The 71,499-nt window shown below is 34.2% G+C and overlaps 8 protein-coding genes across 9 annotated transcripts; 4 read left to right on the plus strand and 4 right to left on the minus strand.

The window, feature by feature from the left end:
* Positions 1-14,654: 14,654 nt before the first annotated feature.
* LOC18023132 (meiotic recombination protein DMC1 homolog) lies at positions 14,655-17,751 on the plus strand. Its single transcript, XM_006406058.2, has 15 exons — positions 14,655-14,798; positions 14,917-14,999; positions 15,451-15,542; positions 15,629-15,700; positions 15,800-15,838; positions 15,982-16,039; positions 16,126-16,171; positions 16,246-16,291; positions 16,455-16,516; positions 16,617-16,683; positions 16,766-16,858; positions 16,930-16,998; positions 17,076-17,154; positions 17,276-17,442; positions 17,555-17,751. Exons 1-15 carry the CDS (start codon positions 14,782-14,784, stop codon positions 17,597-17,599), a joined length of 1,035 nt encoding a protein of 344 aa, XP_006406121.1. The 5' UTR covers positions 14,655-14,781; the 3' UTR covers positions 17,600-17,751.
* On the minus strand, positions 17,748-19,485 carry LOC18023134 (stem-specific protein TSJT1). The gene is made up of 4 exons (XM_006406057.2): positions 19,176-19,485; positions 18,475-18,715; positions 18,271-18,391; positions 17,748-18,144 (listed from the first exon to the last, which is right to left on the minus strand). The coding sequence occupies exons 1-4, from the start codon at positions 19,373-19,375 to the stop codon at positions 17,957-17,959; spliced, it is 750 nt and encodes a 249-aa protein (XP_006406120.1). The 5' UTR covers positions 19,376-19,485; the 3' UTR covers positions 17,748-17,956.
* A 279-nt stretch (positions 19,486-19,764) lies between these two features.
* On the minus strand, positions 19,765-21,531 carry LOC18023133 (transmembrane emp24 domain-containing protein p24beta3). The gene is made up of 4 exons (XM_006406059.2): positions 21,199-21,531; positions 20,750-20,936; positions 20,501-20,608; positions 19,765-20,138 (listed from the first exon to the last, which is right to left on the minus strand). The coding sequence occupies exons 1-4, from the start codon at positions 21,421-21,423 to the stop codon at positions 20,005-20,007; spliced, it is 654 nt and encodes a 217-aa protein (XP_006406122.1). The 5' UTR covers positions 21,424-21,531; the 3' UTR covers positions 19,765-20,004.
* Positions 21,532-25,288: 3,757 nt separating this feature from the next.
* On the plus strand, positions 25,289-26,605 carry LOC18023269 (early light-induced protein 1, chloroplastic). Its single transcript, XM_006406060.2, has 3 exons — positions 25,289-25,616; positions 25,730-25,834; positions 26,068-26,605. The coding sequence occupies exons 1-3, from the start codon at positions 25,473-25,475 to the stop codon at positions 26,410-26,412; spliced, it is 594 nt and encodes a 197-aa protein (XP_006406123.1). The 5' UTR covers positions 25,289-25,472; the 3' UTR covers positions 26,413-26,605.
* Positions 26,606-31,030: 4,425 nt separating this feature from the next.
* On the minus strand, positions 31,031-32,945 carry LOC18023270 (heat stress transcription factor A-6b). Its single transcript, XM_006406061.2, has 2 exons — positions 32,589-32,945; positions 31,031-31,909 (listed from the first exon to the last, which is right to left on the minus strand). Exons 1-2 carry the CDS (start codon positions 32,943-32,945, stop codon positions 31,031-31,033), a joined length of 1,236 nt encoding a protein of 411 aa, XP_006406124.1.
* Positions 32,946-43,003: 10,058 nt separating this feature from the next.
* LOC18023271 (EPIDERMAL PATTERNING FACTOR-like protein 5) lies at positions 43,004-43,791 on the plus strand. The gene is given in 3 exon segments (XM_024159875.1): positions 43,004-43,106; positions 43,109-43,252; positions 43,503-43,791. Coding segments are annotated over 3 exon segments (468 nt in total). The 3' UTR covers positions 43,724-43,791.
* Positions 43,792-56,464: 12,673 nt separating this feature from the next.
* LOC18023272 (VAN3-binding protein) lies at positions 56,465-60,101 on the minus strand. Of its 2 annotated transcripts, none has more exons than XM_006406063.2 (7): positions 59,854-60,101; positions 59,263-59,373; positions 58,402-58,843; positions 57,870-58,118; positions 57,713-57,762; positions 57,263-57,320; positions 56,465-56,891 (listed from the first exon to the last, which is right to left on the minus strand). In XM_006406063.2, exons 1-7 carry the CDS (start codon positions 60,037-60,039, stop codon positions 56,677-56,679), a joined length of 1,311 nt encoding a protein of 436 aa, XP_006406126.1. In that variant the 5' UTR covers positions 60,040-60,101; the 3' UTR covers positions 56,465-56,676. The 2 variants fall into 2 exon arrangements, with proteins under 2 accessions (XP_006406126.1, XP_024015324.1); XM_024159556.1 differs by having other exon boundaries at positions 59,263-59,370; positions 59,854-60,088.
* Positions 60,102-65,174: 5,073 nt separating this feature from the next.
* Positions 65,175-66,663, plus strand: LOC18023273 (leucine-rich repeat extensin-like protein 6). The gene has a single exon (XM_006406064.2). It carries the CDS (start codon positions 65,218-65,220, stop codon positions 66,529-66,531), a length of 1,314 nt encoding a protein of 437 aa, XP_006406127.1. The 5' UTR covers positions 65,175-65,217; the 3' UTR covers positions 66,532-66,663.
* Positions 66,664-71,499: the final 4,836 nt, after the last annotated feature.

A 71,499-nucleotide genomic window follows, 5' to 3' on the forward strand; every position in this document is an offset into this window, starting at 1 on the left:
TTTTTACTTACTTGCTCACGGAATCTGTGAAAAAAGTATTTTTACTTAGATCTGTTAAAAAAACAGTAAAGCAAAAGGACAAAAGAACAAAAGAACATAATAAAGGACAAACCAGTAAACAATAAGATACAGACTAAACAGAGAATGTAATGGCGAATAACTCACAGATCTGGAGAGATAACTAAGAACGATGAAGACGCTGGCTGAGATCTGCAGCAACAATAAATGTAGTGATATATATATGAAACAACATATGCATCAGAAACAGAAAAGAAGAGATGGGGAGCGCCGGAAAAGGCTTACTGCGAGAGAGAGTCGCGGCAAGAGAGACCAGAGTGCAGCGCCGTTTTACAGTGATCTAGGGTTTTTTATTTATGGTAACGACTGGTAAATTTCTTTATATACTATGTTAAAAAAAATATTCCGGTTAGGTTAATTATTCTGGTTTGACAAGACTTTGATTCGTAGTCTGCTGAGCAGACTGATAAAGAAGTCTGCAACCCTAGTTTAAAACTTTTCACTTTTTATGTTTATCTTAGATGGTTAAAAATGATTCATATTTATTAAATTATAATTTTTATAGATCATACTTGTTGACATTTGATTTATAGAAACAAATTTCAGTTTACATTATTTTTATATAATTTTAAAATTTAAAACTAAGATTTATTAATATAGTAGACTTCTTTATCAGTCTTCTGAGCAGACTGATAAAGAAGTCTGCAGCCCTAGTTTAAAACTTTTTACTTTTTATGTTTATCTTAGGTGGTTAAAAATGATTCATTTTATTAAATTATAATTTTATAGATCATACTTGTTGACATTTGATTTATAGAAACAAATTTCAGTTTAAATTATTTTTATATAATTTTAAAAATTAAAACTAAGATTTATTAATATAGTAGACTTCTTTATCAGTCTTCTGAGAAGCCTTCATTTGTATTTGCAGACTTTGCAGGGTTATAATCGTAATTGAGACATCCGTTTTATTGTTTACTCATGTAGGAGATAATGGTAATTTTTCTACCCTTCTGACCTAGTTTTGCAATACGTTGAATTTGGGGTATACTTTTGCATTTGAAATCAAATTGTGGTATATTTTTAGTAATTCCTCCGTATTTTAAAAACTTAATTTGATAAAAATATCATTTATTAAAAAATAATAATTCAAAAGTATGTCGTTTTTAGTCATTTGGTATATTTTGCATCCAACTAATTTTTTAAATTCACAAACGAACAATTTAGTATCTAACATAGCATTTTGATGCAAAAACTAGTTTCCAAAATAAATAATATTTAGATGTTGTATCTAGATGCAGCATTTAGATAAAAAAACAAACAGAGCCATAGTACGCAAGGCATAAATTATTCAATTTAAGGCATATATATTCCTAAAAACCAGTGTTCAAATTTCATTACAAAGATCACTCGGTCATTGTCTAGTATATTGAATAAAGTTTTTACTATAATTTGTAGATTTTTTTTTGCTGAACGTAAACTATTAAAAAAGCGAAAAATTAATTTCACAAACGACAGTAAAAATCTAAAATTTTGCAAAACAAAATTAATCAACGTCTTCATATCATCCAAAAACTAGAAGCAACCCACTTATACCCACTAATAAGAATCGGTTAACTCTTCAGACTAGAAATTTCCTACATCACCTCCAGATTCCATGTTTAAAACTACTTTTCTGCGAGATAGCTTCAATGCAACTTGAGCTTGAGACAAAGATTTAGCAATGGCTTTATTGTTTGGTAGAACCTGACTTAAGATCTCATAATCCCTCACTGCTTCAGCCCATTTCTCCGTCTACAATTTCAAAGGAGTTACCTTAGAGAGCAAGTCAAAAGCCAAAGCTAAGTCAACTATATATATAGATCTTACCTTACTGTATGACAGAGCACTTTGAATCAATTCAAAATTCTTTTTGAAAATTTTAATTTCAATGCTATGTGGATCCAACTCTAAAGCTTTCTCTGCAGCTTCAGCTGCATCATCGTACCTGCAAGAATTCGTCATCTGATCTTTACTATTTTTATCCAACATAACAATATAGAAAACAAGTAACCAATCACTAACAAGACTATGAATTTCACCTTCCTAGAGCCAAATCCATCTGGGATTTGACAAAAAATATGTAAGCTCCACAGGTCATGTTGAAAAACCGAGTCTGAGAGAAAGAGGCTAAGAATGGTTCTACATTGGGGATATTTGCTAGTGCTGTTTGAGCCGCATAAACCTGTTGGAGTTTCAGTAGTGCTTCAACTTTACACATAGCTAGCTGCAGTTGTGAGATATGTAAAATGTTTGATTTCTAATTCCTCATAAGATAATACAAGAATTGTAACATCCCGATTTCTGGAGTAAGCGGAATTGGGATCTCATAAGAATGGTTGTTATTTACCTGAGGACATGACCAACCAGCTCCAGCTCCATATAAATTAGCTAAATTTGCTTCTCCCAAAACAGTGTTCCAATCGTCGCGGATTCTTGCATAAGTGCATATGTTCAAGTGTTGTTCTACTTGTTTAAGCTTAGACGCATTTGTATAGTAACGTGGTGGTAATTCATGCATTGTCCCATAATCGACCTGACCTAAACTGCAACCAATTTAAAGACTCAAAAAAATGATCAGTTATACTTTGTCTCTATCATTGAAAAAGAATGTAGAAGCGAATCAATTACCTAAGAAGAAACAAGGCTAAATTTTGACGAGCCAATGCAAGTTTTGGATCCAAATCTATGGTTTTTCAAACTGACGCACAGCTTCCCCAATCCGTCCCAATCTCGACAATGCAAGTGCTCAATTGGTATGGTAAGTCGCGTTATTAGGTGAGAGCTCTATTGCTCGATCATAAAACTTCAAAGCCTCAGTGAAACAACGTTTGCGGTACATTTTGTCTCCACTAGTGTTGAATGGTACTGGATCTGAAATAATAGTTGGCTTCCCAGGAGAAAATATCCGACGTAACCAACCCAAGTGACTGCAAGAGGCAGAGCGTTTTGGTGGACAGGAACAGAGTTTTTCATGTTCAGACGATCTAGGTTCAAGATCGGGAAGCTTATTAACTTCCGAGCTCAGTGAGTCTCCAAGATTATTATCTAAGAGTTTATTGGGCTTCAACATTGCCTCTCTGCAAGATTACAAAAAGAAAGATAGCTTGATTCCCAAACTTTCCCATAGGGTTTCTCTCTCGGAAAGGAAACTAAGAGCAATGACTGTTAAAAACTTATATATTCATGTTACATTAGAGTCTAGCGAGAAAGAAAGAGTCTTATATTAAGAAGTGAGGACAGTGAGAAACGATACACGATACGTCTCTTCAACAAACTCAAAATCTTTTAAATTTTTCTCTAAACACATAATAATCGAATTTAGGTTATAAGTAATCCAAGCTGAATGAATCTTAGATTAAAAAAAAATAAAAATCGATTCACCTCATCGTAGTTTCTTCTCTTCACGAATATGAAAGCAGAATTTTGGAATGATCTTTCCCTAGAAAACACAAAACCCTTCGTTCCACTCTCTATATTTGTTTTTTGTTGCGTTGTTAGCGTGCGTTCCACACATTCATAAGGATAGGGTTTTATAGCTCATTTTTTTTTAAAACATAATTCCCGATGACATGATAAAGATTAGGCCCAAGTATTATGAGAAAAACGAGGCCCATATGTGACAGGCTGAATTCGAATCTTTCATATATCTCTACTATATAAAAGCAGCTATTTGGGGCTCCCGAAAGTGTCCACATCAGCATGTTTAAGTTGCTCTAAAAAAATATCACGTCAGTAGTTCTAAAATATTTTTACCTTAACAAAATTACATTAATAAGAAAAATCCCATTAACTAATAACACGCCAGCAATTCAATCCCACATCTCCCCACCCTACAAGATCGATCTATCTTCCCCGACAACTACGTAACGTCCGACGACCGACCTTCTTCACTATTCATTTTATGTAATCTGACGCTTTAAATCAGGTCCATTAATACATCAGCTAATCTTCCTTCCTCCTCTCTTTCTTGTGCAATCTCCTTCTGGATTGATAAACGTAGACAGCCCTTTGCTCCGCCACTGAATTGAGAAGGTTAGACATAGCAATTTGTTTCCAGTTTATTCTATCTAACCTCCAATACTCTATTCTGTTTTCGGAAATCCTTTATTGGTATGACCAGAGAAGTGAAAGAAAGTTTTGGAATGACTCAAGAAAGCCTCGAAGAAGTTTACAATGGAGTTCAAACCAGTTTACCCCCAAATACCGAGAAAGCCTTGTCATCAAATGAGATCAACATCATGCAGAAAAGTCGCACAACACTATCTCTCCCCTGGTCTTCTCTTTTGCAATATGATTACAAATATAACGACCCCAAGTAACTGTGCTCATGAATCATACACCTAAAATCACAGTGGGTTTTTTGTTCGCTGAGAACAGATTCATAATATGGACCTTTATTGATTTATGGATCTTTGGGGGATAAAATTATTATGAAAGTTTGATTAAATATAGCAAACATTTCTACACTAAAGCTCTCAAGTTTGGTTTTGGGTATCTTTTGGTTTCAGGTATGGGAGCTTGGCGTAGATGGCTGCAGAAAGAAGAAAAACATGGTTTTGCTACAGATGGAAGCTCCAAACCCTAGGCCAAAGGGCTCAGTCTCACCTTTCACTTGAGTACGAGGTTGATTTGTGTTCCCCGAGTCAGTTTAGTGTATGTTCAGACACAAATATAATTAGCTCTTAAACCTTTTCTCATGCCCTCTTACATTGTTCCCTTTTCTTCTCTGTTCCTTTAGAGAAACCGCCTCTCCATTATCTCTTGATCTAAGTTTTTGGTACGGATATAATGGGTGATAATCCAGCCGCCTCACAGCTTTTCCAGCACTATAGGAGGTGCGATTTGTGTTCTATTCTACATCTCTTTGCCTAAACTCTCTTGGTACGTATGTCATATATCTCCTTTTTCATTTTATGTGAATAAAAAAAATTAGACATTACTTGATTAAGCTTTGGGATTTGTGTTAGAGTACTGTTGCGATAGAGCATGACTTCGTGCTTCCAATTTTGGAACCGCAGACTGAGACTGAGAGAGATGAAGTCGATTCAAAAGCCTTACCAAGCTCATGTCCACCATATATGTTTATTTTATTGAAGGTAGCTCATGTGTTGAAGGTGTCAATATGTTATGTATATTGTTCCCATATTTTCTGTCTAACTTCCTTATCCTAGATGACAATTTACAATTTGTGCAGTGACATCGCATGAGGGTAGGTGAAATGGCAACCAAATGACGATTACTGACATTTTGAGTTGATGCTTTAACTCCAGATTGTTCTGCTATCTAACTCTCATAGATTTGCCAATGGTTTAATGACCGAATACCTAATAAAACCCATACAGTTCAAATGTTCCTTATCTTCGATTCTTTATGTTCTATACCCGTCTGTCTACATTGGTTAGTTGGTTTAAATGAATTTGGGAGTCGTAAGTTATACAGGAAACTCTTGTGAAATGGTATGCAGTCTATCTTAGTTTTTTAAAACCATGTAAATTAGTATTATTCATGCTGTATCTCATGTCAGATCATAATTGTGTCACTAATAATCTAAGATGAAGATTGTTCCACTCAGTTAAATACATACTTTCCAAAATTACATAAAACTGTATACAACATTTATTCTTAAACTCTATAGACGAGAATGTACCGTCTCTAACTTTTGAAAAATCTACTAAAGTTTCTAGATTATATCTCTAATGCAACATTATGCAAATTTCAATTTTAGAGGCAAAATTTCATATGCCATTGCATTTAGTTATTTATTTTAATTTAAACAAATATGAAATAAATTGAATAATTTATATATCTCAACCCGCCCGCAGGGCGGACTAAATCCTAGTAAATTATAATAACTGCCAAGGACATGATCCGGTTGTATTTTACGGTTTACCTCTAAAACTATTATTGCTTCTTCTTTTTTAACACTGATTTATTATTTTATTATAAATTATGAGAACTATTACATTGACAATTCTTTAACGAACAAGTCTCCCGCCTGCAAACACGCCAAACGGATCTCCATGCATCATATTGAAAATCTCTTGTAAGTTTGTTACCATTAATCTGCAAATTAATAATAAATCGCACTTCCCGAGATTCAAAACCTAGATCTCTTAATGTAAAACCATTAATGAACCCATTAACCAGTAGGTTAAGGGGACTTCCACAAACTATTATTGCTTCTTCGTTACTGAAGTTATGCATATAATGCGTAAAATGAATTTTATGGTTGATAAAATTTATTCTATTTAAAGGTTGAGAAGCAAAGCAAATTACAAGGCCAGATCAAAAAAAAAATTGTTTAGAGTTTGGCTAAAATGAAACTCTATAAAAAATAAAGGAAACCAATTAGACCAGAGTTTTCTACCCGAAAATTTTGCATAACCGGAGAGAAATAGTGAACCAGCAATTAAGAGGGTCTGCTAATAGAATCTACTTATGTAACAAGTGTCTTTGATACTATATTACTCTCTATGAGAGGAAGTCTCAAATTCGAACGCAGTTACGCAGATGACAAAACTCGATGTTCTGTTTCTAGACAGTAGCCTGCTATGTCAAGATAGATTACGTATTAAGGTTTCTAAAGAAACTGAATTTTCAAAGGAATTTAAAACTTTATGTTTACTAAAGTATGCATTATATATGTAGCTTTGAATATGTGTAGTGACAGAACAGTGAAACTTGCATAAATTATTAAATTACATGTCAATCACAAATTTTGTGAGAAGATTTCATTTATGATAATATTATTTCGATCAATTTCATGAGTCTAGTTTTGTATGTCAACCACATGAACATTTGAAATACAAAATGATTTCCTGATCAATCGTCCAATTCAGAGGAACCGAATTTGCAAAAATAGTATTTACAAATTTAATTATATCGTTGAACAGGATAAACAAGCTACGCTAACATTCATTAATTTAAAACTCAGTAAATGCAGTTTCCTTACAAAAAGTTGCATTCAAAAATGAAATTAAAATTTCATTTAAAAAGTTTTTGTAAGGAAGCTTCTTTTAATGATTTATATGGTACTAGACTGATGTCGTCGCTTCTTGTAATGATTTATATGGTACTAGACTGTTGTCGCTTCTTTGAATTGTTTGTTATCAGATTTATCTATTAATATCTTATATATAAAAGTTGCTCAACTCTCTCCATATGAGTGACACATAGTATTTGAGAATTGATATGGAAATGACATGTATTATTTTAAAGAAAATTAATTAATAAATTTTAAATGTTAAACCACTCAAAGAAAATGAAAAGTTTTTTTAATTGATTCTTAAATAACATTTATGTAAATATTAAACAAGAATTTATGTTATAATTAATTCAAAATTGATATTTTTAATAACTTCTTGATTTTTAATGATATTATATTTTTAATTAATTGATTTATAATAAAATATTAACAAATGATGATCATTTTTTAAAAAAAAATACAAAAATATATAAATTTGAAATAATTGAAGAAAAAATCTATTTAAAATTACAGTTTTAAAAAAGAAAATTAATTAATAAATTTTAATTTTAAATTTTAAACTACAAAAAAAGTATCTATTAATTGATTTTTAAATAACATTTATGTAAATATTAAACAAGTATGTTATAATTACTTAAATATATTGATAGATAATTAAACAAGAATTTATGTAAATATTAACTCTTGATTTTTAATGATATTGTATTTCAAATTGATTGATTTATAATAATATACTAACACATAATAAATAATGTTTATATTTTTTAAGATAATACAAAAATATATAAATTTGAAATAGTTGAAGAAAAAACCCGCACGTTACGTTTGGGTATTCACATAATAGAAATAAAAGTCACTAGCTAATTCGGTTACTTTATTCATTAATATAATTTTTCTTGTCAGAATGTAATTAATTTTTACTTTGATCCTTAAACTAATGTCTCGCACTTGACTTACTAGTTTACTGTTAGTTAAACTAAAAAGCTTTTCTAAGAGTAAGAAAAATATCTAGTTCATCTAAAATAACAATAGCACATATACAGAAACGTATGTACAAAAAAAAGAAGTTAATTACCTTTTTCTTGGAGAAGTAAAAGTAACGGTTGGAGGAAATTGAATGTGATACGGAACAGACTGATACATTTTGGTGTAAATATATCCACAAATGTAATTATTTACATAAAGACGAAATATTTTGTAACTGACGAGCTAAGACCATTAAAGGAAAGTTTGAAAGAGACGAAAGCAACTTTGGAATCTCATATTTTATAAATCAGACAAAAAATAAAATAAAATAAAAATTGTACATTCGGTGGAGCTTTCTCATACAAATAGAAAAACCAAAGTTTTCGAAACCCATTAACTGAATCATATCATCCCTATAATAGACGTACCTATATATATGCTGACGATGGATGATGTTCTTATGATTCTTTTATATTAACCATCCTGTAGATATTTAACAAGGCATGAGGCCAAAAAAAATGATTCAATCATATTCATTTAAAAAATGTAGTCTTGATTTACAATTGATATTTAGCGAATTGAAATTGAATTCCAGGAAAACAAATCCTTTTTTTCGAAGCCAACGTTGAAAAGACTAACCGTAGTTTTGCACAGCAGTAGTATATACTATATATATAGGTTCGCCACCATTTCTATTCCCATTGTAAAATTCATTTATTAGTCATTCATTGTAAAAACTATCTTTGCATATTAATATGGTTAATCTATCCAAAAGTAGATAGCTCCAGGAAATAACTAACTCTATAAATCTCTAGTTATACAGATTCTCGAACAGATTCTATTATATATATGTACATGTATAAATGTATAACTTCAGTTTTAACTTCCCAGAAACTTTTTACCAACAAAAAAAACTTCCCAGAAACCCTAAACTATTATAATAGAATAAATAAACCATAAAGTCTTTTCTTAAATCAGAAACAGTGAAAAGAAGAAGCTGGAAGTCTCTTGATCCCCAAAAAAGCAATTAGCGATTTTCAACTCAATTTGATAAGTTGGACGAATTAGAGTTTTCTATATAGTCATGTAACTCTATAACCCTAATAAAAAAGATCTTGGTCATATGCACAAACATACACACACACATAGAAAACGAAAAAATTCAGATGAACAGAAATATGGCAACAGAAAAGAGAATTAATCTAAAAAATTATATGAAAAAGGGAAAAAGATTCTCTTTGAAAATCAAACAAAACATAAAACCCTATTTTGTGATGGAATTAAGATTGGCCGTTCGATAAAAATTAGGGTTTCAGGGTGCGACAGTCAACGGGTGAAACTGCGAACATGATCTAATTTACTCTCATGTCTCTTTTCAATCGTCAGGAAAACAACGGAGAAAGAAAGTTATTTAGATCATGCTGGCAGCTTCATCAGATGCCGGTGCACTATACACTTCACCGTAGGAGATCAAGAGAAAAGAGAGAGAAGGGAAAAGGAAAAAAAAAAAAAAAGAGATCAATGTTTCTATAGCTAGGGTTTTCTCGGTTAAATGGTCTTATCAACGAAGAAGAGGACGGTCTTTATATAGAGGAGAGAGGAGAATGTGAAGGAGGGTTTGGGGGGTGGATAAGAGATAGGATATGTTTTAGAAGGGTTACTTTTACAATTAAGCACTAATATGTGGGTCGAAAGTTAAAAACGAGTAAGGGAAGACAAAAAAAAAGAACGAGTGACAAACAAAAGGCGTTAAAGAAAAGTGGTCCAAAGTAGAACCGTGAATAAAATTGAATAATGTCACGCCGATTCTCCGAGCCTCATGCACTTCTTCTCTCTTACAGGGACAGATTAGTTTTGTGTGTTGTGTTTGCTTGCTTCTGTAACTCTATTAATTACTTCTACTACATTGATGGGGACCGTTTTCTTTCTTTCTTTATGTTCTCTTTAGTTTATAATTTTTGAATCTTGCTTTTAGATTAAATTGACCGCTGATTCCAATAGTATTCTAATTAACTATTAATTTTCTTTTATTAGAGATTAATGTTCTAGAAGATGGTTTTTCTAATCGGATGTTCCGTGATATTTCTACCACTTTGACTTACTAATCGATGTTTGAATTTAATTACCCGATTAATCAGTCAGTTGATTACAGTTGTATATGATTTGTGAGACGACCGAACAGTTTGTAACGCATGAATGTGTCACATCAGTTCTTAATATTAAAGTTAGTTTTAAACATATGGATTCTAAATGTTTTGTTTCTATTAACCATTTTCTTCTTGGCCTATTCGATCGGTTATATAGACTTATTTGACTCATCCATAAGGTTTAATATAGTTTTCAAAATTTTCCAACGCGGAAGACACACATGCATCTTTATGATTCATCTTCAATATAATTAAGAACTAGTGGCTTTAATAAAGATCTAAGCCATGAAAAAGTGAAGTTAACACATGCATAAAGTATAACCCTACAAAAAGTCTTAGACTATATAATATATGTGAGACATTTCATTTTTTGGCTTCTATATAAGCTTATATATGCTTATCGTGCATGGTTGCTACTTTATAAATCTCTATCACATACCAACAAATAATATGTAACTTCATTGTATACTTGTTTCCGTCTTATGTTATTGTACATACATAACTTACAATTGTTTTTTATTGGTTGAAACAAAATTGAGAAATTGTGTTTGTGATAGTTTTAAGAATCAAAACTAAAAAACCTGGTATTTGAGAGAAATTATAGCCAATATATACATTATCCATGTAAGACCTGATCGATCTCATATGGAATATTCCCATGACCTATATATTTGAAAGTAATATATATTATCTATATTTTTATTGACTCAAGTAGTTAAGTGCCAGTCTTTGTCACAACAATACTTTGGTTTTTAAAAAGTAAACTATGTGTACATGTACAGTATCCATGCTTAATTACCGACTACACACATATGTCTGTGTTGCGACAATTTGTTCTTGTAATCTATATGCTACTACTAGTATAGAAATCAATAGCTACACATCCACTTGTTTTTATTTTAATACAGAAGATGTAATAAATAAAGTATGTGAAACTGATGATGTTATTTAATTATTTATTGCTGTAAATGTATAGAAAGAGAATTGAACAATAAAACAAATTTCCTAAAAAAGATTCCTTATCACTAACAATGGGATGATACCATTTCTATGCAAAAATTACCCAAAATTCGATAGGTTCTGGGCAAGCTGTTGGGTCTGTGACAGCTACGCGATATTGCAAGCTATTGAAAATTATTGATATGGACAATCTTTGATAACGACTTGTTTGTGCATTTGGTAGAGATAAAGAGGCAAAACCTCTTATTGGTTTAGAAGTTTTCTTTTTCATTGTTCCTTTTTTAAGGTTTTTAGTTTGGTACCAGTAAGTCAACAAAACTAATTGCAAAAGAAAGCATATATATACTTATAAATTAACTTACATCAGCTTCTCTGCTGGTGAAGTAAAATTCCCAGTTAAGTTATGTGTCACGACCAACTGGAAATTTATTCCTTTTAATTTGTTTATAAATGAAAAGCGTGTTAATTAGTCATCGATTTCTAATCAACTACCTAATTACCTTTTTTTTTAAACTAGTACATATATTCCTCATCTTGTTTGATATTCGAATACAAAATTTGTCACAAATGCTTTGACATATGACTCCTGAGGATGCTGATGCAACTGCTTTGATGTATACGCATGCAAATTAAGAAGTACTTGATCACACACATATTTGAGGCTCGAACTTATCGTTTTGTTTTTGGATCAACTATCAAATACAATAGTACTATAATTTTAAATGCCTTTTTCTTTTCTTTCGTAAAAAGCGATATTAGATGCTAAATAAAGAGTCGTTTGATTGTGATGACATCACTAACTTTGCATCCAAAAGTCAATAAAAAAGTGGTCATATGCATAACCTTCCACCAACGTTATTCGGATGCACCTAATCGATCTTTTGGTTGAACAAAAAGTACTAAAATAAAATTCAACAAACTACTACGATACTCCAGTTGAAATCAGAAACTTTATATATCATCTCAAATCCATATCAATTTTGTTACAGATTTGCATCAATTACCCATTTGCAACGACTTCATATATATATCTACAAGTTGATTAGGGTCGTAATAATGGTTTTCAAACAAAACTATTCTACAGGTTTGTGGTTTACAAACTAAGAAATTTATTGTCGATGCATGTTTGCTAATTATTTCTGCAGTGAAGTTAATGTAAGTTCAAATTATGCAAAAGATTTTGCTACAAACCTTATGTAGGAAATGGTAAAACCAAATATAGTTTTTACTATTGATGATTATTGCGACCAACTTTTTGAGTTTGCGTAGCATACTGATCGCAAACTTTATAAAACTTTCATGTAGAACAAATAAAAATATAGATCTATTGTGACGGGTTTGGTAAATTATGATCCACAAACTAATGTATGATATTCGTATTTTCATCATAATTAAAATAAATGGTTGTAGCGCATCACGTATGTAAATATGTAATAAATATGCTGCAAATTGCGACTTGTATCTTGTGATACAAAATTGTATCTATATGTATGTAGAGAGAATACATGAGAAGAGTTAAAAAAGAAGCATGCTTAAACCAACAGAGAGTGGATCCAAATGTTGCTTTCCAGCTTTATACAAACGTATCACCCACATTACTGCCACTGCTACATAAACTGGAAGAGAGAGAGAGAGGGAGAGAGATATTGTGATGTGATCATGATCATGATATATCGATTTCGATGATAAATTGATGATGATGGCTCCGGTATGTGTACCCTAAGAGTTGTAGCTAGCTAGGACCATGGATACATTCATACATATATATAATATAGAATTGGTTTGGTTTTGTAACTTGTACGTACCTCTAGAGCATGGAGTTTACCAAAACGGCGACGTTTGGTGGGTCTCAGTGGGGGTGTAGTGTGTATTTGCAAGTGGGGCTGAGTCTATATGTGTAATAGGAGATGCAACATGCAAATGGTCCCCTTTCCTGTTTTTATTAAAAGAAATTAGTGTTTACTGAGGAGGAAACATCCCATTTATAGATTCACACCCATAAAATGCAAGCTTCTCTTTTTCTTTTTTTCCCCATGATATATATTACTTGCGAGATATTTTGAAATCGTGTAGTGTACATGTATATAGATCGTACGTGTGCTATCAACACTCATGTCAAATATGATATATCAAAATTCATCTAAATACAAATATGTAAACCCTAATTTTGACTAAGCTTTCTAAATCTAAAGCACCATGGGTGTGAATCTATATATATATATGAATAAAATTACCACTGGTCCCGAATTCTCATGCTTCGATTACACTCACCGGTTTATTAATCCATGTCAGAGTTTCATAACTTTCATTTACGGAAATTATTGTACATAACCAAAATTTATCCTATTTATACAGTGGAGCTCGGTTATTATTATATTCATCATCTTTTTTTAATATAGCAAAAGGTGATGATAGTATATTATAATAGAAGTCGACGAAGTGCATACGCTAAGTGAGGGATGTATATATAAGTTACATAAATATATCATATACAAAGTTTTAAAGTATGAAAAGAAATGATATAAAAATGGTTCTTCTGTAATCCACTTCTTTTGAAATGGGAGATTCGTTGAGTGTCCATGTGCTCTTTGAATCGACCCTATTCTGTCTGTATATTGCCAACCATATACCTTTACAATATATACAACTTCTATTTTTTGTTTAGATCAATGTGAAATGCTAGGCTTGGGGATCCGTGATCAATTTTTGTTGTTGTTTGCTTAACCATGACTTTTCAGGCGTAAATCAATATATTTTTTTCTCGACTCTTTCCATTTGGTAGCTACATAGATTCAAATGGTAGTCACTAGAATTAATAGAATATATATGAGTGAAATATAATTGAATAGAATAAATAAAAATTACTTCTATTTATTCCTCCAATTCTCTTGCAAAATAGTAGAGAAAAATCTTTCTTTCAAATTTGTCATTCTTTCAATTTTTCAGTGGAATCATTTTTCCACACTTCTCAATCTACATGGTGAAACTTTAAGAAATGCTTAATTCTATCCATTTTTCTCAACCTAAGTAGTAAAAAATATTTGAAAATGCTTAATTTTGGTTAAGTTGAAATCTTAACTAGTTTTACTAAAAAAGGCAAGTTAAAATAAAACTATGTGATAAAAGGGCCAAACTAGTTTTAATCCTAAGTTTCACATTTGGGCCTGGAATGGATGCGTTTAGAGGATTAGTTTAATATGAAGGGCCCAAAGGTTTTGAATTAGTTTGACTTTCGAATGTTGTTCTGAATTGGTTTGACTTTCAAATGTGACGTCATTTTGGTTTACTATAGCGGCAATAGTCGTTACATCTATAATGTGCGCTGTTTGTGATGCGATACAATGTAGATATTTTTGAAACAGCTTTTCTCTCTGACCGTCGATTAAACTGATAGTCGCTCCAACGTGGCGTGATATCATCCGTCAAAGTCAATCAAACAATACCCCGAAAACAAATTCCGTTAACAGAATGCGGATTCCAAAAGTTTTAAATAAATTTTCGACTCAACAAAATTTTTAAGCAGTCTTCGATTCCGGTTCCCGCCGTATAAAACCTAAATCCTCCTAGCAAATTCAGCGATTATCTCACATTTCAGTTTTCAAAATTCAAACTCTCTCTCTCTCACTATCTCTCTCATTTCAAGCTTAGATTCACAGATTGAGAATGATGGCTGCTCTCAAGTAAGTTATTGATCTCTATCTCCTATGATTCTTCTTCTTCCTTCGTTTTCGTTTTGCTTCTTAAGTTTCGTGCATGTGAGATACTGAATCTCTTCTCTTTTTTTTCCCGATGATCTAGAGCTGAAGAAACGAGCCAGATGCAGCTCGTTGAGCGTGAAGAACTCGATGAAGACGATGATTTGTTTGAAGCGATTGACAAATGTAAGATTAAATTCAATTTCCGCTTTGAGGTTTCGCCTGTGTAATCATACTGTTTCTATTTCTGCTCGATTTTGTTTCTCAAATTTCTCGCTACGCTTCTTCAAATATCGTTCGAATCCTCATGTTTGTGTTTGGGTATCTCTTCCATTCTTCTCAGTTTATATATCTAGACTTATTTCTCCTGAATTTCTGGGTATTGTGAATCAGATCTATAATCGTACCTCTAATCTGCAACATATTCTCGAAATATCTACTTGATTTCGATTTTGAGTATGAATCTAGGATACATATCGACTTCTTCTGAATCCATGCGAATAGCTTATGGTTGAGTATTAATCTACATCTATTTCTGTGCTGTTCGTGAGATTCCACTGTATTTGGTACCGATCGAGTTCTATAGGCATAAACCTCTTGCTAGTTTCATCTCGTGATTTATATTTCCTTGTGCCAGTAATCGCCCAAGGTATAAACGCTGGAGATGTGAAAAAACTGCAAGATGCTGGGATCCATACCTGCAATGGTCTGATGATGCATACCAAGAAGGTATAGATCGGTTTATTTAGCATCTTTCATTGGGTTTACACTGCCTAGATTTTGGTTGGATGAATCTATTGTTTTACTTGATGCAGAACCTCACTGGAATCAAAGGTTTATCAGAGGCCAAAGTTGACAAAATCTGTGAAGCAGCTGAGAAGATAGTGGTTAGTACTAAGTTTTTCAACTATTTTTGCTACAACAATGTCTCGTATTACACTTGCAGCATTGTCTTCGTTTTAACTCTCACAACCTTTCTCCTTCAGAATTTTGGATATATGACTGGAAGTGATGCTCTTCTAAAGGTTGGACACTTGATTTTACTAAGCTCTAGAAGTCTGTTTAGCTTTTAAGTCCTGTTGCTTGCACCCACTAAATAGAACAGTGAGATTCTGATGGCTTATTCAGCATTTCATATTGGATTCTAAAACCTTGTTTTTGTTTATAGAGAAAATCAGTTGTGCGTATCACTACGGGTTGCCAAGCTCTTGATGATCTCCTAGGAGGTATACTAAATTTAGGTGTTACAGTTTTCCATCTTGATCACACTACTTCAAGAGTTCTGGTTTAATTTCTCCACAATGCTTCGTAGGTGGAATTGAGACGTCAGCCATCACAGAGGCTTTTGGGGAATTCAGGTGAGAAGCAGAAGCAAGCTCTTTAAGTTTCCTGTCAAAATCTTGTATTCTGATAGAGTTTAATTTCACTTCAGGTCTGGGAAAACTCAATTAGCACATACCCTTTGTGTCACTACGCAGGTTGGTTTCTTTCCTAATGTCTCTATATGAATTAATTGTTATGGTGTTTAGTGTAACAGTCAAAGGCATGAGATGAGATCCGTACTTTCTTTCTGCATATAACCCATTGAGGTCTCTGTCTTTCACTGCCACTAGTACTCATTTCTGTATTTATGTTATGCAGCTGCCCACAAACATGAAAGGAGGGAATGGCAAAGTGGCCTACATTGACACTGAGGGAACCTTGTATCCTTAATATCATAGAGCAAATCTTTAGACCAGATCTTGTAGATTCACTATGTGGTTTTATATTTCATGATTTTTCCTTAACCCCTAAACCCTGTAGCCGCCCTGATCGGATTGTCCCAATTGCTGAAAGGTTTGGAATGGATCCAGGAGCCGTGCTTGACAATGTAAGCATTATTTTAAGCTTTACATCTTAAACTCTCAGGACTGCAAATGATATTCACAATTTGTTTCATCTCGATGTAACAGATCATTTATGCTCGTGCTTACACCTATGAGCATCAGTACAACCTGCTCCTTGGCCTTGCTGCAAAAATGTCTGAGGAACCATTTAGGATTCTGGTAATAAAACGTCTGCTTATGATTATCCTTAGTTTCTTTATGGAGAAAACTCAAGACGACTATGTTTCCAGATTGTTGACTCGGTCATTGCTTTATTCCGAGTGGATTTCACTGGAAGAGGGGAACTCGCAGACCGCCAGGTTACTACTTTTTGACTCCTTGGCATTACTACATAATCCACTACCTTTGCTCAAGTAGTCCATTTTCTGTGTTGCAGCAAAAACTAGCTCAGATGCTCTCAAGGCTAATCAAAATCGCAGAGGAATTCAATGTTGCTATCTATATGACCAACCAAGGTTTGCTTTACACTTAGATGGAATTAAATGACATAAGAGAATCGAATCTGACTCTTTTGGTTTTTCTTGGTTGCACTAACTTAATAAGGAACATCTCTTCATTTTTTTTTTCTGGTTGCAGTCATAGCTGATCCAGGCGGTGGAATGTTCATATCAGATCCAAAGAAGCCAGCAGGTGGTCATGTTCTTGCTCACGCAGCCACCATCAGGCTCAGTTTCAGGAAAGGCAAAGGAGAGCAACGTGTCTGCAAAGTCTTCGACGCCCCAAATCTTCCTGAAGCCGAAGCTATATCCTTTTTAACAATAAAAAAATTCATTTGAAAGCCAACTTTATTGATTTCGATTATTCATCATCATCCATATTAGTAATGCATGACTTTTCCTTAACAAAAGAAAGCACATTTTCCAGATTACTCCAGGAGGCATTGCAGACGCCAAGGACTAGAGAGCCTAGAGGAGCTCCTCTTCTGCCTGTTTATACCTGCTTACAATATTTCTATTATGCGTACCCATATTACCCACACAGGATTTTTACAAGGGAAGTTATTTTTTACTCGTGACAGATATTATTAGAATCATATGTATGCACTGAATCAAACGTTAATAAGTCTTATATTATTATTAGCTTCTTATTGCCAAATAAAGGGCTCTCAAAGCCCTAATCATTATCATGAGACGAGTAAAACGATGAGATCTCAACTCTGTAGAACACAGCCACAGAGTCCAACAAAGTAAAAAAAAAACAAAAGGAGTTTTGTCCCGTGTAAAAAGGTAACTCCAGCTAAAATCAACACTTAGCCTCTCAGATTTGTTGAGACCAGTTCTGGACACTACCGACTCTAGGCATTGCACCTTCTTTCTTGGCCTCAGAATCCACTTTGAAAGTTACACCACACACCTGACCCGAACTGTCCACCCTTGGAACCGGCTTCAACTCATTCATTGGATGCTCATAGCTCCTCAAGCCTCCAGATGAAGTAAAGAAACATCCTGCAATAAAATGCATAACACAACAACCACATCCTAATTCATAATTTTGCACTATAGATCAAAGAATAACTAAGATGTGAAATGTCTTCAAAACCAACCCAAAAAAAAATTGATTTGTATTTATACCTTTAGGGAATGGTGCAAAGGATTTACCACAACCTTTCTTCACAGTTTCCACATCATCAGAAAGAACGAGATGGCCTTCAGTATCTGTTCCCCAAAAGAGAGGAACACTCCCTTCTGTGTCCTGCACCGTTGCATTCATATACCTTTATAGCTTTTGGACAAAAAACAATGAGAATAAAGAAGCAAATAAATCAAACAACTCACCCCGGCAAGGAAGACGTTTTTTGTGGAGCAGTCAAAGAGCATAAACGCGAATTTGCCTTGAAAATCTCTGACAACTTGGTCGGCAGAGTAAGGACCACGGTCTCTTAGTGTTCTGTATGCTTCGATCACAATGGTGACCTCCGTTGCTGTTTTTGTTAGTCCATACTGTTGCTTGAGGAATGGAATGTTCTCTATATGTCCTTGGAAGATGCAGAACATATCATCCGTCACAGAAAACAATCTGTCACACAAATTTGGATTTGAAAAGTCAGCTAACCCCCAACAAGATCATGAACCAATAAGAGGACCAATAAGAACACAAAATCTGAAAGCAAAACTTGAATATAGTTTCAGTCTCCCATCAAGATTTATCGAGAACCAAGACATTGACATCAGATTAAAACAACATATCAATGACTCAGATGTACAGTGAGAAGGTGAAGATGTATTCCACATTGAAACATTTTCAAACGATCCTATGTTTCTTGCAGGGAGTCAAACAAAATCACAAGTAGACAGCAAATCTATCAGATTTACACATAACTAAAATAACCAAAAGAATCAAATCCATGAATGAAGTTGGGTTATTCAAAATAAAAAATCCAAAATTACCCACTAATCATCTCATCGCCATAGTCATTGGAAACAAAACATCATTGTGAACGATAAAAGTCCATTTTTTTTATAAAAATGCAAGAAACCTGGGAAGAAGAGGGTTCTGCTTATCGAGCGAGCAACCGATGAGACCAGAAGATCCGAGATTGATGGTGACAGCACCAGGATAAATGGAGGCGAAGTGGTTCGACAAGAACCCATCTTTAAGAGCACAAGCCGATCCACCTTCTTGACTCTGTAGAGCCTCAGGGCTCTTCGCCACGTTTTTGTCGAAAATCGCCAACATCTTCTTTCCTCTCGATCACACAGACAGTGAAACACAGAGCCAGAGATCAAAAGTCTGAGAAAATGACTTTACGATCGTTGAATGGGCATTTTTCTAAAAACAAATGGCAAATTTCAATAGGGCTTTCGTTTCTTGGAATGGAATATAAAAAATATTCGGTCCTTTTCCTCCACGTTTCAAGATATTTTTGTAGAAAATTTTATTATTTCTTGTTTAATGGGGTTTTAGCACGTATCTGATGATCGCCTCGCACGTTACGCTAATTCCTCTTCAAGATAATATAACTCAAAAATCAAAATATGTCTGACATTGGAGATGGATTTTGCTTTCGAAAAATCCTATCTTTACCCGTAAATTAAATAGCTTTTTTTCTGTTTTACTGAAAACAAGTGAACAAATGATACTATCATAGAGAAGAGGCAAGATCCATGAATCAGAATAAGCTTATCAAGTTCTTCATGTTAAACATAAGTAAACAGAAGGCTAGAAGAAAAAAAAATTTGTAGAAACCAAAAAACAAAAAAGGGGTCTTTTGCTATTAAGCTCTTAATTAACTAACACTTTTCTTATGATTTGTTCACCGATTCAAACATAAAGGAAAACAAAACCTAGGTGAAGTTCCGTTATGTTCAAACCCTGTTGTATGCAACCGACTTGCTGAAGAGCTTGCGAATGTAGAGAACCTGAAGTCCACTTGCTGCCGCAAGGAAAATGTACTCTCCTACTGTGTAGAATATCACACGCTTTCTCGTGCTCTCATTAGCTGCAACAAAAGTTTCCCAAAAAGCCAAAATCGATCACATAAAGGAATGCTATATCGTAAAGGTTGTATCTTTTGGTTCCTAAGAGCGCATTCAAAGTCTGCATGCTTATAATTCGACTCTAAAGGTTGTATCTTTTGGTTCTTAAGAGCGCATTCAAAGTCTACAAGTTTCTTATTCAACTCTAAAGGTTGTATCTTTTGGGTCAAACAAAACTATACGTTCTCCTAAGAATGCATTCAAAGTCTCTATTCGATTCATTATATTGTTATACTGCATCTGAACAAGTTCTTCATATCAAGGGAATAAAGAACATAAATTGCAAGACAAAATTATAAAAGGGTGTAAAAGGGAGAGAACTCACTGTGACGGTGACGAGTATCACGTGCTTTCAAATACTTCTGCTCAGCAACAACAGATTCCAAAGCCTCTCTCAGCTCAGCGATCTTCACATTTACTGGGTCCAAATGTTCTGAGAAGCATAAAAAAAGAAAAGAGGAGGAACATGGCATCAAGAAGCTGTTCTAAAACTCAACACAACGAGATATACAAATCAAGAAACACAATGATGAGGACAAAAAACTTTATTCAATTGAAGGGAAATGGAACAAACCGTCTTTGGCTAAGTCGTGCTCGTTGGGAATATGACCAACATGAATATAGAAGGACACAGTTTCAGGAGTAGAGTAAGGGTTGTGGAAACAGAACTTGTACATTCCACTTCTTGGTGCCTTAAACTCGAACTTATCTCCAGATGTTCCCTTCAATGTTTGTACAATGTTCCCAGCAGGAGATGTCACCTATATGAACAAACCAATGATTAAACATTGACCACTACAAATCCAAACCAAATCGAGATAAAGGCTACAATTTTGATTCCAATCTAACCCTAAATCGTAACATCATTTCGAAGATCAGATCATGGAAAAATCAATCATGAGAATCACGAATACAGACACCAAAAACCAAAATCCGATCAGAAATTTTTTCACGGCATCGGGATTATCGAAGGAAATGCATCGGTTTTAAGAAAAATTGACAAAATTGTCAAAAATCACTCACCGTGAAATCCAAACCGGGATGATCTGATCCCCAGAAGATATCATGGTCAACGACGACGAAGTTTCCGGAGACGGTATCTCCTTCGTAAAGGACGTACTCTTGGACGCATTCATCGTCGTTCACGGTCACTGAGAGCGACGAGATTCGCTCGATCGAGCTCAATAGAATCAGACCAACCAGCACAAAGACATGGATCTTCGAGTTCCTCGCTTGTCTGCTCTCCATCTTTTTTTAGATCTTACTTTCTCTCCTTGGATCAAAAATTTTTCCGTTTGTTTCTCGAGAAAATTCGTCGAGCGTAAGTAAAGAAGAAGACAAGAGGATTTAATTGCGCTTAGCTGACTAAACCAGAAACCAAAACCGGTTTATGACGAAACAATGAGATTTTGGAGCTGGTCAACGGCTTCTGGTCTTTAAACATTAAAGACTTTGAGATAACTAAATAGTAAAGTTCCCAACATTCCTTAGAATTATTTTGTCTAAATTCCACCAAAATCAAAATTTCTCTAGTTTGTATGGATACGTTATCCTAAAGTAGGACATTCGATTTAACTTTAGTTTCGGATCGATTTTAGATTTTCTGTTTTATAAAACATCCAAACTTTATTGTGCAAATTAAATCTAAACTATTACCAAAGACCAACCAAAATCATTTGTCGTTTGATTTCGGTTCGTCTTGATATATTTTCGGTTTGGTTAGTTTTCAATGGTTGGATTTCGGTTTGGATTCGGTAAACAAAAACATTATTTTGTTTTTTTGACATCAGTAAACAAAAACATTTGACGGTAATGTATGTCAAAACTCAAAAGTGACAAAAACGGAATACATTAGATTAAGAAACATTTTTGTTGGGAACAAAATCTAAATTTTTATGTTTCTTTTCATTGTCTTACCATATAAAAATGAAGCTTTCCAAATCTCCCATATGGTGAGACTTGCGATTATGAATTAGTGTATATCGCACTATCGAAGACAAAAATAATGATCAGATTTTGACTATTGTCAACTTGAGGAAAATTTGGTAAACATTGGAATATGCGTAAGGGCTAAAAAATATTTAAGGTTAAGCAAGAATGTTACTGAGCCTAGTGAGCCCTTTTCTGGCCCATTACGCCTTCGGTAAAATATATGTCGGACCACTCAGCATTGCAAACTTTTAGCCCATTTTCGCTGATTGTATGATTTTGGTCACTAAACTCTAAGAACACCATGAGAGGCTTTTAGAGGAGTTTTTGGTTTTAAGGGAATTAAAAATAAATCAAAACTAATTAAAAATAAGAACCAATCCTAAAAATTCTTATTTGAGAACCTCATTTCTTAGAGGTTCTACACTTGTCACCTTCTCATTAGTCTATTTTTATTTTTAGAATTAAAATTTAATTAAATAATTATACTATATTATAATATTAATATTTATTTGTTTAAAAACCCAAAATAAATTCTCCACCATTGGAATTTTTACTATTCAGATCTTCAAATTTGAAGATTTATTTTTTTCATTTGCATTTTAGTTCTTATAACTAACTATCTTTATAAATAATGTCTTTAGTTATGTTTGTTTATCATTTTAATTTTATAATATTTCTGATAATTATTTCATATAAATTTCTCTAATTATAATTTTTAAATACAAAATTAAAGAAAACAACTTTAAATTAAAATATCACATAAAAACATTACAAAAAGTAAATTACAAAAACACATAAATATAACATAATATTATTACACAGATTTATTAATACAACATAAAGTTCTAAAAAAAAAATTACAAGCACACATAAATATTACGCAAAATAAAATACTATAACAACACTAATAATCAGGCTAATTTGATCCTGAACTCCAATATCACCCAAATTGTATGTATTGGAAGTGGAAAAATTGTCCAACTGCTTGGACTGGACAATTTAATATTCTTTTTTGTTATTTCTGATTATGTTTGTGTGTTTTTTTATAATGTTAATGATGTTTAATTAATTAATATTATATGTAATCTTCTTTAATGTATGTTTACAGTTATTTATATTGTTTAATGAATCTATTATATAATGTGAGAGTTTTCTCTCCATCTAGGGTGTCCACATCAGCATAGAAAAACAAAACTAAAATTAATGACTTAATTAATTCACACATTTTACATTTTAAAATAATATTATTTTCATTTAATAATAAAAGAAAAACACTAACACTAAATTTAATGACTTAATTAATTCACACATTGTTTATAATTATTACTTTTTATTAAGAAGAAGAAGAGTAAAAATTAGAAAAAAAATAAAAAGACATAGTTAAAGAAAGAGACGAGGATGAAATGAAAATCATAGACGATGAAAAAGAATAAAAACAATAGGAGGAAGAAGAAAAAAATCAAAATATAAAGAAAAACATGTAGATGGAGACAAAATAAAGAAGAAGAATACATACACGAGCTATGTAAAAATAAGAGACGAAACAAAATAAAAAAAAAGATGAAAAAAATATTAAAAAATAAAATAAAAGGAAGTTGAACCATTCTAGGTATTTAGGCTGTTGATAATAGAAAAAAAAAAAGAAAAAAAATAGAAGTCGAAGAAGATGAGGAGGAAGATGAAAAAAAAAATAAAGAAGAAAAAGAAGAACACAAAAGTGAGAAAGAAGAATTAAAAAAAAAATACGAGGACAAAAATGTTGAAGATGAGAAAAAAAACAAAAAAAACAAACAAACTATGATAATATGAAGATAAAAAATGAATCTAATAAAATCAAGAACAGTAAGAAGATAAATATAATGAATTAAATGTCTAAAAATGAAATTCCGTGCAACGCGCGAATTATAAATCTAGTTTAGTTAATTATGTTGAAAAGTCAAGATTATAATGTAAAGTAGAAAGTTTTTGAAGTTTATTCTGAAGAGAAACACCTAAAATTTTAAATTTGAAGTTTATAGATCTTCAAAAATGAAGTCTCTCTTAAAAATTTGAAGTTAATGAATGAAAGACCACAAATTGTAATGTTAGATTGGCAGTGACTTTAATGTAGTTTCTTCAATTTTGGTTTAGACTTAAGACTTCAAAATTCCTTGATCAGTTTTATACTTTCTTACCATTGAGCGAGATAACTAATGAACCTTATAAATCTTCAATACTTTTTCATCCACTTACATTACATTAGTACAAGTATACAACGAAAGGTATTGAATTGTAAAGTTATTGAAATGTTGAAATGACCGTTAAGAAAACTGATGGAGTTAAGATGGGCCACGTAGTCAGAGACAAAGAGAGTCAAGTCACGGACTCGGACAAAGTATGTATGGGCCTCACTCGATTCCAACTTAGCTAACTTTCAAAAGCAAAAAGAGATGTGTAATGAATGAAACCTCGCTTAGAATAGAAACGAACGTAATGTTTATGTTTTGTTGTGAGCCACATGAATTTGGAAGGTGCAGAGAATCTTTTATACGTGTTTTACCAAACCCACTTGGCAAAAAAGAGGTAGAAGGAGAAGCTGTGACGAAGAAGAAGGCCACGTCATTGACTAATTGCTCTTTTCCCTTCAAAAGTTTTCATTCTTATGTGTGGGGCAATGTAAAGCAACGTGGTTCGTTAAATATCGCACCTCCTCTTATTCACTTTTTTAGCTTACGTGTTTCGTTTTGGAGCGGCCAAACACTATTCAAGATTTGTTCAAAGATTATGAAACAAATATCTTGGACGTCCGAAAACGTTGGAATTAGGAAGATCCGAATAAAATGATAAGCATGTCTCAGTTCCTAAGAAAATGAAACGTAGATTACATGAACAGACTAAATTTGCATAGAAACGTTTTTCCTTAGGTAATTTTCCTAAACAAAGTCATGATTAGCACTAATAATTTTTTTTATTAACAACATGCATGATATTTCAACCTGTTAAGCTATTTGTCTAACAATTAAAAATTAATTGTATGTGTATCGAAACACTTCACTAATTGAACAAACGAACACGAACGAAAACACTGGCTAATATCTTTTTACTTTACATGATTTATGTTTTTGACCGTTCGTTATTTTTAACTTGAACACGAACGAATGAAAATGAAAGGCTAAATAAGTAAAACAACTAAAGAAAGTTCAGGAAACAACTCGACCTGGACCTATCATTTCTCATCACCCCGTCCTATAAATACATACATTGATCCTTCATTACTATCATATCAAGCTTCTCCACAACTTTTAATACCTTAAAAGTCTAATACCCTCTCAGTTCATACTCTAGATTCCTCCTTTTATTTCACACAAGTAAAAACAGCTTCAGAAATGGCAACGACGTCGTTTAACATGCAATCTGTCTTCGCCGGTGGATTGACCACTCGCAGGATCAACACCAACAAGCTTTCCTTCGCCGGAAACTTCTCAAATCTCAAGAGGAACTATCCGGTGGGAGTGAGGTGCATGGCTGAGGTACGTATATACTTTTACTTTCTTCTCACTTTCTTGATCCAACGGTCATTATATATATATATATATATATATTAGTATGAAATCCGGACCGTCTGATTGTTTGACTTTTTCAGGGAGATCCCATGAAAGACGAATCTACTACACCTTCGACCTCGGCTGCTCAGCCTATGCCTAAGGCATCCTCGCCGCCTCCTCCTCCCCCTCCTACTAAACCTAAGGTATAATATTTTTCTTGGTTGATAAAGCTTCACTGTTTGTTTTTTAATGAATCGTTTATTAATTAGTTAATTCTTCCCATGCCTTTTGTTAGTTTATAAACAAAAATACGTCTTTATTGTATGATCAATTAATTTTGCGTATCAACTTATAGCACACAAGATCATGGAAATAGGGTTTTATATTAATCAAGTAATAGCTTGTGATGATAACTAATGATTTTGAACGTATATAGGTGAGCACGAAGTTGGGAGACTTGTTAGCGTTTAGCGGTCCAGCACCAGAGAGGATAAACGGGCGTTTAGCGATGGTTGGATTCGTGGCTGCGTTGGCGGTTGAGCTATCCAAGGGAGAAAACGTTTTGACTCAGATCTCCGACGGTGGCGTTTCGTGGTTTCTTGTAACGACGGCGATCTTTACGTTTGCGTCGTTTGTGCCGCTTCTCAAGGGCATAACCGCAGAGTCAAAGTCCAAAGGTCTTTTTACATCAGACGCTGAGCTTTTGAACGGGCGTTTCGCTATGCTCGGTTTGGTCGCTTTGGCGTTCACTGAGTTTGTTAAGGGTGGGACCCTCGTCTGAGTTATCAAAAAAACAAATGTTACTTTTTAGGGGATGATGTTATATTACAGTTTTGCCCCTGTATTTCTGTAAAGTTATCTGGTTTGCTCTTGTGTCCTGTTATGTAAAACAGTAATAGTAGTGAGTTTGCAGTGACATTTGGAAAAAACTTGTTGGGTTATGAAATATTTTTATTATCAGTGAGTTGCTATCATATACTCTCTCGGTTCCAGAGGATGTTTTAGGATTTTTATTTGTTCAGCAAGATTTTATGTTCCAGAGGATGTTTTGAAAGAATTTAATGTTATTTCATTTTACAAGAATACTTAACAGTACTAAAATTTACGGGTTCAAAAAAAAAAAAAAAAATTTACGGGTTCAAGAAAGTGAGAAACGAGAAAAGAAATTCGATTTATGGCCAGCAAGATTTTATGGCATGTCGTCTTTAATTTATTGCAAACCTAACGATTATGACAATACACCATTTCACAACTACCAAAGTTTGCATTCATTTCTCCTTGAGGAATCTTTTTGTTCAACTGCTTAACAATTTACGAAGGAAAGAACAAAAAGTTTCAATTAGTGGAAAAAATTGAACGGTTATATTTCTGAAATCGAGGGAGCGTGAGCCATCCGAAATAAGATTTGGGGTAGGAGGACAGACGACACAGTATAATACTTCAAAAAGTGTGCTGATTCCTAAAATTTCTTTAAAATGGAAATATCAATTATCTACGTACCAAGCATAAATTAAATAAATTTAGAACTCATAAAGTTAACGAAACTGATAAACTGATAACGAAAAATATATATATAGTAATATTAAAAAAAATCTATATAGTGCTATATGTTTATAATATATAGTCAAATTTTATATGTAACATTTAATTAAGAAAATCCCAGACGTTGATAGAAAAATTTCTATTTTTGAATATTCATGCTCACAAATTTCAAAATCATTATATTATACTTTCAAATAATTGTTATGAAAACGCTAAACGGCTTATGCAATTTCTTCAATTTGTGTTTGAAAGAACTAAAACAAACATGTCATAGAATCCATGTTTTACAAGGTTTTTCAGAATAATAACAAATCAAACATCGAGGAAAATATAATCCACACATACAGACATACTAAAGTAGACCAAAATGTAAATTCAACGGATTAGCAACAGATAATAAAACAATATGCAGTGCTCAAAATAAAAAGATAAACGAGCGTGAAGGTAGTAAAGTAAAGTAAATTAAATGGGCCTTGATGTCGATGTTTTGGGCCCGTAGGTTCCACCGGAGCCCTCATTTTGAAACCGACTTCGAAAAACAAAGGGAATAAGGATTACTTGTGAATGATTCTCTTTTTGTATACGAATTAGTAGTAATCATCAATTTTTTTTTTTTACCAGTGAAGTTTACTATTTATACGATTCACGTGCGATCAGTGAAGAGTTTAGATTTAATATGATCAGCAGAATTTAAGTAATCCAAAAGACTGGTAGCAAGAGATGGAGCAAAATGCGGCTCAGTGAGTCATGAAAAAAAAACAGCAGAGCACGTGCGTACGCAATCTTAAATTCAACAGACAACGACTGGAACAGATTTTACGTGACTCCCCACTTACCGTTGTCGCTTGCTTTTTCATTTTTTGTCCATTCCTTAATCATGATTCATCCCCCAGTCTACTACCATTTTGTGTTGTTGAAATTTTAAGAATTTTTAAAGGATATTGACAGTGATCTAGATCTACTGTTAGATTTTGTTATTTTCAATCATATATATCTATATATTTAATTCATATCATTTTAGTAATATATATTAGAGTTTGGTGCAAAATCGTTGAATAGAATAGAAGTAATTGAAGACACTGCTCAGGTCAATAGTTGTTGTTTGGTTATGACCCAAGTATACTAGCAACTTCAGCTGCCACTCTATTGTGTAGTCAGAATCTTAATTATCCCGTAAATCGTTATTATGTCCACCATTGAATGTCATTGATTAGGTTGTTCATGGAGATGTTCTAGAGAAATCTTTTAAGCATGTCCATCCACAAGTTGTTTGCAGTCTCTTTCCATGTTTATATCCAATTATAAATTCGACAACATAGAAGATGAATTCAGATGGTATAGAATGGAGAAGCTGCAGATTTATTGCCAAAAATTGACCGTATATACGAGAATTCCATTTTCAAGAAATATATACGAGAATATATTCTGCCTTTGTCGATACGAGAATTTAATTCCTTGTGGTTCATCAATCAACATTATCAATAAAAATCAGAAAGAAACAAAAAGCAATTTTCCATTTTCAAGAACAAACGCATTCCTTTCTATTCCAGAGAATTATTCGATAGTCTTAATTTTTACATCCCACCATAAGATTAGCCATAATTATTTAGGAAAAAGATTATCATTTGTTTTCTCTCGCTATAATGCAATGTTTTAAAACCGGACCGCTGACCGAACCGGGAAAGCTTTTGGGTCATGGGTTAGTATGGTTAGACCAAGTTCAACCGGGTTTGATAAATTTTTTCAAATAATTATATATGGACTTTAAAAAAAAAAACCAAAAGAAGTATAAAAGAGTTATGATTTAGAAAACTTTTTTTTTTGTCAAATATTTAGAAACCTTATCTTTTATTTTTAAAGTAAAAATAAATAAACAAAAATCAAATTGACTTGTTACTTTTTAAAAAACGTAAAAAAAATATGATTTAAGTTTTTTTTAGTTAAATTCAGTTTAATACGGTTTATCGATTTATCTAATTTCTGGTTTTTGATGGTTCAATCCGGTTTTCAACTCAACCCGGCTACACTTCTGGTTTGTGGTCCAACCTGGTCTGACCGCCGGTCCAGTCCGGGTTTAAAAACACTGCTATAATGAGTATAGCTGTATGTGGGAGAAAACAACCTCTCAAATATATACGATGGTGGTTGGAAGAAAAATAAAACAGCCAGCATTTCTTATTTTATTTTCTATTTAATAGTTTTGTTTTTAATGTTATCATTTTTTATATAAAATATTTACGAATAAAATTGCTCGACTAATTACAATTTATCATCGGACTACTATATATTTCTAATCTTATTGCATTTTAACCTCCTTTCTTCGATTTTCTGTTAACCATATTTTGTTTTGTCTCTATTGCTAAAATTTTGATAATCACAATCATAAAAGAGTCGAGCAAAGTGGATCTGGAGGTATTCTATTTCGGGAAAATATTCAGACAATGATTATTATGACAGGAGCAAAAGCTAGTGGATAGCTTGCCATTTCCGCAACACGAGAAATAAAAATTAATTACTTCTAAAAGTGCTGTGAGATTCCCACCAAGTGCGAAAATGAAAAGTAAAGCCAAATAAAGTTTTATAATGAAAAGCTCGAGCCGTGTTTCAGTGTTATCTTACATTTTTTCTTAACAAGTCGAGTAAGTTGATAATGAATATTTTAAATCGACAAAGGTATTTGATTTTTTTTTCTTCGAAACTATTAGAGCTACAAGATTAACTGAACCTTAACAATTTTTGTTTAACTGAACAGAATTGCTGAAGAAATTCTTTAGATCTTAGATGTCATCCCCACCGGGTCGACACAATTTAGGTCAGCAGTACGCTTTATCAAAGTTGGTTATTCTAGAGAGTTGGACTCTATCTTGAAATTAGCTGATTATACATTGCAAATTTGAGAATACAATGTTTGGTTTCCAACTTAATAAAAACCCTAAGACAAAAAATAATTATCTTATCGTTTATAGTTCGCATTGATTTAACTTTGTGTTTTTTTTAAGTTCGAATTAGAAAGTCAAGTCGAAAAACACAGTTTATATAAGGAAAATCGTCTAATCTATTTTTTGCTAATTTCCTAGTAATAGGAACCAAACAATCGGATTCTGAATTCAAATGACGACGAATAACATAGAAAAAAACGACTTAACCTACCAAGAAAGAAAAAGTACCATTCATCCAGAATAATGGCATATAGACCGATTAATCTAGAGAGTTTGCATCTATTGGAAATTGTATACTTGGTTTAGTTTACTTGGTTTACTCTTGGTATAGTGAATTGTACTTGTGGTTTAAGTATGTAAAGGCGTAAAGGTCTATCTTAGCAATATAAACGTAAGTTGAGAGTTATACAGATAAAAGTACAAAACCAGTTGGATATTTTCTCTTCTTCTTCATCACAAATCCTCTCAGAATTAAAATTCCACGGAAATTCTCATTTGGTAAGCTATTTTTTAATCAATTTAGAATAATTTCTCGAACTTTGTAAAGTTTATCCGATGGCAAATTTGACCTAGTTCAAAGAAGAGTTTCAACTTCAGATGTAATACAGAATCATACAAATGTCTAAAATCAATATAATTTTATCAAGAAAAATGTATGTTAGAAAACTTTTAGCAATTACTTTGAGCATGACACAAATTAAGTTAGTTACTTTGAGCATGACAAAAATTTAGAAACAATTTTATTTCCAAAAAGAAAAAAGAACATTATTGTTTTTTGAACAACAAAAAAGAACATTATTTAACCCCCCAATTCAATAAGTTAGTCCATGACTCACCAAATTGAAACAAAACCAAAAAAGCTAATAGGAAACAAGTTGAGTCAAATGCCTAAGTACTTCTTTATTAATTTCCTCTTAATTATTGTGAATCAGAACCCAGATAACCAAGTTGCTCTATTAGCACATCAACATTTTCTTCATCTCCTTCAAAATCAAAATTTTGACCTTCATTTAGCAAATCTTCCCAAAAACCTTCACCATAAATATCGTTGTTCTCCTTTTGGAACCCATCTTGTTGTTGTTCCACTTCATTTCCCTTTTCCAGATCCAATATATCTTCCTTATTGGACTGATCGGACTGAGCTCCAAGTCCTTGAATGTGCATAGCAAGTCTGTCCAATTCTGACATCTCGAATTGAGATATGACTCCATATGTTTCTTGCTTTATATCAACAAATGCCGAGGAGGATCCAGCATCGTTCATATACCTTCCATAACTACCACCTCCACCACCACCATCATCATCATAATCCTCCACATTAACCACATTTCTTGTACCTTGATCGATAGGTCTTTGTCTCTTCTTGCTGATTGCGTCTTCAATCTCCTTCCTCTTCTCCTTTTGATCGACTAGCTGCTGAATGAATTCCGGATTCTGCATTGCGCGGGCGAGGAAGCTCATCATTTGTTGTTGTTTTGATTCAGTTTTCTTGAGCTTCTCTTCAATCAATGTAAGATACATTTTGGTGTTTTGTTGTTGTTGTCTCAATTTCACTAGCTCCGTCATCAGCACTTGTTTGTCTCGCTTCAAGCTGTCCATCTCTCCATCTAAACCATACCTACCAACTTCTATGCAACAATTGTCTAGTGATTGTTGTTGAGAAGATGATTGAGGTTGTTGCATTTTATTATTGTTACTTGTCTTTCTTCTCCTTATGGTCTTGAGGAGATGCTTTTGCCCTCTAAGAAACCCTTCATTTGCAAACTCCCATCGATCTGGATTCACCTTTCTGAAACCCTATTTATAGAATTTTATGATTAGATTCAACTCCAAACTCTTATTGATAAACTTTTATTGAATCACAAAGCCAAAACCATTCATGAACTCCAATATTGTCATTCTATCTTATGTATTTTATGCAACTAGAGATGAGAGAATTTTCATATAGTTATAGAGAGAGAAACAAATTAGTTGCATATCATATCCATATATTAATGTTGTAAGGAAAATTTCCTTGAGATCTCTAACAAACAAATGTAGAACATTTCACATAATTATAAGCTCCGTTTCAAGATTTTAAGAGATCTCTAGAGACAAAAAGACGCAAAACACACAAGTGGGTGTAAAATATTATAAGTCTCAAGTTTTTTCGGAGAACAGTGATGCCCACTTGCATTTATATATTTATACACTCACGAATCCTTCAAGCAATCATATATATTAATTATCACTAATCAACCACTCGGATGGAAATCAAAAGCGCCGAAAAAAACACCAATCAAAAGCCAAGTCTCAAGAACTCGAAAAATTATATATATACTGAACCATTTGGAAAAATCCACAAAATCAAGTTTTGACCCAATAGTTGAAGTCACGATTTAATTGTGAGTGAGTAGACCTCCCCAGACAAAAACACACAAACACACACACGTATATATATTCATACACAAGTATATATAGAGAGATTAACACTTACATATGTGTTGAGCTGGCGAACAAAGCTAGAGAAGTTATTGTGCTTGAAGAATCTTGGGAGGAGAGTCATGGAAAAGGCTTGTGGATCCCAGACGACGAAGCTGTTACTGGCCTGGCTCCAAGACACGACATGGTTGGTTCTTGAATCTTCCACTAAATCATATGTCTTTGTCAGAAATGGAGGTGGCCCTGATTCGTGGAGACCTTCTATTGGTTGAGGAGAGCTCAATGTAGTTGGATCATTAGGGGCCATGGAGGTTGAATAGAAGTAAGAGGGAGTTGAAGAAGATGGTGGTGATGGAGAATCATTGAATCCTGTAGGAAACTCCTCTTTTATGAATCTATATGAAGGATCCATATATGGTTTCAATTTATATAAAGCTTAGATCTTTTGATGTGGGTTTAAATTTCAGTGAATTGGAATTTGCTTCAATTTGCAACAGAGGAAAATGTGAATTGGTTTTAGAGAGAAGTGGAAATTGAAAGGTTGGAACTTTGGAAAAAAGTTTGCTCAGAGAGATTTTGTAGATGGAGTTTTGAGGTGTGAAGATGAAGTATATATGGAGAAGAGAGGAGGAGATGAGAGAGAGAAAGAGGGAGAGACAAGGAAGCAAAAGGGTTTGTATTATATTGCATTTTATGAACTTTTGATGATGGATTCCTTCCTCTTTTGTATATAATATACTTTTTTCCCTTTTTCTTTTATTATTGGAAATATTATTCTTTAATTTGCGCTTTGTGTTGGCATCTAGATAGTATAGTTTGACATGCTGGAGCTAAAAGCAAATCCTGAGATATTTTCTCTACTCCCTAATGTGTCACTCTTTATATTATTCTAAGCAAAATATGCCAATTACTAGCCTCTAATAATAATGTATTCGTGGTGTGTTGTGATTGGTCGAAAATAAGTACTAGTGCATGTATTTACACCTGTCAAAGTCCATCTTATTTTACACAAAACATATTCTTTACACGAAAATCATTGGAAAGCGACAGTATTCATACTGAAAAGTTCATTTTTTTTTTTCATGTTAACTTAATGGAGTAGTAAAGAGTTTAATGAGGTTTTGTTAATATTACTTTGTTTTATTTTTAACTGAAAATATGTTTAAACTGTAAGTAGATTTTGCTCTAAAGAGCTTATTAATATATAGAAAATTGAAGATAGAAAGGATAGCTTATTAGAACTTTAATGTGCAAGAATGAAACTGAAAGAGAAATAGGTTTAAATTGTCACTATAAACAAAAATAGTTTTAGATTGATTTTCGAAAGGAAAATAGTTGCCTTAATTACAACCTTCAAAGTTACTACAAAAATTCTCATAAGAAACATACTTATACAATTCTTACTTGTATAAAATCTTAAATATATGAGCTTCCTAAATTATATTGGACTTATATAGACTAATCAACCCCAAAAGAATACATTTGTACATTTTACAAATCACAATTTCCTAATTGAAATCTAAAACTTGATTATATTTGTCTAAACATTACAAACTTTTTTCAAAAGGCCACACATCTATCAGTTTTTTTGTGTTAACTATGGTATCCCAAAGCAAAATTAAGACTAAATCCACGAAATCTAAATCTACATAACAAAATCTAACAAGCCTAACGAGACTACTATGAGAAGGTTATAAATCAGAATTCTAAAAACTTGATTGATATACGTTTGTTTGAATTACAAAAAATGTCGAAAGATAACGGATTTATCGGTGGTCAAGAGTGAAAATCCGTGGCCAAATATAGAAACTAACACATATGTGTTTCTAACTCTGAACAAAAATCAAAACCAAATTTTAAATTATTGAATAAGATCGCACATGTGTGTTTTAATTGTGCTATCGTGTCCACTTATCGGGCCGACAGTTTAACCATTCCAACCTGGAAAAACCCATAGACTTAGACTAGACCGGATAATCATCACTTTTACCTTTTGGTTATAATAATCAGGAAATCTTATAATTATATATGAATAATATAGAACAGAACGTGATATATAACACAAAGTACGCATCCATATGTAACACACGTACGCGAGACTGCAAACGCGTTTTGAACGCACAAATGTTCGATTGCTTACCGTCTTTCTTTGAATATCTTATTCTTTGAGGTTAGAAAGTGAAAAATATCTTCCAAGTTAAATACTATTATTATAATCGATCAGGCGAATTATACAATCTAATAAACCCACTAAAATCTGTCATAACAAATTGGGACGAAAACCTACCAACAAATAACGAGAAAATTTTTGATTAGAAAAAGGATAAAGTTAGATACGTATAGAACAGTGGGTCCAACTCAAACACGTGGCAACGGATTAATTCATAAACACGGACCTTTTATAATTAGGGAACAAGATTACACGTCATTATTGTTGTCTTAGTGCGAGCATTATCGCCTTTTGAGGACTTCAAATCTCTGAGAAATTGACACGACGCTTGTGAGTGTGTCTAAAGCATCCAAAATGGACAGGCTACGTGTTGATTGTCCATTAGGTAAATCATATTTTAAGAGATTTAATTATCTGTAATGAGATTACCTAAACACGTGAAACCGGACAACGTCGACACGTGTCTACACCCCTTACATTATTTTATTCTTGATCTACTATTCGTTGATTTTGCTGATTTCGCATAACATTGAAATGTTGACTCACTCCAAAAAGGGCTTTGAGAAGTAAGATATTTATGTTCCTTCTCCTCAAATTAGAAGATATGGGAGATATTTGTATGCACTTTATTGTTAAGATATTTCAATATTTAATGTTCGCCAAAATCGAAATGTATTTCTTTCATTAACTAATAGCCAAAATTCTAAAGCATGGTCCTAGTTCGTTACACGAGTATGAAAATGAGCTTATTATAACTCATGAGTTAGTTCAGCTCTACTCGTTGAGTTATAATATGTATTTTTTTAAATTGGTGAGCAAGTTCTATTTAGTTGATCGGTTCTCTAAAGTGAACCAAAAAATGATAATTGTGTAGGTTAATTCCAAATTAAGATATTTTATTCAGTATTTACAAGTATCATGATCTGGTAGTGGTGGCATGGTGATAATCAATTTGGGACAAAACAGCAACTCATTTGCTATAAAGTATACATTTGTATAAGTTTACATGTACACTACATGTTGGTGGATTACAAGTCCAAATTACACCAAGTACCTTTCCACTTTATATTTTGGACAGTATTTATTAATAGTGTAGCACGATTTAAAAGTTAGAAAGTTTTCTTATATGTATTGACTGGTGTATTTAAAATAAAAAAGAAAAAAATACTAAAAAAAAGACTGAAAGATGCAATTATGGAAACGAGTGAGTTCAGACTTAGAGAGTCATTACTCATTACATATATAGATATATCATTTGCTGATGCTGAGTCGTGACTCATGGTTGAAAAACAATGGTTAAATTCTGGACTTCTTTTTCAAAATTCAAATTTATAAGTTTTTGTTTTTATAGATTTTAAAATTAGACAATACTTCAAACTGTGTATCATTTAACAAATGGAAAAATAATAAGATTGGCCTCATTCTACTGTTGTTATGTATCTCATTTTGGGTCCAAACCCTTTCCATTTGGGCCTATTTTTAAATTAGTTCGGCTCATAGTTATGAAATTTTATTTTCGTCAACAATTATCTACTGCTAGCTCATATTATCAGATATTTAAGTTTAGGGGTACTTGCACAAAACCCACAATTTGAAGTCAAATGCAAAAGTAACATTTGTTTTCTCCCTCTTTATTAAATGCCACTTTCTCCCTACTATCTCCTTACAACCACATATATTCACAAAAATGCCATTATGTTTTTAAAAATACTAAAAAGACACAACCATCCTAAAATATATCATTTATTTACGAAAATGCCATCTTCTTCAATTTTGTCAACCACCATTACCAACCAGTTTTGAAGCTTTAAATGTTTGTCCAACCAATTTTGAAGCTCTAAATGCTTATTATGTCGCTTATAACTTCATTTTACCTACAAATTTCTCTCCAATTTCATCTAAAAAACTCTTTCATGCTCATTTTTATAAATTCCAATTTCATAAATCATCTATTTTTGGAGATTCTTGCATAACAACGACTTAGCTAGTTTGTTATCGGTGCTATACAAAATCCTGGGTGTTTGTCAAAGTTAATCGAATTTAAATTGGAAGTAGGTAAACATCTACTTCATTTTCTTTAACATTTAGCTCTGTTTCGCGAAAGCAGACTTCTTTTTTAGTCTGCTAGTCAACGCAGATGTTAGATTTGCAATTGACTTTTTTTAATATTTGTGTAAGTAAACTTCAAAAGAAGTCTGCGAATTGTCCTTTGTAAACAAAAAAAATCATGTAGACTTCTTTTGCAGTCTGCGAGAAGAAAAAGTTATTTTTGCATTTGACCAAAAAAATTGAAGAACTTTGACTTTTATAGTAGACTTCTTTAATTTGACTTCTTTAGAAGTCTGCTATTTCGTAATTTAACTCGAGAGGTTATTTTTGCAATTGACCAAGATTTTGACAACTTTTGACTTTTATAGCAGACTTCAATTTAAGTCTGTTAAAGAAGTCTGCGCATAGCAGACTTTTCGAAAGTCAACCTTTTAGTCAATTGCAAAAATAACCTTGAGTAAACTTCTTTTGTAGAGTAGACTTCATAAGCAGACTTCTTTACTATAGCAGACTTCTTTTACTCGTCAGCAGACTTCTTAAGAAGTCTGCTCTAAAAGTCAAACTTTTGGTCAATTGCAAAAATAATTTTTTCTTCTCGCAGACTGCAAAAAGAAGTCTACTACGAAAAGTCAAATATTTGGTCAAATGCAAAAATAACCCTTTTTTAGAAGACTTCAACGTGAAATTTCCCCGGCAGATTTTGAACGGATGTCTGTATTTTTTTAAAATTTTAAAATGCATTTTATAAAGTATTTGTAATGTTTTTTTTAATTTTAAATTGTAAATGCATTTTATGTATGATTCTTGCACCTGTATGGATTTGGTGTGTTTATGTGTTATAATTATAAAGTTATGAATTTTTTTGGTTTGAAAGGTAATTAGCACATCTAAGCAGACTTCTAAAGAAGTCTGTAGATGAAGTCTACTGTTACGTATTAGCATATCATAGCAGACTGCATACGAAGTCTGCCTAATTATTTTTTTAAAAATTCATTTTTGAAATATTTGTTACTTGTAAAAATGATTTTCTTGTTTTGACATGTTTATTTGTTTTTTGTGTTGCATCTATATGAGTTTGACGTTGTTATGTGTTATAATTACAAAGTAATGAATTTTCTTGTTTGATTTATCTATTTTTGCAGATTTCTAAAGAAGTTTAGAAGACTACTTCCTTTCAATTATTTTTATTTGTTATTGTTCTTGCATTTGTATAAGTTTGAAAAATCAGTTATTCTTGCATTTAACTGTCATGGTTTGTCCTCAACTTTAACTATTGGCCACTTTTGTTAACGGTCTTGATAGTATATAAATTACTTTATTAACGCGTACAACGTTAACAAACTCTTGTGGTCTGGTGGAAACAGACCTACTTGTTGCCCAAAGTACGTGGGTTCGAACCATTATGCTTCCAATTTTGGTTATTCTTTTTGTTTTAAAAAAAGGCATAATTGTAATTTTGTTTTCGTCTTCTATCTAGGGTTTTCGAGTTCTGCAACTCTTTTTCGCGGCCGCAAGCCAATTTTTTCACATAATCAGTCAGTTTTTTGCATTATTCTTATTATTCACACCTAAATCTTATAGATCTGGCATACATATATTGATTTCAAGTCTTAAACGAAGAAAAAAAAGAATTTTCAAAGAATTTGATTTCAAGTCTTAAACGACTAATTGGTCTTGGCGGCCGCTTTTTAGAACATGGGATACAGACAATGGATCCGAGAGAAATAAAATAAAATAGGAAAAGGATGAGAACAATACACTGGAAAAAGCCTCTGTGAAAAAAATAACAAAAAACTTAAAAAAGAAAGGGACTAATCTAAGAAAGAAATCAGCTTGTGGTCATGAATGGAATTGCTCTGATGACAAGCTGTTGGTAGAGAGCCACAAAAGCTGCACCAACGAATAGTCCCACCCAGAAAATCCACTGCAATAACAAAGAAAACGACCAAAATAGCATTAGAAGAAGATGAAATCAACAAAAATTTGTAAAATAATTAAATGGGACAGATTCTTACGTGGTCGTCCCAAGCTTGGTCCTTGTTGTAGATGATTGCAGATCCGAACTCAAGTGAACGAAGAACATAGCAAAAATGGAGAGCAGCAAGAAAGAGGATTACAGCAACAAAGAAAATGCAGCGCCGTTTTTGGAGAGAGGGATCAAAGTGGAGAGTTTCTGATTTAGGGTAAAATCTCATTTATATAATAGGGCAAAAATATCCGGTTATATCTGGTTAGGTTAATTATTTCCGGTTTAAATCAATATTTTATTTTAATTTCGTTTACGGTTTGAGCAGACTTATAAAGAAGTCTACAATCCTACTTTAAAATTATTCACTTTTGATGTTTATTTTAGATGGTTTAAAATGATTTATTTTTATTAATTATAATTTATATAGATCATACTTGTTGACATTTGATTTATAGAAACAAATTTCAGTTTAAATTATTTTTATATAATTTTAAATTTTAAATATAAGATTTAATAATATAGCAGACTTCTTATTATAAGTCTGCTCTACAGACTTCATTAATATTTGCAGACTTCGTAGGGTTAAAATTGTAATAGAACCCTCCGTTTTTTTGTTTACTCATGTAGGAGATAATAGTAATTTCTCTACCCTTTAACCTATTTTTGCAATAGGTTGAATTTGGGGTATACTTTTGCATTTGCATTCAAATTGTGGCCTATTTTTAGCAATTCTTCCTTAAGTTTATAACTTATAATTAAATGTTAATGGATCCCATCTTTCGATATTGTAAAGGTTACGTATCTTATAGCTGTGACTTGTGAAAACCAAATACGATAGGACAACACGAAAGAGATAAAGAACACTACAATAATCAAACAAATAAGTTTTAAAATACAAAAATAGACATAAAAAGGAAATATCTGAAAAGTGATATATCTTCTATAATATATTCACACAAATGGAAACAAAAAATATATCGATCAATCGATCAAAACTTTTTTGATTTTTTTTCAGACCTTAAAAATCATATATTTCATCTAAAATCTATTAAATCTTATACCAAAAAAAAAAAACAAAAGATGATCATAAAAATCCTATATTTTTAGTAGCCAGAATTTAGAAGAAATGTATTGTTTGAACAAAACAAATCAACAATAATAATAGACAGAAAGCCCAACCTAATCCTCCCTAACCTGAGCCCCCACTCATTAATTGCTCGACTAGTTTATAATAATTTCATATATGTTATTTATCATATAATAAGAGAGAGCATATTGTAAAGCGTAACTGGAATTCCAAATTCGTTAAAAAAAATAAAACTGGAATTCCAAATGCATTATTTTCTTTAGTTACCGGGAATCTCATATCAAGAAAACAAGTCTAATATCTTCCAGAAGAAAAAAAAAAATATATAACAATTTGCATTTGCATTTTCATTTTCATTTTTATTTGTACATCCCTGATCCTTCTGTTTTAATTCTCTCTGGTCTTTAGTTTTCTATTCAGAACATGATCATCAAAGAATGTAAATAAGAATAAGATTTCACCTGAAATTATACTTCCATTTAATGTATGTCTTCTATCGTAATTATCAGATTAGATAAAGCTCTTATATATTAAAGCTAATAAAAAAAACTCCATGTGGAATTAAATGTACGTAGAAGAGACAAAGAATGAACATAGCAAATAGTTGGGAGGGCAGAGAAATAGCTTTTTTGACCCGAACCAAGGGCGATCGGTCTTCTCCGCAGTGAATTTAATTACTTTGTCTTTCTCTTTGTTGGATTCACGAATCTAGTTGGTTGGAGTGTGTATCACTCAATCAATAATTTTTATTTTTTTATTCCTAATAAAAGTAAAAGTTAACATGAAATAAGTATACCATAAATATATGTAATCTTATTATTCTAAAACATCTTATATAATGTAACAGAGCAAATATCTAATATAGCAATCAAATATTTTGGGTTAAACTAATATGAAAATTATCGAAATGTTTTTCCCAAAACGTTGCAAAACCTAGCAACATCGGAGTTTTTTTCTTTTTTTAAGGTCTGCCAAATCATAAAATAAAATTTTAAAAACACAACTAATGTGATTAATTAGTCTTTTTGCACCGTGAGTCTGATTAAACTTTGCTAAATTGTGTTAAAAAGCATTAGTAAGTATACTATTTATGGATTATTAGTAATCTGGTATTCCCTATTTATGGATGATTGGTAATTAATATGATATCTCTTTTCATACTAATCAGTAAATTTATACACTAGTATTTTCTCCATGAATCAAGTCATAACAGTGTGTATTTATAAATATTAGATGAATACCTGCGTGTACACGCAGATGTTTTATTTATTTTAATATACCTTATAAAATTATATTTTTCCTACAAATAAATATATTTTTTTGATAATATAAATATCATATAAATTTGTAAATATATAATCATTAAATGTGATTTTTTTTTGTTTTAATATAATTTATTAATAGACATTTTTCTATAAGTTTAATCTAATATTTTTGTATTTGGTAATATGAATATCATATGAACTCGTAAAAATATAATCATTATTTTTTATAGATGTAATAACTGAAACTTCAAATCATACATCAAATAATAAAATATATCAAATAATAAAATAAGAGACTTTGAACTGAAATTCAAAATAGATTTTATTAGAATTTAGAATTTCAAAAATTGACTTGAAGTTTTGTCATTGATTTGCTTAAACTAGGCCTGAATTTTTCGGGAATTGGGGACGGGAATTGACGGGTAGGGGATGAGAATGGGAATTTTGGGAATCTGAATATACTACCCAGAGTATTCCCACAAAATAACGGGAGGGGAATTTACGGGTATGGGACGGGAACGGGAAATTCGAGAATCAAAACATACTTTCCATACAATCTCAAAATAAAATATAATCGGGAAAAGAACGGGAAAGAGACGGGAAAAATTTCGGATAATTGAGATAATTAGATTAAATTCAATTTTTGTTTTTTAAAAAAAATTATTATTTGTTAATAAATTGGAAAAATCATTATTTATTATAAAAAAAATTCAAATAACCGAAATCTATAAAATTTTACTTTATATAATTATCCAACGGGAAGTTCGGGTAATCCCATTCCCGTCCCTACCCTTTCCCTTACCCATTCAAATATTATTTTCAATCCCGAATGGGAAATTATAATTTCCCTTTCCCGAAAAATTCGGGAATTTCGGGACGGGTACGGGACGGGACGGGTTACCCTTCCCGAAAAATTCAGGCCTAGCTTAAACAATACAGCTCATTTCCTTGTCTTTTTTGACTAATCAATCAAGATTAAAGAAAATAAAAAATCAATGAACATTATTTGAACCTAATCATTCGAGATTAGCTAAATTCCTTTGAGATGAGCTTTTTCTTAACATTCAGTGGCAAATTCCCAACGGAAATAATTATAAGAGCTTACTCTCTACTTCGAATCCTCCTTTTAAAACCATCTTATCCTCTACTTTCTGCCTCGTCTCACCAAGTGTCTTCTCCATGTTGTCGTACTTCTTCTTTGTGGTCAAACAGTGTTGTGTTCTTTCTTGTTTTTGTTGATTTCTGCCCGAGACTTCAAATCTCAACCCTTTGTCATGGTGGTAGTGTTGTCATCGGTGTGTATGACTTTATACTAAGAAGAATTCAATACAAGTAATATAATAGAGCTTTCAAAAACCCATAAATCAAATAGGAGATTTGTGGAATTTTGAATCAATATTCGAAAGCATTAGAGATTGTTTGAGATTCGATCTTTCCAACTTCCAAAATAGAAATTAATTTGCAGTTCATTATGAACCATAAATTAATATGCATTTCTTTTTGGTTTTTGTGTTTAATTAAAATGAAATTAGTATAATTTAATTATTTAATTTTCTCATATTTTTTTTTAATCTGATGTATCAAAAAAATAGATGATGATGTGTCAAGCTTGTGAGACTCAACTGAGTCTTTATATAATAGATTTTTTTTAATCTGATGTGTCAAAAAAATAGATGCTGATATGTCAAGCTTGTGAGACTCAACTAAGTTTTTATATAATAAATAACATTTTACACATTACTTTAATTTTTAGAGGGTAGATGTGAAAACCCAAAAAAGGTAGACGTATAAATATAACATCAGCTGTAATTAAGAATGTGGTGGGTTTTTGGTCCACCGAGTCAAATAGCAACATTTATTTGAAATCGATATAGTTGTACCCACAGGGGAACCATGTGTCTTCAAATATGTTTTAACTAATTGGAGACGAATGAAAATGATTGAAGAAGAAGGTTTATTCACACCCTCTTTCTCTTTCTCTCTCTTTATTCATCACTTTACATGTCTCTTTGAGTTTGGTCCAATTTTTCACAAGTCCTAAATCCAAAACCCCCTCCTCACCGGTTCTGGCTCATGGGCGTCGTCCTCCATCGCCACCACCGTCGTTTCATTCCAACTATCACCGTCTTTGCTTTCATCTTTCTTTTCTCCTCCTCCTCCGCCGCTGTCTCTCTTAAGAGTAAGAATCCACATATAATAAACTTTTAAATATCTTTTTTTAATCTATTTAAAGCATAGTTTTTATGATATTATGTTATTTTTCTATATGCAATGTTATTCCTTAAACTACAGTGGGAATTGCAAACTCACTTAAGCAAAATGTTTTGTTGCTTAAAAATAGAAGAATAAGACCAAAACAAACACATCTTCTTTATTCTTGCATACTTTACTAGCTAGAGAGTGAGTTAACTAGGTCGTTAATTAACCAGGTGAAAGGCTTGGGCAGGGGCCGGGTTTGGCGGGTCGGATCGTAGATCAGAAGCGGTTAGGCGGGCCGGGCTCGGCGCCTCCGAGTTGTAGATCGAAGTGCGGGAAGTGTGAGCCGTGTAAAGCTGTTCATGTTCCGATTCAACGTGGTCAGATTACGGCATTGGAATATTACCCTGAAGCTTGGCGCTGCAAGTGTGGCAACAAGATCTTCATGCCCTAACTTTATCCTCAAACTATTTTAGTGAAGATAAATAAATTATTAAAATGACTTCTTCTAGTCTTTTTCATTTCTCGCGATTAATTTTCTTCTTCTTTTTCTTTCTTATATGTTTATTTATTAGTGGTTAGATGTAATGGATATATATATTAATAATATTACGACGTTTTTCTCATCACTTGTCCTTATCATTATTTTCTAATAATCTGATTAAATTAATTTGTGCCATCATTTATTTGGACTTCAGTTTGGTAGAATCTTGTATGTTATTAACAATTATCTTTTGATAAATTGTTAGCTTTTACATTCTCATAAGCGGAAAAGAGATTTAAAAAGGTTCTAATATCATAGTAGTTTTAGCACACACCAAAAAAGAAAAGTATGATATTGTTACTGACTTATTGTAAGATATAAAATATGATTTAAAAATATATGTGATTATTACAATATACACATTGCATTCCTTATTAAGTGTCTTTGCCCCTTATTGTTAGACAACTTTATGCTCCTAATATGTTTGGACCCATAGGTTTGAATTGGTCTCTCGAGTCGGCACCCATTAGGCCATTACTTGTCGTGTGTATATTACTCCATAATTAACCAATGAAAATATCATATCTATAATAACGTAACATTACTTGCCCCGTTACACGTCTATATATTGCAGAACTCTTTTATAAATGGAAAGAAAAAAGTGAATAATCGAATATAATTTGATGACGCATGGAAATAGTCAAGACATTTATAGTTCGCAGATTTTTTTCCCAAAATTTACCACAGACTCGCAGATGTACTCGTGCGCACTGCATACCCTGATTCTTGCATACAATAATGTCCGATTTTTGTTTATGTATGTCTTGTTAGATTTTTTTACTTTTGAAAATGTTTAGTCTCGTCGTGTACATCTCACCCTTCAATTATAGGTGCTTTTTCAGAAATATTAGTTTTTTTGGGTGTTATGATATACTATTACAAAGTTTTGTTGAGCTTGGCAGCGAGATATATATACACATATCTATAAGATTTCCTACTCTTAATCGTAAAAAAAGATTGGAGAAATAATACCTAAATCGTATGATGCTATTTAGCCAAAAAAAAATCGTTTGATGTTAGTGTGTTATATTCTCTTCCAAGTTGTGCACATAAACCAAGTGTACGAAACACACGAGTTGGTCTTTGAGTTGCAGAATTTCTTTGTAATTTGTTTTTCCAAGTCAAAGTCAGTTCTTTCACATGCACGCGGGGCCTCTTTCTACTATTTGTTCTTGACTTAAAAAGTAATACATTAAATTGAACAGAAACAAAACTGAGAGATTAGGTCTATCTTTTTTCCAAAAAATAGTAAAAGTTCAAATGTGACTCATAAATCATATTCATACATCAATGGATATCTAATTAATTTTTTTTTTTTTTCCTATATGTCACTCTTGCACACCTAGGATAAGCTTTGCATCATCATAGTCCTTAACTATTTGAAAGGCTGTAAATGGTTTTGGCTTCGGAATAGACAGTGTAGATTCGACAAAACAAACATGTTCTTAACTATTTGAAAGGCTGTAAATGGTTTTGGCTCCTGAATAGACAGTGTAGATTCGATAGAACAAACATGCATGATAAATACAGTTAGTGTATTACATGTACTGCGAATACAGTAAAATTAAAGTTGCATGGTGATTTTAACATACCGAATAATCATCAATTTTATTTCATTACTATTTTAACTACAGAAAGTTAATTTTCTTTCCGATCATCAATAAAAGAAAAAAATAACAAAAAAAATCATAATACAATGCGGCACTTAAACGCCTCAAATAAGTGGAGGTCAGAGATTTTGTAAGCAATATTGAAATCTTATTTTGTCTTTTATTATTGTACATGCATAACCACATATATGGTTTGCCTACCGTGAGCAAAAATGTTTCTCACCACTTTATAAGTATTAAAAAACCATTACATATATGGTTTGCCTACGGCAAGGACGATTTGATGGTCTTTGTGGATGGTGAAAAAAATCGATCGAGGGTATTCTGCAGGTATTTGATCGGTTTGCCAAGGGATCAGGACTTAAAATCAGTCTAGAGAAATCCATTATTTTCATGGCTGGTATCTCAGAAACTCTTCAGAATTAGATTCGGGAACAATTTCCTTTCAACCAACACTACAAGAATGAGGGGCTTTTCCGTCGAATTATTTACGACGATTTTTAGTCGTCGTACGACGATCAAAAATTTCATCGTAAATTCGACGTAAAAAAATGACCCTCGTAAAATCGTCGTAATGTTACGACGATATTACGACGAATAAAAAACGAATTTTATTTCGTCGTAATATTGTCGTAATATTTACATCGATAATACGACTAATTGTCCTCTATCTTGTAATTGACGTAAAATCAATGTAAATGTGATGTAAATTTTATTTCGACGTAAATTTGATGTAAATATGCAATGGTAATATGTTGGTAACCAAACAAAAAATTCTATATATACCCTTTCTTCTCTCATTATTCCATCAACCCAAAAAAACATATAAAGACACAAATTTTTTGAGTCTTTGAATGTTTAAGTAAAATTTTTAGTAGTTGAAATTTATATCAAATTTCAAAAACAAAAAGTCAAATATTTGTTTTTGAAATGTCTATATACGATCTACGAAAGTGGATGTATACGCCCAAAAATGGTGATGGGTCGTTGACTGAAGACTTCAAAAACGGATTGGAAATATTCATGTACCAAGCCGGCCTTATGCAAACTGTAATTGAAAGCGGCAAAATGTATTGTCCTTGTGTGAAATGCAAAAATAGGAAACATATTTCTATTGACATTGTCTGGCAGTATTCATTGAATAGAGGGTTCATGCCCCAATACTTTATTTGGTATCAGCATGGAGAGGGATATGGTCAAAGTAGTGGTCAGATGGCTGCATGGAGTAGTAGTAATCATCAAGAACATGTGGATTTTGAAGCGTCCAATGATTATCTAAGTAGTCAAGTTCAGGGTGAAGATCATGATAGGATGCATGAAATGGTTACTGATGCATTTCATGAAACACATGCTGATACTGTTGAGGAGCCCAATGCAGATGCGAAACGCTTTTATGATATGTTAAACGCAGCAAAACAGCCTCTCTACGAGGGATGTAGGGAAGGTTTATCAAAATTATCATTGGCAGCTCGGATGATGACAATAAAAACTGATCACAATCTATCTGAAGTTTGCATGAACGATTGGGCAGATCTTATTAAAGAGTATTTGCCAGATGATAATTTGGCTGCTGAAACGTATTATGAAATTCAGAAGCTGGTTTTTAGTCTTGGATTGCCTTCTGAGATGATTGATGTTTGTGTTGATAATTGTATGTTTTTTTGGAGAGATGATGAGAAGCTTGAAGAATGTCGTTTCTGCCAAAAGCCAAGATATAGACCGCAAATTGCTGGGCGTAAGAAGATTCCTTACCAACAAATGTGGTATCTTCCTATCACTGATATGTTAAAAAGACTATATCAATCTGAACGGACAGCTGCGTCGATGAGATGGCATGCGGAACATTCACAAACAGATGGCAAAATGACTCACCCGTCTGACGGGAAATCTTGGAAACATTTTAACACCGTACATCCAGACTTTGCTAGGTCTAAGCGAAATGTTTATCTTGGTCTTTGCACTGACGGGTTTAGTCCATTTGGTATGTCTGGTAGGCAATATTCATTATGGCCTGTGATTCTTACGCCATATAACCTTCCTCCAGATATGTGCATGCAAAGAGAGTTTTTGTTTCTAAGTATATTAGTCCCTGGTCCAAATCACCCGAAGCGGGACCTTGATGTGTTTTTGCAACCACTCATACATGAGTTAAACCAGTTGTGGCATGTTGGAGTACGAACATATGACTGTTCGAGTGGTAAAAATTTTACGATGCGAGCGGCGCTTATGTGGACAATAAGCGATTTCCCGGCATACGGAATGCTATCAGGTTGGACAACGCATGGGAGGTTATCATGTCCTAATTTTCTTCATAGGACTGATGTATTTCAGCTTAAACATGGTAGGAAAACCTGTTGGTTTGATTGCCACCGTCGGTTTTTACCACCAAACCATCAATATAGAAGAAATAGGCGTTTGTTTATAAAGAACAAATTGGTTCGTCTCCCTCCACCAGTGTACCTAACTGGAGTAGAGCTTGAAGCGCAAATAAATCATTGGGGTGGACTTGAAACGGTCCCCCTTGGAGGAAATTGGCACACTCCTGCGAATATGCCTGAAGGATATGGGGTTCATCACAATTGGCACAAGAAAAGTATATTTTGGGATCTGCCTTACTGGAAAGATCATTTGCTCAGACATAATCTTGATGTTATGCACATTGAGAAGAATTTTTTCGATAACATCATGCATATTGTTTTGAACGTCCAAGGAAGAACCAAAGACTGCGTTAAATCACGGATGGACTTACCCGATATATGTAACAGAATTGAGTTGCATATGGTGAGTAATGGGAAAGCACTTGTTCCTGTATTTTGGTCGGGTGCTGAACAAAAAACAGCATTTTTTAATTGGGTATCATTAGCCGTGAAATTTCCTGATGGATATGTATCTAATCTGGCTAAATCTGTGGATAAAGGACAAACGTTTTCAGGGATGAAAAGTCATGATTGTCATGTGTGGGATGAAAAGTCATGATTGTCATGTGTTTATGCAAGTTACTTCCTTTTGCGTTTGCTGAACTCCTACCGGGACATGTCCATGAGGCACTACGAGGCATTGGAGCTCTCTTTCGTGATCTAAGTACAAGGACATTATCAGAAGATGTAGTTGCACAACTGTCTACAAATATTCGAATATTGTTGTGCAATTTAGAGAAAATATTCCCACCTTCGATGTTATGGAACATTTACCTATACACCTCCCTCATGAAACAGAGTTGGGAGGACCTGTTCAGTTTAGGTGGATGTATCCGTTTGAACGATTTATGAAGCATTTAAAGGGTAAGGCCAAAAACTTAGCAAAAGTTGAAGGGTCTATCGTGGCGGGAAGTTTGACAGAAGAAACTTCTCATTTCACGTCTTATTATTTTGCTCCGAAAGTTCGTACACGCAAACGGGCTCCAAGACGTTATGTTGATGGGGGTGTAGGACAAAGTTACGCAGTAGAAAGTGTGCCTGATATATTCTCACCAATTGGACGTCTAAGTGGGAAACTAAAAGAAACTTGTTGGTCAAACGAACAGGACTACCACAACGCACATACATATATACTTCTGAATTGCGAAGAATTGGCACCTTACGAGAAATACATATATACAAATAAGCATGCATGATTATATTTTGATTGCATAGACGAAATGTCCTTAACAATGTTTTCAAATTTCAGCACTTTCGTCAGTCAAGCCCGAGAATGCATTGACGGTGTTTCAGAAGATGAAATTAACAAGCGGAAAGACCAACATTATGCATTGTGGTTAAAAGGTCAAGTCGAGCATGATGACATGACATATGCAGTATGGTTTCATGAGTTGCTCCTAGGTCCTATTTCGAAGATAACTACTGCAGCTATGTATTTTACACGTGGCTATGTTTTTCATACTTGTAGTCATGGCACTCAACGGGCAATTACAAACTATGGAGTTTGTGTACGAGGTGAAGTAGACTTTTACGGGATCATCAAAGAGATAATTGAAGTGGAATACCCCGGATTAGTAAGAATGAAAACTGTTCTTTTCAAATGTGATTGGTTTGATCCTACGGTAGGTCGTGGAGTGTGTATTAACAAATTCAGAGTGGTAGATATAAACGCATCTCGGCGATACAATAAGTTCGAGCCTTTTATACTTGCATCTCAAGCAGAACAAGTCACCTTTGTTCCATATCCTCGAGTTCGGAGTACAGGAATTTCATGGCTGGCGGTTGTCAAAGTTGCTCCAAGGGGTATAATTGATGGTGTAGATCTTCCGCCAATGCAACAAGATGATTGTGTCGACATTACAGAACCTGATGTTGAAGAAAATGTTCTTTTAATTGATCCACGTAATCGAGAAGTTGAAGATCTACATGGGGACGAAACAGAAGAATGTGCTGACGAATTTCAAACAAGCAGTGATGATGACGATGATGATGAGGAGAACGAGGAAAATGTTGAAGACTAATTAAGTATGATGTTGGCATTTATATAATTGCATGTTTTGAACGTTTAAATGTAACATTTGTCAAATTTGATAAATTTGTTTAAATTTAAATGTTTGAAAAATGAAAGACAATTAATGAAAAGAAAATTTGCTTAAGTGTTGACTTGGACATATGTTGACTATTACGACGAATTGACGACGATTATTTATAAATCGTCGTAAATTCGTCGTAAAATGTAAACCCTAAACCTTATAGGGTTTAGCTTTCCCAACTCACATAATGGTTTTTGGGTGCATTTTCCTGAGTAAACTAATGTATTATATAAGGTTTTGTAGTATAAGATTAAAGAACTTGTAGATATGTGGTTTATGTTACGACGAATTTACGACGAATCACACTCATTCGTCGTAAATTCGTCGTAAAATACCATCGAGTTTACGACGAAATGTAACCCCTAAATCTTATAATCAATCTTTTCTGGGGTTCGGGGGGGATTTAGATGAAGATAATGATATGACTTACCATCTCATAAGGTAAAACAACTTTCTAAACAAAAAAAAAAAATTTCAAAATTTGACATATATGTGTTTATCAAGTAATCTTAAGGTGTTATATACATTTAGAGAAGATGTAAGAATTTATCTTAGATCAAACCAAATTCTTCATTATGTTATGTAAACATGCTAGAAACTTATACAGACCACATTTAGCATGTATAGGCATGCTTGTATGTGCTTATGGGTGTTTCAATTTTTGTAATTCATCATTTTTGTACATACCATCGTAAAATCATCGTAATATTACGACGATTTTACAACGATATGTAAATACATAGCCGTTATAATTTTTATGATTTATAAGGATTTGTCGTAAATTCGTCGTAATTTTACGATGATTTTACGACGAATAACCCTGATCGTCGTAAATTCGTCGCAAAGTCCAGATACAGCCACATGTGTGTGTCTTATTCGCTTTGTTATACGGTTGCAGCTTTACGACGGATTTACGACGATTTCGTCGTAAATTCGTCGTAATGTTTACGTCGGATTTACGACGAATAAAAATTCTATATATATGGAAGCACCCCTTCCTCATTTCGTCGCTCATTCAATTTCTTCCTCTCCCTGCTTCCTCCTCACTTCGTTGCTTCCCTGCAAACCAAAAAAATCAGGTAATTTTTTTTTACTTAAAATCTAATTTTTATTTTTAATTAGTTTAGAAATACAAACGGTTTAGGTCGGAAATTAGTTTTGGCTCGGAATTTGTTAGATTTAGGATCGGAATTTGTTAGATTAAAGATTTAGGGTGTTTGTTAGATTTAGGATCATAATTTAAAATTAATTTGTAATTTCAAAAATAAAAATTTTCTGGTTTTGCAGACGATGACTCGACGGAGGACGCACTACATCAACTTTATGGCGGACGGACACTCTTCCCGGGCGTCTGCCTCGGGAAACACCGGGACCGATGTCCCTTCATCTTCCGGAGCCTCCCAGGTTCCGAATACCGTAGCGGAGCAGTCTCCACCACCGCCTCCACCACCACCTTCACCACCACCTCCACCGCCGGCTCCCGAACCGGTGGCCCACCCTCCTCATCCGTATGCCCAATTTACGGTTGAGGACTTACTAGCCCTACCGGGATGGGGGACTTTACGACGTCTGGTTCCCGGAAAAGCGGAACCAGACTCTTATTGGTAAGTAAAATTTTTTGTTTTTTATATTGTTTTAAATTAATGCTTTAATTTTCTTAAGTATTAATGTAATGTTTTTTTTTTGGTTTCATAGGTTTGACTTGGATAATTGTGTCGGTCGGAGCGTTTCCGACACAATTAAGAGTCATTTCGTTGAGCCGCACTACAACTGGAGCAAGGTGTCGCAAGAGACGTTCGACACCTGGTACAAGTGCTTCGCGGTAATGTTTTTTAAATCTTATTTATATCATTTTAAATTATTTTAAATTTAATTAATCTTACTTTTATATTGTTTATATAATTTTTTGTTTTCTTTTGCAGCAACGGTGGAACTGGGACATCGGGATCAACGAGACGGTCCGCGAAGCTTTCCGGCTGAAGGCGCAGAAACGCCTAGTCAACACTGTTTCCTATTAGAAGCGGAAGTGGGAGACCGATGGAGACGACCCAAAGCCGAGCTCCATGTCCACTTTCTGTTGGAACGGGTTGAAGGCGTATTGGCTGGACCCGCATGCCCAAACCACTGCGGCTAAGTGTTCAGCCGTCAGAAACCGGGTCGGTCCTAACGGTCAGAAGTTAGTGACTCCGCACACTTCTGGCCAAATATCTTTTGCGGGAAGACGTCTCATGATGGTAAGTAATTAAATATAAATTATTTCATTATTATTTCATTTTTAATTATTGCTATAATTTATTAAATATTTTTGACTAATGTTTATTAATTGGTAGGCCGAGGAGAACGGAGGAGAACTACCTCCAATGACGAAGCTCTTCGAGACCACTCACCGGAAGAGGGACGGGAGCTTTGTCGACGCTCGGTCAGAGGAGATCTACAATGCCGCTATGCAGCGGATCGCCGAGCGGGAGACCCAAGCCACACCTGACGGTACTATCCAAGTACCGTTGACCGTCGCTGAGCAAGACCAGATTTTCGAGGAGGTATGATCTATTTCAATTTTTTAAAAATTTATTATATTTATTACTTAATAAATAATTAACGTTTTTATTTTCCATTTGTAGGTTGCTCCGAAGAAGAAGGGCCGAACCTTAGGGATGGGCTCTATTAGAGACTGTCCTGCCGCCTCGGCTTCCGGATTTCGCACGCAGGAGGATCCGAGTCATCTTCGCCAAGAGCTTGCTATGGCCAATGCTGAGATCACTACTCTCAGGCATGAGCAAGTGGCCCAGAAGCTGGAGCTCATCGAGATGCACGGTCTCTTCGACATCATTGCGGAAGCGGTTCCGCAGTTGGCCACCGCAATCCGAGCAAGGCAACAGCGAGCACGAGGGGTCTTTTAGACTGGTGGTACTTCTGGTACTGGACCATCGGACCAGCAGACGCAGGGTCAGTCTTCCGCAGTTGGCCACCGCAATCCAAGCGAGGCAACAACGAGCACGAGGGGTCTTTGAGACCGGTGGTACTTCTGGTACTGGACCATCGGACCAGCAGACGCAGAGTCAGTCTTCGGCTCCGGTAGTGCAGACGGGAAACGACGGTCCAACAGCGACGGGCGGCCAAGACGGAGAGCCTCCTCGTGACGTCGATCTCAACCTCGATGATTACGAAATCACATTGTAGATTAGATTTTTTTTTAAAAACAATTTGTATTAAATTTTTTCTTTTATTTATAAATTATTTTCGAATTTAAATTTCAATTTAAATTGTTTTTTTCTATTTTTAATTTTTTGATTATTTTAAAAATTCATTAATTAAATTAAAATTGAATTAAATAATTAATTTATAAATCGACGTAAATTCGTCGTAAATTTACGTCGATCTAATGTCGAATATTTAACGACAGATTTACGTCGAATATGTTTACGTCGGATTTACGTCGAAACTTTACGACGATTTAACATCGACAATTAAAAAATTAGTTTCCCTTAATTGAAATTATTCGTCTCCTAATCGTTGTTAAAATCGATGTAATTTTACATCGATTTTACGTCGTTCTTATGATGGACTTATTTCATTGTACTTTCGTTGGAAAATTTACGTCGCGTTTACGACGAATAGTTTCCGACGATATTAAGACGATTTTCCTGGGTTGGTAATTTTACGACAATTTTACGACGATTTCTGTTTTACGACGATTTTTTTTTCGTCGTTAATTCGACGTAAATGCTCTTTTACGTCGATTTTATGTGGATATCTGCCGACGTAAAACCCGATCTTTCTTGTAGTGCAAGGGGAACTTTCGGTAAGATACTTGGGACTCCCTCTATTGACTAGAAGAATGAGAGCAGCAGATTACCTTCCTCTCATCGAGAATATAAGAAATCGAATCACATCTTGGACAGTCAGAGCATTGTTATTTGCAGGGAGACTGCAGCTCCTCAATTCAGTGATTTTCAGCATTGTCAATTTCTGGATTGCAGCATTCAGATTGCCAAAAGCTTGTATTTGGGAAATAGATAAGCTCTGCTCTGCTTTTTTATGGTCTTTACCTGCACTAAACACAAAAAAGCAAAAGTGGCATGGAAAGAAGTCTGTACACCAAAAGATGAGGGTGGTTTGGGTCTGCGGTCAGTGGAGATAGCAAATAAAACCTGCTGCCTTAAACTTATTTGGAGGATTATATCGCAAAACTCACTGTGGGTACAAAGGGTAAAAACGCAACTCATTAAAGAGGGCTCCTTCTGGGCAGTCAAAGACACCACCACTATGGGTTCATGGATGTGGAAGAAACTTCTTAAATACAGGGACATGGCGAAGACCTTGTATCGCATGAAGATTGGTAATGGAGAACATATATCTTTCTGGTATGACTCCTGGAGTAACAAAGGCTGTTTGATTGATCTACTGGGTGAAAGAGGTTTTGTTGATATGGGAATTTCGAAGCACATGACTCTTGCGATGGTTATGGATAGGCCAAGGAGAAGAAGATACCGTCAAACTCAATTACAGGGCATTGAGGAAGAATCGTTTATATGAGAACTCAGCGTAATACTCACTCGCAAGATGAGCCTGAATGGAGAAGGAAAAATGGTCATTACAAAACAAGTTTCAGTGCCAAAGATACAGGGGACCAGATCAGGATAGCGAGGGCCAAGGTGATGTGGCATAAGGGAGTATGGTTCTCCCATGCGACCCCAAAGTACTCGTTTTTGACATGGTTGGCTATCAAAAATCGCTTGACCACGGGAGACAAAATGTTGAATTGGAGCCAGAGTGTAGATGCATGCTGTGTCTTCTGCGGTGATCAAGTGGAGACAAAAGACCATCTTTTCTTCACTTGCACTTATACGAAGGTAGTGTGGAGGAAGCTAACACAGGGCCTGTTGAAAGACAGATTTACACTGCAATGGAATCAAGTGTTGGATCAGATCACACAGACTACTGCGGACAGGACCACTCTATTCCTCCTCAGATATTCTTTTCAAACCGCAATTCACTCCATTTGGAGAGAAAGGAACAGTGGAAGGCATGGAGGAGATTATTACCAGCTGGAAGTCTAGTGAAAATGATTGATACAAATGTTAGAAACCAGCTTTGCTCAATAAGAATGGCGGGTAGCTTGCACTACGAAGACGGCCTACAAGTTTGGTTCTCGACTAGAACCGTTTAAACGAGTGGAAAAAATTATGAAAATCAAGCTTTCTTTTTAAACTCTTTTTCCAAAAAAGTTGTAAAGAAGTCTTTTTTCTTTTGATTAAAAAAAACCAAAGTATTAAAAAACCAAAAAGTAAGTATGGTTATATCATAATAATTGAACACTAAAGATCCAGTAATAAGAATATATATATGGAGTTCTGAGACTAATGTAAATCTTGGTTCGAAATCATGGAATTTCAGATATTGTAATCTTTAACATTTTCGTCTCAGAACTTCAGACAAGCGAATGAATAATACATGTGATAATTGACGTGATAATTTTCGTCAATGAAAAAAAAAGACATTAAAAAGTATCAATCACATCAAATATGTTACTATGCTTTTTTCACTTTTTTTATTTTTTAATAATCATCAGAAAACGATCTTACTTAGACACATATATCCTTATTATGCTTGGAAACTCGAGTCTCTTACGCTTGGAAACGTCTTAAAATTTAGTAGTTAAGATACACTTAGACATTTTGACATTTGGTCATTTTTTTTTAATCTTCGTGCATTCAAAGATCCTCTCGAAACACTTCCAACTTCTTGGAAGCACACTCGTTCTTGTTTTCTCACTTTTCTGTCGTTTGCGTCTTTCAACAATTCACGTGGCCAACTTATAACTTAAGCGTAAGAAAAAACACCATAATGGTGCTCCGAGATCTACTGACCGTTCTCTCTATATATACCGCATGTCCTGATAGCAAGACTGTTATTAATTTGGTTAGTAATTGTAACCTTCTCAATTCTTGAAACCATCAACTTAGTAAGGGAAATCTTGCGGTTTAGTCTGAGCACCATAAGGGTCTTGGTGTTCCATAATATGACACAAAGGGCTGACCTAAGAGCTATATGGAGATAGAGGGATTAAAGGCTATACACAACTAACATGGACACACTTCAAATTTTTCATATAATATTGAGTCATTAATATTACCATTATGGTTAGAACCGGAGTCTCCTTCCATCCAAAAGGATAACCCCCTAAAGTCATCAATGCTTTTCTGATTCTCAAGAGGTTTCTCTTAGCCTCTTGTATCTTAATTATCCTTTTTGCGTTAATCACCATGTGATTCTTCAAGTGCATTCATCATGTCTTTTGATGAAAAAGAGCCCCCCCTATGGACTTGGGCCAATGGATGAAACAATGTAAAATTCATAGATCCATTTGTATTTGTAAACTGCTGTTTATATATATAAAAAAAAAAGGGAAACTAGATCCACGGACCATCGAACAATAAAAATAAAATTGAATATTCAATAAATTCATAAAGATATTTAGGATTTTACCCAAAACAAAACACTCAGAAAGGGCCCATATATAAACTTCAAAATTAAACTAAGAGGCACTAAAAAGCAAATTTACAAACACCAAAGTTTTGTTTAACCAACCCACCCTTAGAAAGGGCCCATTTCATCCTATATATACCTTATCGAAAAGAACCCCTCAACTTTCTCCAAGTTCTAATTTGGCCCCATAAGTTAAACATCAGTGACACGATATCCTCCACAAAACAGTCGCTCTTAAGTCTTAAACTACTCCTTCATAACCTATATCTGTTATTCCTCTCGGCAGCAACAGAAAGAAGCCTTGAGACACCTTGTGTCCACATCTCATACTCTCTTTGGCTCCTGCACTCAAATTCTACAATCCCTCGCAGAACCGTTTTTAATCCAAAGTATCTCAAATCCTCTCCTCCTTCTAGCAAATGGCGGCCTGGCCAAGCCGGTACGTTTTTGATCACCTCAATCACAACATCTGAAGGAATATTTAAGAAGACAAACGGTCAGGCAAATGAACTATAAAGGGAGAATGTGACTAAGAAGAGTCTTGATGTTCACATTCAAAAGAAAGACAAACAAAAAAAGCTATGAAATATCAAATCCCCAAGTTCAAAGTAGACCCACATCAAAGTTTTGAATTCTCATATTATTGATAGTATTAGAAGACAATGACAAAACTAAAGCTTTCACCTTTAGTTATATCACATCAGTACTATAAGAATATCAAATCAATTCTCTGATCTTGAATGATGTTATGGAGGGATTTAGAGAAATCTAGCACCACATGTTCTCGATAAGTTTTAGTAATCGATAACAGTATTCATAAACAGGGTTAATCTCTCTTACTCTTTTTCTTCTTTGTGAAGGTCCCTCCAACATGCCTGCTCTTCATCTTCAACATAACCTTCATGTCCAACAATCAAAATCATAAGGGTGATTCCAAGAATGGTTTTAGTCATAAGACTAAAAACAAATCATAAAATCATTATTTTTAATCCTTATGTTCGTTTCCGCTTTCTCTTCTTTTTTGGTCTCTGATATCTCAATTTCATGTTTTTTTCTTTGTATTCTTTTAACAAGATCACACTCATGTGAGTGACAAAAAGTTTTCACTGTCTCGCTAATAGTGTATCTCTCTTCTCTTTAATCTTTTTTTCTCTCTTCTCTTTAATCTTTTTTCTCTCTTCTGTTTAATCCTTTTTCTCTCTTCAAAATTCATCAGATTATATTTAATGATATCATTGCTCAAAAAAAGAGATCGAAGAAACTCAAGAAACAAGAAAGACAGAGTCTAACCTGATTTACCCTGTTTATGTAAACAGACACTATTTTCCAATGAAGATCACCTGCCAAAACCATAACATTAGACCTCCCCACAAGAAAAAGATCCAAGAAACTAACTCGCATTTGAGATTACAACAAGAGATCACTGTTAACTTATTAACGTTTTTACCTTTGCGGGTGCGTTTCAGGAGTTGGCAGCCTCGAGCAAGCCATTCTCTGCTGCAATGTCCCAAAAAACTATCTTCAGCTACAAATTCACCACTGTGACTACTGCTCGAACTGCCATTGCTACTGTTGCCGTTAGTATTAACATTGCTGCAACCTCCAGGATTGATTCCTTTATCCATTGGAATAACTGATGCAATGTTCCACACCTCCTCCATCGCCCTCGCCTTCAATGTAGCCACTCCTCTCAGAGCTACACCACAAACAAACAAACAAAGACATTCAATTTCAAAAATGTTTTTACTATAAAAGTATTTCAATTTCTTACTCAAACTCTAAACAATGGGTGAAAAGAGAGTCCTTGATTCAGTTTTGTTAGTTACTTTCGAAACTTTAGTGAATCCCTTCATAGACTCAAGTTATAGACTGATAATGCCTAAGGAGATACATCAGTGATAAGATGTTTTGTCTCAGACAATCAAATTTCAGAATCACCAAAATGTCAATAAACAGAGAGATTAAAGTTAAGGACGAACCTGTGGCTGCTCCGGCGGTTAATGCCATTATATCTCCGGCGGATCGAACGTTCACGGCGGAGCTAACAACGGAGGCTAAATACTCCCTCTCAGCTCCCATCAATTCCGCAGCTTCCACGCATTGAGCTGCCACAAGTGTTGCAGCAGAAGCCACGGCCTTGTCTGTTTTCGCCGTCTCTTCATCTTTTGCAGAGCTCGACGAAGCGGCGGTTGCAGCCGCAATAGCAGCCACCGCAGCGGCCACGCCGGCGACGGAGACGGCGGCGTGAATCTGAGCGTTGTGGGCCCGAGTCTCCTCCTTCTTTTTCTCTCTTCGGTCTTTTAGCCACCGACCCACCGTCTTGGACTGTGTGGTTGTTGCCGTGATAGGTCCCGGAGTGTTCGCCGTTGAACGGAACTGAGAGTTGAAGTTTTGTGTGATATTGTTTGATCGGCAAAATTGCTGCATAAGGGGAAAAATGTCCAAAATTTGAGGCATCAAAACATTTAACAAAATCAATTTAAGTAATTAATTCAGCACAAAGCGGATAAAATCTAATTAAGGAAAGTCTTACAAGAGTGATGAACAATGACAAAAAAAAAGGAATAAACAAATCGAGTAAGAGGATTAAAGAGATTAAAATAAACAAAAATTAAGTTTCCGAGAAAAGAAACGTTTAAATCCACGAATGTTCTCATCGAAGAAACCAAAAAACGAAGATATTATCATCTCTGGGTATGTTTGGGTAAAGAAAAGAGATTTTTTCTTCCTGAAATCAAAAATATTTTACATGGAGAGAAACGCTCTAACGCAGAAACCAAGACACATTATCACTAGATTTAATTTCATAATCAGACTTAAACATGATACGAATGTTTTACCTTGATGTCGTGGACTTCCTGCGGCGAAATCGGAGGACTGTCGGTTAAAGAACCGTTGAAAGGACCGCTGCTCTGAGAAAGCCGACCAGATGTTCGTGGCGACACTTCCTGCTGCAAAACAGAGGGCAAAAATCGCATAAGAAGAAAGAAGAAAGAAGACAAATTAAACAACAGTGACTTGTTGTTAGCTTTTTTTTATATCAAAGAAAACTCCAAACTTTTTGTGATTATGCATATAGGGCCCAGGAAAGCTGAGTGTTTTATTAAGGAAGAAATGTATGATTAAAAATCATTGCGCGTGAAAAAAATCTTTCCTTTGTTCAAACCCACTGAGAAAATTTCATGATTCATGAACAACATAGCTAATGGAAAAAAAATGTGATCTTTAAGCCCAGAAATCGTATAGTACCCATGGAATTGGAATGACCCATTTGGGAATTTCGATGAGATTGAGTAAAAGAAACAAATTTTAGAACTTGAGAGTCAGGTCAGAAGAAATTTGTCAACATTCTCCGTTTTGTCTGCAAATGCTCTGTTTTTCCCCAAAAAGAAAAAAAAAATGAAGAGAAAAAGGTAAAGAAAAACACTCACAGACTCCGTAGGTTCGTCTTCGAGAATGACGGTGTCGCTTGAGGTCTTCGAAGGAGCGAGGGACTTGGATACCTCGAGAGCTGAGACGCTCCACGAGCGAGAGAGAAACTCCATCGGCTCTAATGGCGTCTCCGGTGGCCGGTAAATCGGGTCGGGTCGCCATTTTTCAAACACGGATTTTTCCATTGGGAGAGAGAGAGGGAGAGTGATGGGGTTTGATTGTAAGATGGAAGCGAACGATGCGATTTTGTGATAAGTGACAATGAGAGTAATATATCACTCATATAGTCATAGACTCGTACTGCTTTTTTTCCTATTCAGCTTCAATGCTTTCCTTTACTCTCTCTCTCTCTCTCGCCTTAAAAAAGATAATATATTTATTAATAAAGTATGAAATAAGGGCTTTAGAGATAATTAATTGATTAATTCCGCAGCTAATTTTCTGGTAAATTTATTATTTATGTTTAGATTTTTGCATGACTTTAATTTAAAAAAAAAAAACATTTTACACAGTGTTTCAGTTTCTTCATAATTGAATCAAACAAAATTAAAATTTTGAATAAGAATTGAAGGAGCTCTACCTTGAAATAGTGACAATAGAGGAATGACTTCACTTAATTAATGGTAATGGTAAATTTCAACCCATCCATGAGCATATATTATTTTTAAAGCAAAAAAAAAGAAGAATTTAGAACTGAAGTCTGGCTACTATTTTAAAAGAGTGATAAATGGCAAGAAGACATAAATGAAGAGAGACATCAGGAAATTTTTTCTGAGTCCAAGTGTGACCAGCAAAATGAGGCAATTCATTATTGATATACCGAATTTAGATCATCAATTGATTCTCATTATTGAACTGAGTATTTGAAGTGAAACTTATAAGAAGAGTAGAAGACATAACATTATTTTGTTCTATGTGAATAACCTTTTTACTTATGAACCTAAAGTGAAACATACTTCCCATTTTAACACCAAAAACATTTGTTTTGAATAACTTCAAATCTTCTAACCAATGGTTCTTGAGATTCATGACATTATTTGTTTTGCATACCGAATTTAGATCGAGATCAAGCACTATAAAGCTGGATGGGATTACAAATTCTTTTGGACCGCTTGATGGGCCAGACCTTGGAAACCTATATACACAAAACGTGGACCTTGACCCATCCTCAGATTGATTTGGCGGGTTGCATTACCATTTTTCTATCCAAATATGAATGCAAAAAAGAAAAGAAAAACTCATCTAACGCAAGATTTTCTTTTGCATACGGTTTTTGAAGCAATTCTTTTGAGAATCCCCTACATACAGTAATACATATTTGGTGAACTGATCCAAACAAGAAGATTTCGTTAACGCGGAAAACGTTACAATTTCTCTTAACATCTGTTTGTAGCGACATATTTAAATAACATTTAAAAAATAATAAAAGGTAAAAAAGTTTTTAAGTAACGTCTTTTTTTTTCATAACCAAGTGGAGACTATTGTATTATCGATGATATATCGTGCTCTCGCTAGGTTCACTGATTTTCAACAACTATGAATCTTTGATAGTTTATCGGAGATTGTGATAAACGTTTGACCTGGCCATCAAGGTCGATTTTGAAGAAATCTTAGGATCAACAGAAGAAAAGAACTATCAAGTTGCCTGATAAAATAGGAGCTGTGTATACGTGTACATACGTGCATACATACGTATATACGAAAGTCTACACGTTTTCTTTTTAGCTACACGCCAACTCTCAAAATAATATCAGTACATGAAAAATTAACTTGATTATATATCAACGGATCAAACGTAAATGAAATACATAGTGAACAATTACTTTCTTTTATTTTGTGGAGTTCTTAAAAATAGATCACACTATGAAAGACCTAGTCTTCTAGTGACCAACAAGTTGTGTTAAAAATTTATAATTAAAGTAGCGATCAAACGGGAGATTTTGTTTTTGTCCCAATTCACAGTTTTCAACATTTGTTTTGAGTTTAAAAATACTTTCATGCTTTCAAGCTTTTTAGGAAAATTGATATTATAATTAAATAACAGTGGTCTAAAAGCTTACTAAACCGTGTTTCTGGTAGTAATTAACAAGTAACAACCATCCGATTCGTTTTAGTAAATGCGCTTTAGGAAACTATGAATTTTTTATATATATAGTATGTGCTGGATCGTATACTTTGTGTCGAAGAAACAAGGGAATTGTCGTAGTCCGTAGGCCTACTTAAGAGTAAGGCTATGATTGGTAACTTGCGGAAATGGTAAAATTGCGTTTTTAAACACAATTCCGCAGGTTTTTTGCCAAGCAATAAAAATCCGCGGAATGAGAAAATACACAAAAAAACACAGACTGCGTTTTTGCTTAATGAAAATACAAAAGAAAAGTCATTCCGCAGTTTATTCCACAAGATTTTTTTTACCATTCTGTCATTCCGCAAATTTACCGATCAAAGCCTAAGAATCTACTTTGTTAATTTTTTTCTTCGTGTACTGTTCAACGGGCTAATAACACATGTAGCTCGAGAGTTCGTTTCCCAATATTGTCATTAATGGTTACATAGGAGTTACAAATATATTTTTTGGCTTTACATAATCAAACACTACTTGCTCTATTTTATTATCTTTCTCTAAACCAGCTTTTACTCTATTTGTATTTCGTCAAAAACCTATAAATAAAACAAGTCATGAAAGCTGTTAGAGCATCTCCAATGGAGAGTTGTAAAGAGGCTCTTAAAATTTAAAATAAAAAAAAAATAGAAAAATAGGAGAGAAGGTTCTTAGAGCAACCTTAATGGAGAGACCCTCATGGGTCTCCAGCTCAATATTTAATTAGTTTATGGACAAAAAGTTAGATTAAAAACTTATTCTAGAGACTTAGTCTTTTAGGTGTGCAATAGAGAGACCCAAATGGGTTTCCAAAAAAAAAAAAAATTATTTTACAAAATTAAAATAAAACAAATTTTTTAAACAAACTTATTTCATTAAAGCTTAACAATACATGCATTTAAATTTGAACAAACTAAACTTACAAAATAACAAAAAACTTAATTGTTATATAAATGGCCAAATTTTTGCCATACATGCTCCATCAAATCTTCTTGCAACTAGTCATGTATTTGAGTGGAACGAACTTTTTTCCGAGTATCCAACATATTTCGAACATTGGTAGGCATACTTGTCGAATAAGAGCGATCTACCGGTTAATGACGGGTACGAGGCATGGGGTTTAGTAATTGTTTAGACAGTAGGTTTTAATGACAAACTTAAATTCCCACACATCTACCCACTATCTATTTTCAACAAACAACAAGCACTTAAAGATGGACATGACATAAACCTAAATCACCATTTATTACCACCTAACAACTCTAGACATCATATCTATTCACTAATTACAACTACAAGGGAGATGCTGTTACCTGACCATTTAGTTACGATGAAGCAGGATTCAGGCATTTGGTTACGCTCCAAATCAATGCCAACTACGCTCCAAATCAATGCCAACTACGCTCCATTTAAAAAAAAACCGTTAAGACACATAAAGACATATCAAAGCTGAATAAAGTGAACATAAAAGCAAACACGATTACTTATCTGGATGAGGCTTGCTACGAAATGGTACCTGACCCTTGCCATTTAAATTGGTGCCTGATTAATAACAGAACAAACAAACGAAACCTCTACTCCAAATATATAAACAAGATATAAGAATAAAAAACAGCAAATACAAGAGAAAGAAAGAATCATGAAACAAACTATGGACAAACGACAGACAAAGAAGATGATGAGTAAAATGCGACCAACCAAAAGCATCATGACTACAAACCCTGCACCGAAACATATAAGATAATCGAGTCCACCAATTCCATTGATAATCGAAATATTGTTCATATACAATCAAATCATATCAAACTACCACAAAATATACGAAAAGGACTCAATAATTTTCTCAAATAACAAAAGCCCCAATTTCCCGAATTAGGGTTTCCCAAATACTCAAACAAGCTTCGATTACAGAGAACAAAGATGATACTACCTTCGATTACACAGTTCTCGTTCAAAGGATCCCCAAAAAGACGAAACCAACCCAGAAATTTCATCACATAACAAATCCCCAATTTCCAAAATTAGGGTTCCCGACTCAAAGATTTCGATTTTGTCCAATCTCAACCTAATAATACAAATCATATAATAGACGAATTCAAAGCCAAGGGAATACACAGAACTAGATGACCGCAGATTACCAATCGACAAACAAACAACACACAAAACGAAATTAGGATTTAGATGACTTATCTCTTTCGCCTCCCCTTTCGCAGTCACGTTTCCACCCCTGATTCCTCCGTATCAGAACCGCCAACCCTTTCAGAACCTGCCGGAGCCGGAGACAAATCGTTCACCGTCGATTTCGCCAGGAAAAAAGAGAGAAAAGATGAAAAGAAAGTTGTCGAGAATGTTTTCGTAAACAATCGAAGGAAGGAGGAGATAGAAAAAAAAATATCTCTTCATTTTTTAACCAATAGATCGTTGCCACGTGGAGATAGAAACGCGTAAAAATGTCGCCAAATAGGAGACGTCTTAGGCTTTTTGGAGACGCTGGCTCATTAAAAAATTATTAGGTTTCTGTAAAAATCCAACTAAAGCCCGCGTTAATCATGCTCTTAAAATTCTAGTTTTAGAACCCCTTTTTTTATAAATTCTATATGTGTTAGTTTTTCATTGGGTAGTATAAATTTTAAAATTAAAATTTTAATTATATAACTATATTGTATTAAAATATTAACATTTAATGATTTAGATCCCCAGAATGGATTGACTATCATTGGAGATAGTCTTAGATCCGGTGTCCCCAAATGTAAAGAATTGCATCTTTGTAATACTCCTTGTCTACATCCCGAAAAACTGTTAAAAATAAGTTTTAATGTTTTATATTTTTATTACCATTTTGATTTCTTACAAAAAAAACAAATAAAAATCGGATTGGTAGGATACAGAGGTTAGACCATGTAAACTGTAGATGCATGATTAAGGATCAAAGAACATTCTTCGCTAATTCTGACCTTCTCTACCAAACCAACGAAAGTCAAATCAATGCTCCCCTGTCACCCATTATTCTTTAATAAAACATTTTTATCATCACATTTGAATTAATCATCGTTACAAAATATTACTAAAACATCAAACACACTAAAATTAAAGATTGACTCTTCAATAGATAACCACTAGAAATTGTTCATCTACAATTACTTTCCTACATAAAAAAAAAAAAACTAAATTTTCAACGGAAGTGGTTACACCCTTTTCCTTATACATATACAACCTTATACTTGGTCCCATTTCCAAAACAACACAAAAGCCATCTCAAAAAATGAAAGAAGAAACCTTCTTCTTCCAATGGCGTTTCTTGGCCACTTCTTGTTTCATCATCTTCTTCTTCCTCCTCCTTCCTCAAGCTTTCACTTACAAAACTCCACTGACCAACCCCTGCTCCGCACATGCTCCGAACTGGTTTCCTCCGATCTTAAACCCAAGGCTCTTAAAAGCTTACGCAGCTCTTCAAGCTTGGAAACTCACCATAACTTCAGACCCAAACGGCTTCACTTCAAACTGGTGTGGTCCTCATGTTTGTAACTACACAGGCGTGTTCTGTGCACCGGCTCTAGATAACCCTTACGTCTTAACCGTAGCCGGTATAGACTTAAACCGGGCCAACATCGCCGGTTATCTCCCGTTAGAGCTCGGTCTCTTAACCGATCTTGCCTTGTTCCACATCAATTCAAATCGTTTCGAAGGTCAACTCCCCAAAACTCTAAAATGTCTCAAACTTCTTCACGAGCTTGACGTCAGCAACAATAAACTCTCCGGCGAGTTTCCTTCCGTGATCTTCTCTTTGCCTTCTTTGAAGTTTCTTGACATTAGGTTCAATGGTTTCTACGGCGATGTTCCTAGCCAACTCTTTGACCTAAACCTCGACGCTCTCTTCATTAACGACAACAAATTCCGGTTTAGGTTACCGGAAAACATCGGAAACTCTCCGGTTTCGGTTCTTGTTTTGGCCAACAACGATCTCCAAGGATCCTGTGTACCTCCGAGTTTCTACAACATGGGGAAGACGTTGCATGAGGTTATCCTCTCCAACACTCACTTAACCGGTTGTTTAAACCGGGAAATCGGTTTGTTAAACCAGTTGACGGTTTTTGACGTGAGTTTTAACAGCTTGGTCGGTTCTTTGCCGGAGACTATGGGTGATATGAAGAGTTTGGAGCAGTTAAAAATCGCTCATAACAAATTCTCCGGCAAGATTCCGGAGAGTATCTGCCGGCTACCGAACCTCGAGAACTTCACTTACTCTGATAACTTCTTCTCCGGCGAGCCACCGGTTTGTCTTAGGCTTCAGGAGTTTGATGATCGGAGAAATTGTTTACCGTTGAGGCCAATGCAACGGTCTCCCGCCGAATGTAAATCTTTTTCTTCTTATCCTATTGATTGTGCCTCCTTTGGTTGCTCTCCGCCTAGTCCACCGCCTCCTCCGCCACCGTCACCGCCACCACCATCGCCTACACCGCCGCCATATGTGTCTCCTTCGCCTCCTCCGCCACCATATATTTATCCGTCGCCTCCTCCGCAACCGTCTGTGTATCCTCCGCCACCGTGTACTTTTCCGACGCCGGTGCATTACTAAAGGCTTCTTTTGACCGTATGGGATGCAATAGTTGAAACTGCCATCTGTTTAGTTATTGTGATCTACGTTATGTAACGCTAGTGTTCACTAAATTGTTGTTGTTTCACTATTTTATTTTAATTTAAATGAGCATTAATTGTCTGTGTGAGGAATTTTTTTTTTAAGGTTATGGTAATGTGGAATGTGGCCATCAGGTAAGACATTTATTTGATTTAGAGTGGATATGTAGCGATTCAAATGGGATAGTTTTTTTTTTTTTGTATTTTGTCTCAACGGATATTAGCTTTTTCTATTATTTGTTCTCTACAAACTTCTCGTTATCTAAATCTTCAAGGAATTTTTACCTGATGAGAAATAAGAAAAAGCGTGCATGTCAATATGTGATTATCATTTGGCGCTGCTATCTATAAGAGCACACTGTAATTGAGTGGATACTTTAAATCTTGGTGATATTTGTGACAAGCTCTACTCCAATGTATATCTTTTTATTTATCATATAAAAGAGAGAGCACATTATAAAAGCGTAATTCGAATTCCGCATTGTATTTTATTTAGTTACCGGGAATCTCATATCAAAAAGATAAGACTAATGTCTTAAATATGCGAAAACGTCGAAGATTTTGTCATTGTAAAACTTATTTTAGTCAATCATGATTTAAATCATAATAAAGGTATTCAGAAACTCTGATAAATCAATTCACATTAGTGAATTCTTCGACCATTAAAACACCATAAATTGGTTCCAAACATATGATTCACTACAAGAATGAGGGGTTTTTCCGTCGAATTAGTTACGACGATTTTTAGTCGTCGTAAATTTACGACGACGTTAAATTTCGTCGTAAATTCGACGTAAAGAATGACTCTCGTAAAATTGTCGTGATGTTACGACGATATTACGACGAATGAAGAACGAATTTTAATTCGTCGTAATGTTGTCGTAATATTTACATCGATAATACGACTAATTGTCCTCTATCTTGTAATTGACGTAAAATCAATGTAAATGTGATGTAAGTTTTATTTCGACGTAAATTTGATGTAAATATGCAATGGTAATATGTTGGTAACCAAACAAAAAATTCTATATATACCTTTTCTTCTCTCATTATTCCATCAACTCAAAAAAACATATAAAGACACAAATTTTTTGAGTCTTTGAATGTTTAAGTAAAATTTTTAGTAGTTGAAATTTATATCAAATTTCAGAAACAAAAAGTCAAATATTTGTTTTTGAAATGTCTATATACGATCTACGAAAGTGGATGTATACGCCCAAAAATGGTGATGGGTCGTTGACTGAAGACTTCAAAAACGGATTGGAAATATTCATGTACCAAGCCGGCCTTATGCAAACTGTAATTGAAAGCGGCAAAATGTATTGTCTTTGTGTGAAATGCAAAAATATGAAACATATTCCTATTGACATTGTCTGGCAGCATTTATTGAATAGAGGGTTCAAGCTCCAATAATTTATTTGGTATCAGCATGGAGAGGGATATGGTCAAAGTAGTGGTCAGATGGCTGCACAGAGTAGTAGTAATCATCAAGAACATGTGGATTTTGAAGCGTCCAATGATTATCAAAGTAGTCAAGTTCAGGGTGAAGATCATGATAGGATGCATGAAATGGTTACTGATGCATTTCATGAAACACATGCTGATACTGTTGAGGAGCCCAATGCAGATGTGAAACGCTTTTATGATATGTTAAACGCAGCAAAACAGCCTCTGTACGAGGGATGTAGGGAAGGTTTATCAAAATTATCATTGGCAGCTCGGATGATGACAATAAAAACTGATCACAATCTATCTGAAGTTTGCATGAACGATTGGGCAGATCTTATTAAAGAGTTTTTGCCAGATGATAATTTGGCTGCTGAAACATACTATGAAATTCAGAAGCTGGTTTTTAGTCTTGGATTGCCTTCTGAGATGATTGTGTTTTATGTTGATAATTGTATGCTTTTTTGGAGAAATGATGAGAAGCTTGAAGAATGTCGTTTCTGCCAAAAGCCAAGATATAGAGCGCAAATTGCTGGGCGTAAGAAGATTCCTTACCAACGAATGTGGTATCTTCCTATCACTGATAGGTTAAAAAAACTATATCAATCTGAACGGACAGCTGCGTCGATGAGATGGCATGCGGAACATTCACAAACAGATGGCAAAATGACTAACCCGTCTGACGGGAAATCTTGGAAACATTTTAACACCGTACATCCAGACTTTGCTAGGTCTAAGCGAAATGTTTATCTTGGTCTTTGCACTGACGGGTTTAGTCCATTTGGTATGTCTGGTAGGCAATATTCATTATGGCCTGTGATTCTTACGCCATATAACCTTCCTCCAGATATGTGCATGCAAAGAGAGTTTTTGTTCCTAAATATATTAGTCCTTGGTCCAAATCACCCGAAGCGGGCCCTTGATGTGTTTTTGCAAACAAGCAGTGATGATGACAATGATAATGAGGACACGAGGAAAATGTTGATGAAGACTAATTAAATATGTTGACATTTAATTGCATGTTTCAATGTAACATTTGTCAAATTTAAATTTTTGAAAAATTAAAGCCAATTAATGAAAATAAAATTTGTTAAAGTGTTGACTTGGACATATGTTGACTTTTACGACGAATTTACGATGATTATTTAGAAATCGTCGTAACTTCGTCGTAAAATGCAAACCCTAAACCCTATAGGGTTTAGCTTTCCCAACTTACAGAATGGTTTTTGGGTTCATTTTCCCAAGTAAACTGATGTATTATATAAGGGTCTGTAGTATAAGGTTCAGGAACTTGTAGATATGTGGTTTTTATTACGACGAATTTACGACGAATGGGTGTGATCATCGTAAATTCGTCGTAATATACCATCGAGATTACGACGAAATGTAACCCCTAAATCTTATAATCAATCTTTTCTGGGGTTTAGGGGGATTTTGATGAAGAGAATGATTGGCTTACCATCTCATAAGGTAAAACAACTTTCTAAACAAAAAAAAAAAATTCAAAATTTGACATATATGTGTTTATCAAGTAATCTTAAGGTGTTATATACATTTACACAAGATGTAAGGATTTATCTTAGATCTTACTAAATTCTTCATTAAGTTATGTAAACATGCTAGAAAGTTATACAGACCACATTTATCATGAATAGACATGCTTGTATGTGCTTATGGATGTTTCAAGTTTTGGAATAATTTGTCGTAAATTCGTCGTAATATTACGACGAATTTACGACGATTTGTGGATACACAGCCGTCTTAATTTTTATGATTTATACGATTCGTCGTAAAATCGTCGTAACATTACGACGATTTTACGACGAATAACACGGATCATCGTAAAATCGTCGCAAAGCCCAGATACAGCCATGTGTGTTTGTCTTATTTGCTTTCTTGTACGGTGGGACCATTACGACAAATTTACGACGAATCCGTCGTAAATTCGTCGTAATATTTCCGTCGAATTTACGAGGAAAATAAATTCTATATATATGACCGCATCCCTTCCTCATTTCGTCGCTCATCACTTCTTCCTCTCTCTCTGCTTCCTCTTCCCTTGCATTCCTCCTCCTTTTGACGCAAAAAAGGTAATTTTTTTTTAATTACTTAAAATTATAATATTATTAAATAGTTTAGAAATTCAAACGGTTTAGGTCGGGAATTAGTTTGAGCTTAGGATCGGAATTTGTTAGATTTAGGATTGTAATTAAAAATTAATTGTAATTAATTTGAAAAATAAAATTTTATCGGTTTTGCAGACAATGACTCGACGGAGGACGCATTACATCAATTTCATGGCGGACAGACACTCTTCCTGGGCGTCTGCCTCGGGAAACACCGGGACCGATATCCCTTCATCTTCCGGAGCCTCCCAGGTTCCGAATACCGCGGAGCAGTCTCCACCACCGCCTCCACCACCACCTCCTCCACCGCCGACTGCCGAACCGGTACCCGCCCCTCCTCATCAGTATGCCCAGTTTACGGTTGAGGATTTACTAGCCCTACCGGGACGGGGGGCTTTACGACGTCTGGTTCCCAGAAAAGCGAAACCAGGCTCTTATTGGTAAGTAAACTTTTTTTGTTTTTTATATTTTTTTAAAATTAATGCTTTAATTTACTTAAATATTAATGTAATAAGTTTTTTTTTTGTTTTCATAGGTTTGATTTGGATAATTGTGTCGTTCGGAGCGTTTCCGACACAATTAAGAGTCATTTCGTGGAGCCGCACTACAATTGGAGCAAGGTGTCGCAAGAGACGTTCGACACCTGGTACAAATGCTTCGCGGTAATGTTTTTAAAATCTTATTTATATCATTTTAAATTGTTTTAAATTTAATTAATCTTACTTTTATATTTTTTATCTAATTTTTTGTTTTTTTTAGCAGCAACGGTGGAACTGGGACATCGGGATCAACGAGACGGTTCGCGAAGCTTTCCGGCTGAAGGCGCAGAAACGCCTAGTCAACATCGTTTCCGATTGGAAGCGGAAGTGGGAGACCGATAGAGACGACGCAAAGCCGAGCTCCATGTCCACTTCCTGTTGGAACGGGTTGAAGGCGTATTGGCTGGACCCGCATGCCCAAACCACTGCGGCTAAGTGTTCGGCCGTCCGAAACCGGGTCGATCCGGTGAGTGGTCAGAAGTTAGTGACCCCGCACACTTTTGGCCAAATATCTTTTGCGGGAAGACGTCTCATGATGGTAAGTAATTAAATATAAATTATTTCATTATTATTTTAATTTTAATTATAACTATAATTTATTAAATATTTTTGACTAATGTTTATTAATTGATAGGCCGAGGAGAACGGAGGAGAACTACCTCCAATGACGAAGCTCTTCGAGACCACTCACCGGAAGAGGGACGGGAGCTTTGTCGACGCTTGGTCCGAGGAGATCTACAATGCCGCTATGCAGCGGATCGCTGAGCGGGAGACCCAGGCCACACATGACGGTACTAA

This window comes from Eutrema salsugineum, unplaced genomic scaffold (genome assembly GCF_000478725.1).
Source record: "Eutrema salsugineum unplaced genomic scaffold, Eutsalg1_0 scaffold_13, whole genome shotgun sequence".
In the NCBI taxonomy this organism is placed as follows: Eukaryota; Viridiplantae; Streptophyta; class Magnoliopsida; order Brassicales; family Brassicaceae; genus Eutrema; species Eutrema salsugineum.

Coding starts and splice junctions, on each gene's coding strand:
- LOC18023134 (XM_006406057.2), bottom strand. CDS start 19,375: ATGTTGGCGATTTTCGACAAAAACGTGGCGAAGAGCCCTGAGGCTCTA. Junction 18,392..18,474: donor AAAACGTCTTCCTTGCCGGG/GTGAGTTGTTTG, acceptor GCAACGGTGCAG/GACACAGAAGGGAGTGTTCC. Junction 18,145..18,270: donor CTTTGCACCATTCCCTAAAG/GTATAAATACAA, acceptor ATTTTATTGCAG/GATGTTTCTTTACTTCATCT.
- LOC18023133 (XM_006406059.2), bottom strand. CDS start 21,423: ATGGAGAGCAGACAAGCGAGGAACTCGAAGATCCATGTCTTTGTGCTG. Junction 20,937..21,198: donor ATCCCGGTTTGGATTTCACG/GTGAGTGATTTT, acceptor TTGTTCATATAG/GTGACATCTCCTGCTGGGAA. Junction 20,609..20,749: donor GCACGACTTAGCCAAAGACG/GTTTGTTCCATT, acceptor TATGCTTCTCAG/AACATTTGGACCCAGTAAAT.
- LOC18023269 (XM_006406060.2), top strand. CDS start 25,473: ATGGCAACGACGTCGTTTAACATGCAATCTGTCTTCGCCGGTGGATTG. Junction 25,617..25,729: donor GAGTGAGGTGCATGGCTGAG/GTACGTATATAC, acceptor TGACTTTTTCAG/GGAGATCCCATGAAAGACGA. Junction 25,835..26,067: donor CCCCTCCTACTAAACCTAAG/GTATAATATTTT, acceptor GAACGTATATAG/GTGAGCACGAAGTTGGGAGA.
- LOC18023132 (XM_006406058.2), top strand. Junction 15,543..15,628: donor TGATGATGCATACCAAGAAG/GTATAGATCGGT, acceptor TACTTGATGCAG/AACCTCACTGGAATCAAAGG. Junction 16,040..16,125: donor TCTTGATGATCTCCTAGGAG/GTATACTAAATT, acceptor AATGCTTCGTAG/GTGGAATTGAGACGTCAGCC.
- LOC18023272 (XM_006406063.2), bottom strand. CDS start 60,039: ATGGAAAAATCCGTGTTTGAAAAATGGCGACCCGACCCGATTTACCGG. Junction 59,374..59,853: donor AAGACGAACCTACGGAGTCT/GTGAGTGTTTTT, acceptor TCTGTTTTGCAG/CAGGAAGTGTCGCCACGAAC. Junction 58,844..59,262: donor AGGAAGTCCACGACATCAAG/GTAAAACATTCG, acceptor CCCCTTATGCAG/CAATTTTGCCGATCAAACAA.
- LOC18023273 (XM_006406064.2), top strand. CDS start 65,218: ATGAAAGAAGAAACCTTCTTCTTCCAATGGCGTTTCTTGGCCACTTCT.
- LOC18023270 (XM_006406061.2), bottom strand. CDS start 32,945: ATGGATCCTTCATATAGATTCATAAAAGAGGAGTTTCCTACAGGATTC. Junction 31,910..32,588: donor TTCGCCAGCTCAACACATAT/GTAAGTGTTAAT, acceptor TTCTATAAATAG/GGTTTCAGAAAGGTGAATCC.